The following is a 72,089-nucleotide window of genomic DNA, read 5'->3' as shown; positions in this document are numbered from 1 at the left end:
AGATCAGAGGTGGTCAAACTTTTCAGTGCAAATGCCGCATACACAAATTTACACCTTGTCACGGGCCACATAGTTCATTAAGTAAAATATATAATATTTGAAATAGCAAAAACAAAAGGTTTTTCTAAATAACATCTAATTAATTTTCAGTTGTTAATATGTTGTTAATATTTGAAAATTTGAACTTAAACTTCAAAAGAAGCACATTTATTTGATAAACAGAGTAACATAAACAGAGTCAGTGCGAATGATAACTTGTTCCTAGGCCGCATGAAAACCCTTGGCGGGCCATAGCTTGCCCACCCCTGTATTAGGGTGATATTTGACTCAATTTAAGTGAATGATTACGAGGACAGTTGCTGAGTGCAGCGAAACTGTGACAGCAGTTTTCTGAACACAGAATATTTCAACTGTGTTACACAAATAACAGGGGCCCCAAGTGGCCGAGTAGTCTAAAGCGCTCTCCATTATGGATCACTGCCATCTCACCTCTGTCTGCGTGGGTTCGAGTCTAGGATTCGGCCAATGTGGGTATGTGAGAAAGCTTGCCAGTAGCTTCTCGTGGGTCGGTGGTTCTTCCCGGGGTTTTCCCAGGTTCTTCCTCCACCATTAATACTGGCCGCCATGCATAGCCTATCGTGCATGCATAGCCTAAGGCGTTAAACCCCACAACAACAACAACAACACAAATAACGGTACAAAATTACAGTCAGATGTATTTAATAGTTTTATAGAGGTCACATAATAGTTCAGAAGTTTGTTATTAAACCAGCAAGGTCAGTGTATAGATACAATGCCTGTTTGTGAGAGTGACAAAGTAGTGTGAAGTAGGGCTTTTGTCTTTTTGTCCCCTTAAGGTCATTCCACTTGTTCTCACCTCTAACCACCATTACATATTTACAGTAGCCCATAAACTACCCTTGCATGTTGATCACATTAAATTTTGTTCCACTGTGTAAGCAGCCCATACACCTAACCAAGTTGGGGGTGGGTGGGTGGTGGGTAAATCTCAGCCAGCTGGAAATGCCCCAAAGGGTTTCCAAAAAGCAAGACTTTCCTACATCCTGAGTTGAAATAATGCTCAGTGACAGGTCATTTGCTGCTTGTTTGGTCTGGAATAAAGATGGACATTTTTATCGGACTTCCAGTGTGTTTTTGATGAAAGTCATAAACAAGGAGGTATTTTATTTGAAATTTGATGTACCATATGTCCGTGGGATGTAGGTTATTAGGATGTTTTCTATCAGTCCAGCCTTAAAGACACTGCAGCAGAGGAGATAGTAAAGCGGTGAAAGTCATATCTGTGTTATAAGCAAGGTTGTTTCAATTAGATATGCTTGTGCGTATGTATAGGAAACTCCGTGGCATTGAGACAGAACAAGTAAAATGTTGTATGCCTCAAAAATACAAAGTCCGTGACACAAGATCTCATTACGAGCACTATAAAACACACACGCACATATTAAGTGATGGTCTGTGTGGGTTCGAGTCTCGGGCTCGGCCAGTGTGGGTATTTGAGAAAGCTTGCTGGTACCTTCTCGTGGGTCATTGGTTCTTTCCGAGGTTTTCCCAGGTTCTTCCTCCTCCATTTATACTGGCCACCATGTATAGCCTATCTTGTACTGAAAATGGTGTTAAACCCTATAAGAACAACAACAACAATTACGTGATGGTCTAGGGTACGAAGTTGCCTTAAATGTGGCATTGGAATAAAATAACGTAATTTTGTCGGCTTTCTGGATCTGTTCGTGAGTACTATAAAGCAAACAGAAACAAATCTTAACTGCAAACAACTCTTCCCAAGCCCAATCAGACACCAGAACAACAAAAAAAAAGAAAAAAAAAGATAAAACGGAAATATTATCAGTACTAACGAGGACTGAAGCCATCAGTTTCTTATCCTGACGAGATATAAAAATAAAAATTAGAAGTACGCTACACCCTCCCCTTAGTATAATTATGCTTATTTTACCACAACTAAAGCTGCTCGCACGGCAGCATGTAATATACATACCAAGTTAAATGAGAAGGGCTGACATACTTGAATAATTTAAACCCATATTTGTATTGAATCCACAGATATAACCACCACCACCACTTACCACTGCGGCAGCAACAGCAACAATTACCAACAAAAAAACAACTGTAAAACGACTAAGGCGATGTGCACATTAACGACTAAGGCGATGTGCACTGAACATAATAGTCGAATAACCATTGATACAATGAAAGTTTACATCCTTGCGGCATTAGACGTATATGAACGAAACCGTCTTCATACTGAGGATGAACAAAAACGCCGTCTTCAATCTGCTATTACTACGGAAGCGGCTGAGTATATTGGTGAGAAAAAAAAACAATAATCACTAGTACCAGATTTCAAATTTCAAAAATGTAGTGGAGAATTGGAAAATCACGTGGTAATTATCCCACCGATATACACACCAAGCAAAGACGGTGGGCAATTATTGACAAACATGATTCCTGGAATCGCATCGGTGTTACAGAACTTTAGTAACGCTGGTATTAAAGAAGACATTGTTCTTTGTACGCGGGATCCGATCAATGAAAATCAAGATTTGCTCAGCAAATATCGGCAACACCTGGGTGTAATCAACTTTGTGTGTATTGAATTTCCAGTGCAGATTACCAAAACCATACTGAATAAATTTTAAACTCTTAACCCATGTATCACTTTTAATGTGCTCAGTTATGACAAATGCATTTATCCGTTGGCACTTTCTCCCATTACACAAAACATGCAAACCTAGATTGATTTTGTTATTGATGAGTGAAATAAAAGAATCAGAATCGATATCACACTACGCATGGATAAAGAATCTTGGTCAGACGTTGCATGCATATATTTAAGACTCCAAAACTGCTCACCATGCTTGATTATTCCTTCGGTGGTGTCAGTGAAAAACTGCAACGCACAATTTTGCATGAGCCTGGTAAAAATACTGTCAAATTTACTGCAGGACAACGAAAGCTGAAAGTCTAGTATATAATCTATGCTGATCTCGAATACCTGAATGTTCAAGTAGAAATTTCTGCTACCAAAGATGCAAATACACCTGACAGCGCAAATCGCTGAACAAATTCCATATGAGTTTTCATCTTTAGCAGTCGGATGTAATGGCAAAACAGAGCTACAAGTCCTTTATCGTGCCTAGCGCTCTAAACACAGTTGACATATTTCTCAGATCGATCTAAGGTACGGCAAAAAGGATTCGACATCAACTGTACTCACCAGCAGATATAATTATGACTGGTAATAATATTCGTGAGTTCTCCGCAGCCGCCACTGCTTGATTTGTGGAAAAGCTTTCACTGACAAAAGAGCAAAACCCTGCTACCCAATAAAAAGCAAACTTCTGGTTCCAAACTTCGTGAGAACTGTCACATCACTGCTGAATGTAGAGGTGCTAAACACAATGCATACAATGATGACCACTTGATAATACAAGCGGAGGCCACGGTACCAAACTCCCCAATATGTCTAATCCCCAGCATCATGGAAAAAATCACGACCTTTCGGTTGGGTCAATTGGAGTGTCACGATTCGATACAGTTTATGAATTAGTCCTTGGACAATTTAGTGAACAATCTGGCGGAGGAAAATTTCAAAATAACACGTTGATACTGTCCAATCAATACAGAACTGCTGACGAAGAAAGGTGCGTATCCCCACGAGTACATAAACGACGAATTTACTGAAATTCATCTGCCACCGATCGAAGCGTTTCATTCATCGCCACCACGTTATTTCAGAATTAAATGACGGACATGCGAAGACAGTTTGGTCTGCATTTGAGAAATTGTACGACCCTGTCATGCACGTGTGAAAGCTCGAACCCACCCATTACTTCTAATCACCGGATATTGGTTAGGATGCACTGTTGTCCAACACCAAAATCGAGTTTGAATTGCTCACTGACATTGAACAGCATCTGTTTATCAAGCGCTCACTTCGTCGCGGAATATCCATGTCAGGTCAAAGATTCGCTCGTGCCAACAACCCAAACCTGGATATTACTTACTGACTCCAATAGTTACATATTGTATCAATACAAAATCCTTTAAGAGTATAAGACGATGCAGCCACTTCCGGTTATTGGATTAAAGTGGATCGATCATATGCACATTGATCTACAAAAACACGTACGTAAACACAACATCCACGGTTACCACGAATACTTCTTTGAAGTCGATCTGGAATATGCTGAGCATTTACACGAGATAGACAACGATTCTCCGCCCCAGAAGCGCTGTCAGTGCCCGGTTCATGGTTGCATCTGTGTCAGTCCTCTGTCGTCTATGCGTACGGTCACAATTACACTGAATGCACCAAACATGTTCCAAGTGTTTGAACCAGAAACAATTATGTACTGCGCGTGCGAACTCTATAGCTGTATTTGCAATGGGGTATGTGTGTAACCAAGATTCATCGAGTGCTTGGATTTCGTCAGCCAGCATTGATGGCCTCGTCCATTCAGGTGAATATGACCTACGTACAAAGGCCACCAGTGATTTTAAAAAGGGAATGGAAAATATGCGACTATCCGTGATAGTGAATAAGACAAACTTCGAGTGCTCATCGCAGACCCGGCCTTTGAATCCAGAAGAAATCCTTGATAGTGGACTTGTTGCCGTTCACAGCAAACAATCAGACTCAAGCTGGCAAAACCAATCTGGGTCAGCTCGTCTGTGCTGGACATGTCGAATCTATTCTTGTAGGAATATTACCATGACGAAATTGAACAATTTTATCAGGCTCGCGCCAAGATGCTGTACACCGGCACTAACTCGCTGCTCATGAGAACATGACACAATCAAGTTTAGTCAACGAATTTGAGACTTGTGAGTATCCTAAAAAATATCGGTTGTTTAGTAATGCCAATAAAAAAAATTGTTGGCAAATTCCAAGATGAATGCTCTGGTAAACTAATCGAAGAGTATGTGGGACTACGACCCAAAATGCATACGATTTTGGTCTTACCCAAAAACAATAAAAGGCCAAAGGTATTTCGTTGGTGATTGTAGAAAAAGATCTCAAACACGAATTGTACCTGGAATGTACTCGAGACCGTCGTGAATTCACACACACGGCAAATATGATCCGATCCAAGAAACGTCGTATGGGTGCATATCAGTGTACTAAAATGTGTTTTCCCCGTTCGATAGCAAGTGATGGATACTCTGCGATTAAATTACCACTTAAATTTTATTTATTGTGCTATTGCGAGCCTACTTAGATTGATACTGGTTAGTGCAATGCATTAGAGTGTCAACACATATCCTGGTGGCAGTTCCGTATCTGCTGAACTTGTAATTCCTCTCGCACAAATACTTTCCTGGGAGGTATTGCTCCACTCGGTGACGGTCCGAAACGGTAACGTGTTGGTTGTCTTTGAGTATCAATCCATTCAAAGATCATAAATACTTTGAAGAATCATCCTGGGTCAGTAGCGTTACGTTGTTGTCCACCTTCTAACTCTCCAGGTGCATCAAATTTCGAACAAACGTGTCACCAAGTACTTGTGACGATGCTGGCCGTGAACTCATTTTCTCAGTGACAGTGACGGTCTTTTGCCAAATCACATTGATTGGTTATAATTCATTCGTGCTTGTGACCTCGTGGTTTAGTGCTGCCATGATAATGGAGTCGTACTACCTAATCTTAAGACCATTATGGGTTTATCAACAATTCATGTGCGTACTGATGACCGAATAACCGTTCTGAAAAAGTATGATTAATCGGTTGCTTGTTTGATCAACCATGCTGGCACAACCATGCTATGAGTAATCCTATCTGAACTGGTTATCTGTTCCACGTTGGTTTCACCTCTCCAGTACCCAAGCAAATTTTATAGTATATTTTGGATAATGTCCCGCTCGTGGTGCAAATTGTTTGTCTCCTTGTTTGTTTATATCATTATAAATTTTGTATTTAATGAATGCCACGAAATGAAATCTTGGTTTTCATACCTCCTTTGACAATCGATCATGCGATTCGTTCTCTCAGTGTTGGATTAATCGCATTTTGATAATGGATCAAGTCCATGGACATATTTTGATGCTTGGTATGCAAAGTCATGTCGGTAACATGCTGTATCAACGCGGTTGATAGGTGCGCCGGGCTTTGGCTGGTTCTTGTTAAAATCGAGTCGCCATGCACATAGCAGGTCCACAGTAATTGTATCCAGGAAGATGCTTTTCGCCGGAATATTTTATCCACGGTATTCTTAGTAACTATATTTAATGCAGACGCGATATGACCGAAACTGGACCCTGCGCCTCCACTGCTTTTCCCGATGGAAATGGTAGTTCTGATGAAGTTGTACTTCTTTGCTCCACATCGAACACACGTTCGTCTATTACATGTTTGTACTTGAGCTGGATTTGCGGTACATGTTTTCGAGAAACATCGCACTGAATATGAAGACATGATCGTAGGATATGATAGACAGTTATTTAATGACATCACTGAAAAGAAAATTCAACGGTTGTTCCGTCATTGTCTTTTCCGCACAAGAAACACCTAAAGCATACAAGCATAGTTACGGAACCTTGTTTCCAAACTAAATTCGTGCAATGATAATTGGCCATACTGGATAAGGTAAACTCAACAGTTGCTACATATTGTTTTATGATGGTTAACCTGGGATCGGTTGTACGTGATTGCATCATCGGCTGATGATCTACCGTGTTATACTATTTGAAAAGATGTTCATACTGCATTAAGAAGTGGTAATAACACCTTGACGATTTTGTCAGCCACCATAAATTTCGTTTCCACCATTGAAGAAGCGCCTACCATGGAAGATTTGATGCATATAAAAATAATCTGTTTGTGTACGATGATGTGATGCTTGAAAACCAAGTTATTCCCGCACGAAAACACCGACTTGATTTATTTGACTCAAGGACATGTTTCAAAAGTGTTTCCCGACAACTGCAATATGTTGATGATATCTCGCAGAATTGACGCGCGTGGTGTTGGAAATATTTATTAGACTTGGTATGCCACCGACCACACCTGGAATAAGTTTTATGACATGTTTGCGAAGATTGCTTTGGACCCGTATATTTTTCTTACCGTTGATTTGACTGGAATTGCAGTCGTGGGAGTAAATAACGTGCGGGTCTAGACACAAGTGTGTCTCACGCGTCAATTTAGCACAAGAAATGCATACAAAATGTACGACAGTTATAGTAAAGAAAAGTATGACAAGCCACACCCTAACATTGCTCAAGAAAAGCAAGAATTGACTAAAATGTGAAAGAAGGCCGCAACAAATATGTTACAGTCACGACATACTGCACGAGAAGATTCCACAGCGAGTTTGAACAAACCTTTGTGCCACTGATTAAAACCACAAAATAAATTGCCGAAAATGCTGAGAATATTAAGAGAGCAGCCGCACAAGTGGCAGCGCTAAAAATCAGCTCCTGCTGCAGTGATTAATAACGCTAAAAATCAGCTCCTGTTGCAGTGAGTAATAACGTTAAAAATTAAAAATCAGCTCCTGCTGCAGTGAGTGATAACGCTAAAAATCAGCTCAGCTCCTGCTGCAGTGAGGAATAACGCTAAAAATCAGCTCCTGCTACAGTGAGGAATAATGCTAAAAATCAGCTCCTGTTGCTCTGAGGAATAACGCTAAAAATCAGCTCCTGCTGCAGTGAGGAATAACGTTAAAAATTAAAAATCAGCTCCTGCTGCAGTGAGTGATAACGCTAAAAATCAGCTCCTGCTGCAGTGAGTAATAACGCTAAAAATCAGCTCCTGCTGCAGTGAGGAATAACGCTAAAAATCAGCTCCTGCTGCAGTGAGGAATAACGCTAAAAATCAGCTCCTGCTGCAGTGAGGAATAACGACAAAAATCAGCTCCTGCTGCAGTGAGGAATAACTCTAAAAATCAGCTCCTGCTACAGTGAGGAATAATGCTAAAAATCAGCTCCTGTTGCGGTGAGGAATAATGCTAAAAATCAGCTCCTGCTGCAGTGAGGAATAACGCTAAACGCACCAAGGATATAACAAAATCTACAACAGCAACTGCAGAAACTATCGCGCGATTGCCAGAGGCAACTGAGGATGGCAATGAAAGAGGGCATTTAACAAGATACTAAACGTGCTGCCTGCTATCAACACCACCTCAATTTTTGAACGAAGTAGCTCGCCAGGCGCTTTTTTTTTGAAAATTATGTGGGTGTTGCTGTTAGCAGACCTCCCAAGTGGAAATACTACCTGATAAAGACAAAAGGCACATGATACGTATAACAATGTTGCATGGCCGAAATTGTATTCGGGAAATTTATGGGTAAGAAACAAGCTGCATGTAATCATTGAAATTATTTTGATGCATTTACGGAAGAAAAAAAGAAGAAGGTGAAGCGCTATGGGAATAATTTTTTTTTTACAATTGCAACCAGTGGAACCTCAACTAATGAAGCAGCCACAACCAAAACAAAACTTGTCAGAACAAAGTCCCGTGTCATGAATACCTCAACGAATTAGTGGAACACGAGCAGAGGTGGAAGCTGAACCTGAATATGAAAAACAATAATTACCACTGCCTCCATCAACAAAACCCGAAAAGGGAAACGGTTTAACCAAACCTGCAAATTTAAGGGTTAAAAAATAACAAAGACTTTCTGCACCCTCACCAGTTTAAAAACATTTTTTTTTCGGAGATGGGTGGCAAACCATCAGAATGCACAAGCGCTAAATATTTAAATATTCCCGAGGCAGAGTTTCTTTTGTTTGTTTTATAACTGCATGAAAAATGTGCCAATAATAATGAATAACGCTACGTAACACAATTTTTTTTCCTGAGTAGTAAGTTTTGTTTTGTAATTACTCATGTCTCAAAAGTATAGAAAATGGCTATTATTCCCCATAAACGTTTTGCTCTTGTGAACAGGACAATGATATTTTGAAATTTACCTATTTCCAAGGAGAAAACTGACGAATATGTGTTTTCGTTCAAATGAAGTAAACAAAAAAATATATGAATCAAAATTAATGTGTAAATTAATATAAAAACGACCACAAAAGATTTAGAAGTGAGTAGTTTTTGGAGATTTACGACAATACTGTAAATCACTTTCACAAATCAGCCCCCAAATGTAGTCTCCCATCATGTTCGCATTATACTGTCCTTGGTAGCGGCGTTCAATATCTAGTAAGTCCTGGCGAAAGCGCTCGCATTGCCCGTCCGAGCACGCGGTAACCATGTGATGCAAGTCAGACATAAAAAGAGATTTGTTTACGTCTTCTGTACAATCTAATATTCCAGATCAAATACTGCAAATATCCTGTCATAAATACATTACAGTAAAATTGTGTATTTATGCATCCAGAACAAAAATGTCGCAATAATGTAATGTTTAGTTGTGATGTAGAATTCTATCGTACATTGGCACTGTGTTGTGTAGGCCAACTCAAACCAGTACTGTGCACCGTATCAAATAATGTGACATCACACGAATTGGATAATTTTGTGTTGACAAATGTTTTGTCTTTTGAAAAATGTTCTGTTTATTTGGATGGACACTTCTTTGATTCATAGTTATCAAAAATGCATAATATACTTTTACTATTCCAACTTTGTTTGAGACTATTTTTTGCACACATCAAAATGAAAGGTACAACGTCTCTCAGAATGAACGAAATTATTCGTTCTTCTTTCTATCTAAATAATTTCTACTGAAATAAAACTATGTGATAAAAAAGAATCTCAAATGGGTAATGATTTAATATTAAATTTATCAAACTCGTTAAAGAATGTCCAGCTTTGGTTCGCCAAGGCAAAAGCTGGACATTATTAAACTCGTTTCATAAATTCAATATTAAATCATTACCCATTTGAAATCCTCTATTTATCACATAGTCGGAAGACTTTGCTTATAGTGCGTGCAGTTTAACATTTTTGATATTATAGATGTGAAAATATCACTTCATGTGAATCTGATTGATCCAAATAAGCACATGAAATTATTGGGCAGTATTCTCTTTACCGATTGGCTGCGATCGTAGGAAAACTCAATGACCATTTTGGTCGGCATTTTGTGATTCGATGCGCGAAATGGAATTGCAACTTCCGAAAATGGACCGAAATCCTATACACTGGGATAATTTCATGTGTACAGGTAAGCGGAAAATGCACGAAAGAATTTGAAATACAACGGTCAGTGGGACAATGATGTCCACTATCAATGCTATTATACGTAATGGCAATAGAAATTCTAAGTCACAAGATAAGAAACAACCCAGAAATACAAGGCATACAAATACCAAACCTTAAGAACAGAATTAAAAATGCTTCAACATGCAGATGATTGCACCAACTTTATAAGAGAGGGGAAATGCTATAAGCATCTAGTAGAAGAATTTGAAAAATTTGATAAAGCGTCGGGTTCCAAAATAAATTACGACAAGAGCGAAATCTTAGAAATAGGTAACTGGAGGGGCAACCACCCTGGATTGCACCCACCCCACCTACTGAGAGACACGGTAAAGGCTCTAGGGGTTTACTTTGGTATAAAAGAAGCTGTAGAAAACTATAAACATATTATCAACAAAATAAGAGAAAATGTGAAAATCTGGGCCATGGCGCCATTATGTATCATGGAGCGGGCCCAAGCGGCCAAGACTTATTTATATTCAAATATTAACTATATATTTAAATCCATAGATATGGATAATAAACTATTAAACAAAATAGACAATGAAATAATAGATGATATATGGAATCATAAAATGCATTATGTAAGAAAAGAGACATTATACGGGGCCAAAGTAGAGGGGGGCTTGGGGTTGCCGAGCCCCCTACTACTAAAATTAACTAACATAATCAATAGATTTTAAAAAATTACAATCAGACCCGGCTACAGGGTGGGAAGCATTGTACATCTACTGGTTCGGTTTCACCTTGAGAAACCGACCAGAGATATACAAAAAATAACAAATTAATAAAAAAAATTCGAAGTACCACGCAAATTTAAACAAATAAGAGAACTAAGTTTAAAATATAGGGACAAAATAGATTTATGGAAAATAGAAATAAGTAAAAGTCACACTTGGATTAGGGAGGAGGTAACCAAAAATATCAAATGTAGAGTAGAGCAGGACAACTGGGGGGTAAATTGGACAAAAACTTGGAAAAATTTGGAAAAAATAAGATCTGTCAAAACACAAATTATAATTTTTCAATACCTGCACAAAGCCTGGCTAAAAGGCGAAGAAGCAATCAAACGTCGTATGATCAGGATAATGCCGAAACGCCCTTTATGTAAAACAGCGAACTTCACCAAACTACATACGATTGCCCAATGTGATAAAACTAAACATAATAGGATAAAGTTAATAATGGAAATATGCCAAAAATATAAGTATAACAAAAATAACATTTTATTCATAGATGTAGACTACGAAAACAAAATCGTTCTCAAAAGTATAGACTATATAGTAACTACGATGATATCATGTGGACAGGTGATAAAGATTTTTAAATAAGATACATGGTGCAAATAAGAATATTAACCCCAATAAGAACTCAATACGTCTTACGACGAACAGATACTTACCGTCAGGCTGATATAACGCAATTTATGTTGGAATTGTGGGAGAGAGGGGGAGGGAGGAATCGGTATTACAGACCGAAGGGTCGAGTAGCGCAAATGCGAGCCGATGCCACACACATACCCCCTCTTCTCACCCCACAACAGCCATATTTCAAAGAAAATTTCAAATTATATTTCAAATATTTATAATTAAAAAAGAACATATTTTTTTTTAAAGAAAAGGGAAGAAAGGAATGAAAAGGAAATTTTTAATTTTTTTCTTCTTTTTTTTCTGAAAGAAAATTCAAAAGACATAGTAAAGGATACAGGGAAAACAATATGGGGGAAGTAAAAGGCGATGACATCATGGGGCCAAGTCACATGGCTACGCGAAGTGGACAGGCCCATGAAAGAGTCTTTGAAAACACCCCATGTAGAACATAAACAGACAAAACAGACACAAATATATACTATATAACACTTAGTTTAAAACCCTACTAACTTCTTCTATATTTTAAAAGCAACACAGCTCCCGCACTGTATGGTTGACCATTATACAAAAAGGTGGTCTCATTAAACAATTTTGGATCTTTCAATAAAGAATAATAAGATAAACTAAGTAAAGGAGGCCTAACTCGACCCAGGAAAAACACATAGAGAATAAAAGAAGTGTGGACATTGGATGGAGCGTAACCTACCTATCAACATCTTTAAAAACTATTACGAGGAACGACACATACTACCACTCGAATAATACAATAGGAAACTTTTTAAAAAACAAAATCTAAATAGTACATCGTTCCATCGTCAAAATTCGAAAACCATAAAACAAATTAAAAGATAAAATATAACATATCATAACGGATCTTAAATCCAGTTTAGGAAGAAATAAAACTGGGAAAGATATTTGATTTATACTTGCTGTCTCAAACATACAGAAAATATAGCATACACACAATATAGCACCACTACATATAGTAAACACTGGGACCTAGTTCAATATCACCAACTTACCCCTAATGGGTTTTGTTATGTAATGTATAGCATATTATAACATGAAAAATGGCAAAATCCCCACAACATGAAGAATAACAACAAGTAAAACTACCGGTATAGCTTATATGATAACGAGGGTAGGTATGTTGATGGATGGGCGGTATATATGTAGCTTGGAATCCACCCTATATACAAGCTTGGTTTAAATGCTAATTTAATAAAGCAAATAAAACCACCTTTATTCAGAGAAGAATGCAGACATAAATCTGTCTCCCCAACTGCCAGAATTTTATCCAACCAACAGCCTATTTATGCCGTGAATATGTGTAAAACGAGATTTGTTTACGTCTTCTGTACGATGTAACGTTTTCTTGTGATGTGTGATGTAGGCCAACTGAAACCTGTACCGAGTACCGTATCACGTGACATCACACGCATTTGACATTTTCTGTTGACAAATGTTTTGTCTTTTGTCAAATGTTCTTTTTATTTGGATGGACGCCTATTCTTTGATTTATAGTTATCAAAAATGTATAGTACACTTTTGCTATTTCAACTTTGTTTGGGACTATTTGTTACGCACAACAAATGAAAGATACAGCGTTTGCCAGAATGAACGAAATTATTCGTTCTTCTTTCTATCTAAATAATTTCTACTGAAACAAAACTATGTGGGGAAAAAAGAATCACAAATGGGTAACGATTTAATATTAAACTTATGAAACCCGTTAAATAATGTCTAGCTTTAACGAGTTTCATAAATTCAGTATTAAATCATTACCCATTTGAGATCCTCTATATAAGAAACTAAAGGGGCGGTATGTGAAACATAGAACTGACATTACGAGAGAGAGAGAGAGAGAGAGAATATGTTATTCCTACTTTTGAAAATATCACGACACTTACTTTCTTAAGTATATTTTCCTTAAGAAATGTTGGGATATATACTGACACTGATAGACTATGGCTGTGCCATACGGAAAACATCCAATTATAATATATACATAATTGACTAACTCCAGCAAAGGGCCGCTATAATAATTCTGGAACTTCCTGTTACGACTCACTCGAAATGTTGTGTTTTCACATCGTGACATGTTAAATCTTTGAACGGTCTTTTTTTTTTCTTCAGAATATATCTCGAACCTAACTGAACTATGATTTTCAATGCTGAACGTAATCTCCAATCATCAACTATTAACAACAATCTCCAGATTCCGTGGTCGAAAACCAATCTTTTGAAAAGCTCATTCACCGTATCAGCACCTACCTTTTGGAATTCCGTACCCTTGTGGATACCTAATTCAAATTACCCTGCTTCATTTTAAAGCTCATTAAAAAATGATTTCATTGGCCAGCTGGAATGTATATATATATATATATATATATATATATATATATATATATATATATATATATATATATATATATATATATAAATAAATGTGTGTGTGTGTGTGTGTGTGTGTGTGTGTACATGTTTTATTTTGATGTACGTATACATGACTTCAGCAGCAGAGAGGGTGAACAGACCATAGAATTCCGACAAAAAAAAAAATAAAAACAAACAAATAAAATCATCTCGTAGAAAGGTCCAGATTTTTACAAATTAACGTTTCCTTGAGATGTTTTATTTCTGTAATCCCGATTATACTAATAAAACCTCAGTTCGAAATAGTAGCTGAAAAATAAAGTACTCTACGTGTTTATTTATTTTTTTTTTGTTTATTTTTTTGACGACCAGCGTTGGTAGGTACCCTCTCTGCTGCTATTAATTTATGTAAATTTACCACCATACCAAGTTTGATGAATATTTCTTAACGCGTTCTCGCTGTCGTTTTTCCTCATCTGTTTCATCTTTATTTGTTCTATGTTTCAAGTAATATTCAAGTTCTGATGGTGGTTTTTCTATTTTTGGATTTATGTTCTTTCTGTGTTTATAATATATCATCAAACTTCTGTATCGATCTCCACCGCAATTTTTGCAAATCTGATATAATCCTCTAACGCCGTTGTTACATCCAACACAACTTCGTGGACCAGCATGAGGATTTTTCTTTATAAGATAATTATGTTTTTTGCAATATTCTCCACGGCATTTTTTTATCACATTTGTTAGTGGTTCCTTGACGCAGCCACGCACAGTTGTTCATTATATGAATGATATCTTTTTAATTAAATTTATTAATTTATCCAAATATTTTATCAAGACCCACACGATATCTTGTTCTAGGATCGTGTAAATTTATTGTTATAAATCCATGTGGAGTAGCTTGCGCTCGTGAAAAGAAATTTTTGAATTTAATTATATCCATGTCACCACCACACCAAGTTTGATGAATATTTCTAAGTGTGTGTGTGTCTACGCCATTAAACACAACTAAAATATTGCAATTGTCTCTAATCACCTTCGGAATTTGTGTGTATCGCTGAGTAACATAGATCACGTCTGTATTTTTATGTCTACCTCGGGAAAATATTCTGGCTGGATTTGATTGTTTATCTAGCATCACATCGTCGTATACAACTAAATTATTAATAAATCCGTCTAAAACATCTACGGATGGTGCTTCATCAATATCGGTTATAAACTCTATAACATCATTACCTTCATCCAGTAATCGCGCGTTTTCATTGAAATCTTTAAGTACATCATAACATCGTTGATCATCAGCGGATGGTGCTACTAAATACAATTTATCCCATTTCAACCATCTCATTATCAGATTAAGTAATAACTGCGTCTTACCCGATCCAGATGGTCCTATGATAATCATTCTGATGGAATTTGGTAACGCAGGGTGGTGTTTAACTGGCTTTCGTTTTCTTGTTGCTGAGAAATCAATTATATCCATATATATTATGTCATGAATTTATATTGCTTACGCTGTAGAGTTAAAACTCCAACTACTGATTTAGCTACGGTTACAACAAAAAATAAAAAAATAGCGTATGGTGGAAAATGTTCTGTGTGCGGTAGAAAGAAATTTTCGTTTTTACCTAATAAGCGCGGTGGTGATATTGCTAAAATGATGTCAAACTTTCCAGGTGCTCCATGGGCTAAATACAGCGGAGAAAAACATCTACCAGGATATAATTATTGCGGTCCTGGTACCAGACTTGATATCAGGCTCGATAATCAAGATCAACCAAAACCAGGCGAGGAACCAATAAACGCTATTGATCGAGCTTGTCACGCTCATGATGTAGCTTATAAAAGTAAAAATCTACAAGATAGACATATTGCAGATGTGAAATTAATTCACGCGTTAAATTCCATAAAAAATAAAAATATAGAGAATCATTAGCTAATTGGTTAGTAAGATCCGCGATGAAAGGTAAATTAGCGCTTGGGGCTGGTAATTAATAATGGAATCGATTTATTATTCACCAAGAGGATACTGGAGAGGCAAAGCAGCAATTGGTAAACTTGCTGATGCAGCAGCGGTTAAACATTCTACTGCTAAAACGTGGTTATCCAAACAAGCAATATGGCAAATTTATCTACCACCACCGAAACGAATTCAGTACGCGTATTTCGATGTCAGTGTTCCTAATGAAGTTCATCAAGCTGATATTCTGTTTTTACCGCATGATACTGTACGTAGAAAAACATACAAATACGCGTTAACCGTAGTTGATGTTGCAAGTAGATATAAAGAAGCAGAGCCGCTATCAGCGAAAACATCATCTGAAGTAGCCGATGCGTTCGAACGAATTTATCAACGAGGACCATTACGATGGCCACAGCTACTACAGGTTGATCCTGGTAAGGAATTTCTTGGTCCAGTATCATCGCTGATGAAACAACATAATACCAAAATACGACGAGGTCATACTGCAATTCACCGTGATCAGGCAATTGTTGAGCGATTTAATCGAACAGTCGCTGAGCGGTTATTTGGATATCAATACGCGAGGGAATTTATTCAGGATACGATCTCGCGAGTGGGTTGCAAGATTACCAAGCGTGATAGCTGCATTAAATAATGAGATTACACGAACAACCAACATGAAACCTATTATAGCAATTACGAAAAAAAAATATACCAACACAACGAAAAGATGTTGAAAAACAGAAAATATTGGGTGATGTTACAGTTAGATATTTATATGAGCCTGGTGAACTTGAAGGTGGTAAAGCGAGAGCGACTGATCCTATTTGGAGTGTTACCACACACAAAATATCCACCGTGACAAGATCCTCAGGTAGACCTGCAATCTACAGATTAGATTCGGCTGCTCCTCAACGTGGATTTGTACGTGAACAACTACAAATAATTCCCGAGGATACACAACTACCACCGCGATCACTTAATTAGCACTAGTGCCAGCACCCCGACGTCGATTACACTCAAGACAGGTCAACATGGTATTTTCTCGTGTATGACCGCGACTATTATCTTTTCTATCTACGGTAAATTGTCTTGAATCATTACTCGAATACCTCCACAGCATTATACAATTGCAACTTGCGCAATGATTATTCTGCTGCTGTTTTAACTCAATAATAAATTCAACATCAAGATCAAAGTCACGTTTATTTTTTTTATCAGATTGTTTGTATCCGATTAATTTTTTTCTTATTATATCATCATCGATGATGTTAAATTTATCAACGATTTCAGGAATTATAATTCTACGTAATTGAGATATTTTTCTGACCCTCGATACCGCTAAATAAACTAAATTTGACCACTCGATGCGATCGTCTACAATCCAGACTCGTGTGTCAGAAATAGTTAATCCCTGAGAGGAGTGGATCCTCATAGCGTATCCCAACACCCATGGAGATTTGTCAGCGCGTAATGCATCTTCGACCACACTGATATCAACGGCGACAATATCATTTAATACGAGATTCTGTTTTTCAGTCTGTCCTGGAATATCAACATTAATATTCAGTTTTCGTGTATCTGATGGTCTATAACACAACGGTATGGGTAATTCTGAGTATTTTTCTTTATGTAGTTGAAATAACTGTTGTTGTAAATCGTCTCTGATTATTTTTCTGCTTGCTATGATCAAATCGGTGGGTCTCCATAAATTTAAAAAATCACTCATTGAGGTCTCTGAGATCACTCCACGTATCATTTCACACTGAATTTTGTTTGATTGTAATCTGATTATTTTTTAAACTCCTTTAAATTTTCATCGAGAGCTCTATGATCATCATCTATTTCTTCGTAATAATCAACGAAATTTTTTAACCAATCATGTGGAGATGGTCCAACAAAAGGCGGCGGTTGACCATGATCGCCACACATTATTATAGCGGTATTTTTCGTCAACAACCAATCAAGAAACGTTTTTAATGTATCCAATGACACCGTACATATCTCGTCCCAAATAATTATTTTAGGTATATATTTTTCTCCCATTCGTTCAGGAGTCCATGTGTCCCCGCGCCATCGAAAGAAACTATGATACGTACACGATTGTACTTGCCGCTGTTTTATCTCGCGTGCAAGTCTATGTGTGGGTGTCAGCACTATCATATCTGAATTTCTAAAAACATTAATTGCTCGAGTCGTTTTGCCGCATCCACCAGGTCCATTGAGATATACTGTCTTATATCTAGTTATTGGATCACTCAATGATGGCGCTTTCGACATTTCTGATATTTTATTACCCTTACGATAAAAATCTCTCATTGGAACATCTGCTGATTCTGTATAATTGTGTAATAATTCTTTTTTTATTCTCCACGAACCCCATCGTTCATCATTACTTGTAAATTTCATAACAGATTCTAAATATTTACTTGAAATATAAAACGAATCTGTTGCGACTCTGACTGCGGTCTCAGGAAATCTATTAATCATCGATAATAAATTTATGGAAACATAAGCCAACATGGAAGATCTCAGATGAGTATACTGTGGGGAGACGTCATTTATGTAACTAACGATCGTACCCAATTTTGTTCCGTCGGATAAATAAACACTTTCTCGATTTACAAATATATTTCTCGCTGTTGTATCAGCGATTATAAAATCGTACTCGGCATCATCTAAAATTAATCGTGCGTGATGTCTTCTATGATCAATTGCACCACCTTGAGTAAATTTACCTATAATTTTTCTACCGAGATCTTTTGCGGTTTTGAGTTTATTCTCGAGAATTTTAGGAATATCATCTTCGCAAACATCAGGATATTTTTCCTTAAACTCGCTAATAACTTCATCAGCACTGATAGAACCTGACATGGGCAACCAAACTTCGGTCTGCGCATGATATGATATAATTGCCTCACTGACCACCAACGATGTCAGTATCGCACAATCTAGCATATATCGTAATAAAACTATAGGTGCCCAACGTTTTTCACAAAAATGTCTACCAAACCAAACATAACAAATCTTGTGAAGATTTTCGTTAAACTCGAATGATTCAATACAGGCGAATCCAGTCAGATCAAAATCAGGTAATGGTCCATTAATTGCCACTCGCGTCATCTCGTTTGTAGGGTGACCAAATCTTTTAAAGTATACAGAACAATCTCCGTATCCTAGAAAACTTCCTGGATAACATGCAACCATATCAACCGAAATAACATCACTGTAATTATATTTGGTATTCCATAATCCACCGTGTCCGTAATCGACGCAACTTGCGCGTACGTCCTCGAGTAAATCAAATCGTGTTGGTTTCCATGAATTTTTTTCTCTAGCAAAATGAGCCGCAACAGATGGAACGGTAAAACAATTAGTTAGTAATTTGTCAGTATTTTCCGCGTGCTTGCACTCTAAAAACTTCTCCGCGAGATTTTTCATCTCGTCATGGAGGGATTCTGTTCGATATATTTCACCATTTGGTCTGACAAACTGATCAAATTCACCTTCCTCATTACTTTTAAATAACCATACTGCTACAGGATCGTTTTTACTTATTTCGTTAATAAAATCAAACATACTCATATCTGAGGGGTAAAATCTAACAGTTGGATCACGTGGAAATATTGTTACTGCGCTAGTCCATGCATGCGCGTTATGATCAATAATATTTATTGGAGCTCCTTTCGATTTATATTTCGATTCGTACAGTATCTCTCCCGTTATCGTCGCTACGGTTATTGGACATTTTAATAGTTTTCCTAGTTCAGCAACATCTTTTATTGTAGCACCGGTATCCTTAACTGAATCAGCCCACGAGTTTATTTTTCACGCCTTAAATCAGTTAAGCCATTTCCACGCATCGCGTTTGTAAAGTGTTCTATTACTCGTTCGGCTACACAATTTAACCTTGAAAATTTCATTGGTGCCAGTTTATCAACGTTGGGTTTTTTTATTTATCTCATAGATTCCATAAATAACCGCTGTTACAGGATACGCTCGCTCATAATACGGTTTGTCAATACCCGTCAGTAGACCCGGTCTGGAATTTTTACTTAATATGACAGTTTTATTATTACCAAGGACAGAATCATATTTGTCACGGATAATCCAACTACCTGTTTCTGTTAATACAATAAATTTTACTCTGAAGAAATATTTTTGATTGCCCTCGTATTCAGCCATGTAGTTAATGATAGTTGCCGCTCGCTTGTCATTCATTGTGGCGTCCTTGACAGTATTGCGTATAATCTTGAACGTTGACCATGTATGAGATGCACCATCCATGTAAAATTCTTTCTTGGCGTTGTGAATTTTCAAGATCAAATTTTTATTTTTCGGATCAACCAAATCTCGCACTGGCAAGTCTGGAGATAATCTGTCGAGGTTGAATTTATATTTAACAGGCCTAGTTTGGGATAATCTCTCAAACTCATTCATATAATTAAAACAAATATTTAAATAAAGAAAATCATATATATATACAGTGTCTCAATGCAAATGGTTGATGATCGGCTCAGTAAATCGATGCAACAAATCCTGCAGAAAGGAATTTTGTTGGATGCACTCACAAAGCATACGACGAGGAAGTCTAGGACCAATACCATGTCTGCGGTGTGGTATTGGAGTGCGAGGAAAAACATGATTATGTGGAAAGTGCGGTGGAAAACGGTTCAGAGAACTTAAAAGATATTATGACAAAAAAAATAATAACGGTGTAAACGCTATAAAATCCGTGGAGGATTATATATCAAGATTTCAGACAAACAATGATTTAAACAAATAATATTATTGTATAAATGGAGCAAAATAAATTTGTCCCACATCCCATAATAACAAACTATGAGTCAGATATTAATGGTGTCATCAGACACTGCAGGTTAAAAAAACCAGTTGGTTATATCAATAATCATGGTTATCTAATGTTCACATACGAGGGAGGAAAGAAACATTATCTGTGTCATAGATTCACGTATGAATGTCATAATGGGATGATCAATGACGGTCTTGTTATTGATCATATTGATGGGGATCCTCAAAACAATAATTTATCCAACCTTCGTGTTGTCACGCAAAGCGTGAACTCTGCATGTGCTAATACAGGAAGATGTAAAACAATCGGAAAGAGGGCGGTAAATTCCACAAACACAGAAACTGGCGAAGTAATTATATTTCGTTCGATGCATTCAGCTGCGAAATATTTTGATATTACCCCGCATTCAGTACAAAAAGTAGCAGAAAATATATATAAAACCGCTTTCTCGAAAAAATATAAGCAGAAAATTATCTTCCGATATCAATAATTATCATTACCACCTCGAATTAATTTTTTTTAATTTATGTCACAAAATTTCCCCCATACACTACTTATTTTTGACTCATGAAAGGGAGGTAATTTTATGATCCTCGTATATGGTCATAATTATCTACGGTTTCTAACTTACAAAAATATGCAGTTCGTGTATTTTTCTGTTCTATTCGTGAAACATTTAGAACAACACAGCACATAGACAGCATATACATTACATCTAAACTACAGAAAACCGACATTTATATTCCAGCTTACTGAGTGTAGAATCCAGCGTCTAGTCTGTATCGATCGTGGCGGGTTAATTTTAGATCTACAGTACAGGGATCCTGCATGTATTTACTCGATTACAGAAATACGTGTATATAGTGTTTGGAATTAAAAATCAGTTGCATTTTCCTTGTTTAGAGCAAAATATATTTGTATACGTATGTGTGTGCGTATGTGTGATTATGTATTTGTGTGCGTATGTGTGGTTACTTTTTTTTATCGAGTAATATTAACAACTAAATACTCCCTTGACCATATATGTTCATGGATACAGATTTACGAGTGGGAAATCTCGTAATATATATTTCTCCATAGAACAGATATAGAGAGGACTGAAAATCTCGTAATAGTCATAGGAAGGATGAAAAAATCTAGCAGTTATATTATAGAAAGGATGAAAACATCTAACAGTTATATTATAGGAAGGATGAAAACATCTAACAGTTAGATGATCTATCATAGATGGCGTGGTATAGTAAATAGGAAATTCCTTAATCCAGCTTTTATAAATCTAACTTGTTTGGTGAAAACGTATTTCTTGAATTCAGAATTGTATTTTGAGCGAGTATATTTGAAATTGGTTCCTTAGCTATATATTAACTTCCGAAACATATGTTTGTAACAAGATTCGATGGCTCAATCAGCATGGTATTGGACTGTGACGCTCGCGGTCCAGGATCGAATCCCCATGGCTGACAACTTGTCGGTGGTGCGCATAATTGCGATTTTTATAATAATGGGGGAACCGCAAAACCCCCCGCTCAGCAAAATTCAACCATCATATTGACCGGTGGTTGATACATATTTTCGTATCACCCACGGGATTAATTATTGTGGGTGGGATTTTGCTGAGCGTATATGTTTGTACTGTCCTTGCATATATTCATTGTATATATCCATTTCATTGTATATATACATTTCCTTAGTTAAGTTATATGTTTGTGCCCTCCCATGCACAATCTGAGCTCGCTAATACACTCGATAGGGGCTCTTCATTCATAATCTGAGCTCGCTAATACACTCGATAGGGGCTCTTCATTCATTGTATATGTTGTACTGTCCATGAAACATCCCGACGAACTCGCTAAAGACTCGATAGGGGTTCTATGGGGATAATTTTTTTTATTTTAAAGATTTATATATTACATAATGAACCATGAAAATATCAAAGACATTATTTCTGCTATTAAAAAATTGAAAAAAGATGGAATTAATATATCCGATGAACTAAATCCTGAAAAAATAGTTTCTGATTTTGAGATTTTACAAGATACGTAAAAACCAGGGAACACACACACTATCATCTGAATACAAGCTCATGAAACGGATTCAGGCGGCAATGTTTCAGTCGCTAGCTACCGTAGAAGATAATCAGGTGAAGGAATTCGTTCCTCTCTCTGCCGCAGTAGAAAGAATTAGATCGCTGTTATCCCACGAGTACGAGGAAAAGAAAACAATTAGTACTCGCATAAGACTATTAAGAAAAATTATGTTAGCGAGTAACCCCGTTACTGGTGAAACGATCCAAAGTAATAATTCTGGTGAAAATGAAAATGAAAGTTTTGGTAACTGGGGTCCCTGTCAACGCTGACCACGTGCAGATCTTTGATGGGCTAGAATTATGTAAAATGATCAAATTTTCAGAAAAAAAAATAAAAACATATTTCAGAATAATTTTTTTTTGCAAGGTTGATTAATTTGTACCAATCACCATATTAGTAATAAAAAAATATTTTATTTATTTTGAAATATTATTTTTTTTTAAGTTGATCGAATTTAATACAGCAGTAAGTCTGATCTCTGTTACAAATGTTCTTCTAACTGTTAAGAAATCCTCGTTTCCGTGTTTTCAAGTGTATAAAAACACTCACGTGCTGGTACATTACATAATAATTAAGATTTCACATACAGATTTATCACAAGTTCTTCTCCACGTATGTCAATTAAGCGATTAAGGTGGTCTGTGAGCTTAAAATTTATTCGTGTTAACATATTATTGTGACACCGCAGATACAATGGATTAATTGGTTCTTGCACGATTAAACTTCCAGGGGAAACTTGTGGTGTAAATGTGTATAAAATATATCCTTGTTGAGCCTGATTTGATCTTCCGAGATCTATTTGATAGCTGCCATCGACTACGTCACAAACCAGATTGACCACGAATGTCGATGTTATATTAACGATTCCCGGAGATACGTGTCTCCCGCCGCCATGTGGATCATTATCATATCTTCGAACGGTTGGATGTGGTGCTAGTTTTTTCCACTCATCGAGTAATTTAGGAAAAAACTCATCAATGACATCATTGACAGATTTTCTTAATTTATCTGGATTATAATCAGGAAATTTAAACGTTACAATGTCAGCTTCGGATATTTTGTACTTGGTTGCGAAAAATCTTCTATGATCGCCCGATGATTCAAAAACCAGGTTTATGATTCTATTATGAAAATATTCAATAGTATCAGCTATATTATTTAAAATTTCTACTCGTTTCATAATTTCTTCACGCGTAGATGTCAAATCGGACAAATATTCATGAAAAAGAATACGTAAATTAACTAGTTGTTCTTCGTGATCTGAATTTATGATATGAATGACATTACTGATATTTATATCGTAAAATGAATTACCGCCATCAACGTTGTGTAAGAGCCAGTAGTACTCACCAGTTTTCTCGACACGAAATTGATCCCGTTTATCCCATACACGTTTTTCTATGTTCCACCAGAAACTTGTATAATTCATTTTAATATTATGATGAAAACTTTTCGATGATGTAAAATCATCCCGAGTTGGTTCTGGTAGTTCTTCATACACCGGGGGAATTTCAGGCCAGCCTAGTACAGATCTGATTGAAGATTGATAAATATCAACGACGTAATCGGGAGAATGTATTTCAATCGTCGAGGACAGGGTCGGTTCATAAACATTAATTGATATTTTTGCTTCTTTTCCCGTTATTGATTTTATTCTACGCTGAAATTCCTCATTGATTTGTTCGACCTCATAACTGCCAGTTGGTATTCCAACAACAACCCAGTCAGGTGTTCCATCGGGTTTATTTTTACTAGCAAATACAAGCGAATTATTTGCTGGTGTACCATGAAATGATTTTGATCTGATATTTGGCCAGCTGTAATATACCCGTAATTGCACTAGTGCTATTTCTTTTACTGGAATTGCAGTAGGAAAATTAACACTAAATTCAGGATTAGACGAACTTACCGAGATCATCGTTATCTTTGGCGGAGTTGTCTTGGTCACGATCTGCTGGAGTAATTCTGTCATTATTAATACTTGTATCTTTAATACCGATACCCTCGTCGTATATTTTAGTCATCATTGAAAACTCGAAATCAGATATAATTCCATCACTAAGACTCGCTGATAACGAGGATAATTTCGAGTATGCTACCGTCGCTGTGTGTAATTTTATTTTGTAATCGGATAATTTTTCGTTCGTGCAAGTACATATTTTTTTTGCGATGATATTAAGCACACCTGCAATAGTTGTTGCTGCTGAAATACAAATAGTTACAGCTGCTGGTGCCATCATTGTCACCGCTGATAATATGACACCGGTTCCAGCAACAACAGCGGATACTGAATAAACAATTACATCAGCGATAACTAATCGTCGTCGATATTTTTGTACTTTTACTGTATATTGTTCGACTCGATCTTTTAGCGCCGCCTGCCATTCACGCGCTTGATTGTACCTGTATTGTGCACCGTCCATATATATTTTTATGCAGTAACTAATTGAGGTGTTTCAGCTACAAATTCCAAACACCACCAGTAAGATGTTGCGGTTAATTTCTCATCAGCTGCTTCCAGAATAAATATTTCTTCGGTTCCGCTATTTAATATAACAGATACAACCCCCGAAAACCTATCGGTTGAATGACGCCATGGAAACGTTGTAAATATTTCAAATTTTGCAGCACTAAACACAGACAGTCTGTACACGCCAGTGACTGTTGCGGTATATTTGATGGTTTTATTTTGCTGTGACCATGTTGCAAAACCCGATGATACCGTGTATACGATGTTTGTGATATGCCCGGGAGTTATTCCAGCTGGAATTTTAATCAGACTGGTTTTGTTGACAATCTCAGGAATTCCCGCTACGATATTTTGCTGTGTTTGTTTGATCGTGTCTAAGGTTAGTTTTGATATCAACGAGTTTTATATCAATGGTGTGCGGAGTGCCAAAGAATTTATCAATGGATTCGTCGCTTTTTGAAAATTTCTTCGAAATCTTGCAAAAGCGCCCACGTGAACATCATACTCGGCCCGCAGCGTGGATAGTTTTCCATCCACGTTGTCGACGTATTTTTTTTTGTTGCTGCGTCTTCGTCAGATGTTGGATCTCTTAAAACTACTATTTTATTTCCGTTCATGCTGAGTTCACCCGTCATTATGTCGCCGGTGTTTTTCACGCGATTAGCAACGCTTCTTGCAATTTCATTTCTAATTGTTGCTAATGATACACTTGAATCTCTGATTTTGCCGCTGTCAGTAAACACGGGAATATTATCCGTAACTGCACCGAGTACTCGTCGAACTATATCATTCCATTTGATATTGCTCGTTTTTAGTTTACCATATCGATCTTGAAAAATAACAACTTCATCTGGGTCAACTGCAGCCAGGTTCATGATATCAGCGAGGTCATCTTTAGTCGCATACTTCGACAGATCAACGTCGGATTTTTTTTTCTTACTGATAGAAGATCTTCCGTAAATATCAACCATTATAATAAGACCTGTTGTTTAAAACGCTTTACGCGCAACGAATCGGTTACTTGCATAATCATGCACAACTTTATGTGGTGGTTTGGATGATTTCGATATAGCGTACATTAATTACTTCACGGCCGCATATTGGCGGATCTGTCATTGTTTGTGTGGGTAGCGTTGAATACCAAACTTTATAACCAGAGGTTCTTGCGTGAAGTGGTTCGACATACTTGATAAATTCAACGGGTGGAGCTAACCCGTACGAATCAAAATAAACGATTCCACGTGGATCAACCGCGTATGATACCCAATGAGTACCGGGTCCTGAATTCGAGTCTAGATTAATAATACCTGTTTCGAGCTTGTTTGGTTGTTCCGGTAATTGATCTCGCATAAAAACACCTCTAAAGGCTTTTATTTTTAATTTTTTAGCAGCATCAAGTAAATCAAAATTTGATGCTGGAACGTCTAACGTGGAAGCCTTAGACCTTTTCCCCAACGAGATCCTGGCAATCTTAAGCCGCATCCCTTTTTTTTGTATCCATTTCCTGTTGCTTTCTTTAGTGCCATACCAGCAGCTGTTCCAACAGCACCTAACGCGGCTGCTTTTGCTACGGCTGGAGCAGCAGCAGCTATTAACGCTGGAATAGCCGCAAGAAGTGGAAATATACCACCTATTTTAACCATGTCTTTTATGGCGCTCGGGGAAAGATGAAATTGAACTCCAGTTTTTGATTCCAGGGCTTTATTGAAATGTTTAATCTGATTATTTGTCAACGATAATTTGTTTGGACCACCACTAATCTGATCTCGTTTTAGTGATATTTTAGTTCGCATTTGTTGGCGGTTTTTGATTGAAGCTTTTTTACCTGACCAGGAGTCAGAGTAACATTAACATGACTATACGACATTTTTATATAAATAATATTTTTCTGAATAATTAAAGATTTTCCACTGGTGCATCAACGACTCTCATTCGACCACTACCGCCTTCAAGTAACATGGTTTTATCGCTAAGTATGACCGCGATTGCTCTGTAATTAATATTACCGGTATTTAATGTTGCTTTGAGATGTATATCAATGACAGATTGTTTTGATAGATCAAGATGCTCCAATGAAAAATAATAAATCGGATATAAAGTTCTGAAATCATGTTGCGATATTTGCAATCCAGTATCCACGTTTTGATCACGTCCCATGAAAGACATTAAACGATGATATACACGTCCTATATGATTTTGTTCATAATTTAGTTGTATATTTTCTGTTGGTTCTTGTTCGTTTATCCGTAAGGAAATATCTGTGACACCTAGTTTATCAAATATCATGTGAGTATATTCTTGATTACCTAAACGATCGATAGTCTGAAACGCAATAAAAATATGTCGTGGTGCAGAAACACCCTGTTGTGATGCTATATGCCATGTAAACTGACCGTTAACGTTAGTTTGCATGCTATCCGTGCTTGTTGTTAACCATGACAACAAAAATTTACCACCAGTGTCCATGACAGAAATCAACTTTTGTTCTTCTGCAATCGTTGGAGTCATTACCGGCATCCACAGTGAAAGTTTCGATAATACTACTTTACCAGCATCACCAGCGGGTCTCCACAGAGCATCATTATCATCACCTTTTCTCACAAGAACAACCGTGTGTCTAGCTCCAAAAATAACCTTTCTAACATTTCTACAAAATCCAAAAATATGCGATAGTGGAATTGTACATGAAAATCTTCTATCGGCTCCTAGCAACATTTTTTTGCGCGTTGCAAATCCCAAGTTAAAATCTGGATTAGCACCATGAACTACTGGCGCCACATCAGCATCAGCGTTATTGGCATGATTTCTTGGTCGTCTTATATTATACGGATCATCATTGGGGTGACCAGCATTATCTTTCACAAACATCATTGTAGGACCTGCTGATCTTGTATAATCATCAGAATATCTTGCTAATCCTATTATTGTTGTAGCAACGTCGACATCTTTCTGAATTGATTCAATATTTTTTCCATCAATCATGTAAGTGGCGCTATCAAACAGTGCCATGATCCCGTTGTTGACAAAACCAACTTTCATCGCATCTCCGTAATTAGCATCGTTTGCTCTTACAATTGTACCTTCTACCTCAAGAAAAGCATCAGCGGGTAAAAAGTATCTACTTGTGTCATGAACTTGTAGTTCAATTCTTCCACGTTGATTTGGTACTCGTGCGTCATAAGAATAAAACTGATAATCACGTACCGATTCATCCTTAAGGACGGGTGCTTCCATGTCAAATGCTGTGTCGGATACGCGCTTGAACATTTTATTATAATTATTTTCGTCTAACACGTTGATTACCGCGTTCGGGAAATTCCACTTCCGGATATCAAACTTGAGATATTATTTCCAGATTCACCGAGTCCTTGATCTGCTAACGCTGCTAGTTTTTGATTTGCAGCTTGATTTATTATTTTACTGACATCTGCAGGCATCACCTCAGTACTTGGCAATTTTACTGGTGGTTGTCGTTTTCGTCGCAATAATCGTGCTAGTCTTTCTTTGATCGCCGAGAACGCCTTACCAGCAACATTGATAATTGCACCAGGAGCTTTATCACGAACAATATCAATGGCCTTCATCGATAATTGTTTTGCAACGGGTGCTACTTTTGGAGCTATCCTTGTAAATAATCCCTGAATAACATCACCAAGTCCATCTCCGTAAGTAGCTCTGTAGATTGGTAATCGTGAGTTTACCGCTCTGACCTGTACAGGTTTGCGATGATTATTATGTATGATCATCTTATTTTTATTTACCATTTATCTAACAACTAGTCATCAACAAGTTCATCAATAAGTTCTCGGTAAACGCAGATATCCATGATACCACCTTGAAATAATCGTCGACAAATATCAGATGCTTCATTAATTATTTCTGGTGAATTATTTCCGGCACGTTTTCCTCCTATGAGAACCTCTAACCGTGACACATCATTAATGGTATTATCAGGACAAACAAAATTGTTTTCTTCCGATGTAGTCAGAAAACCACTACCAACAGCGCTCGGAGGATCATCATCATCCCCCCTTGCCAACGTCCGTTCTCTTTCTTCTCTAAACTCCTCAATTGGTTTCCTCAATACAGCACTTCGTCGGGCGTACAATCGCTGCAGAGGTGAAGGTTCTTGCTGTGGTGGAGAAAGTTTCCACTGGGAGGGTTGTTCTTGTTCCAGTCTCTCTCTATAAAGTCTTTTTACTTCTCTATCAAGACTTTCGTATTCTGAACCTCTAGTTTGTTTTGTTTTGTTGTAACGTACGCGATATATCCATTTAATGAAATTATCATCATTTGTTTTTTCATGACCGGATTTTAAAATACTAGATTTATCAAATATATTATTTAATATCATCTCAGGTAATTTTTCTTCTTTAGTATTTCTAATTTTTTTAACAACCCCTTCGTTAAATTTTACAATCAATTTTGGATTTGCTTCTACTGGTTCGGGTTTAGATGCATGTTTTTTTTTGCACGTCGGCGAGTTCAGTACGAAGTTCTCCAATTTCTTCAAGTATTTTCTCACCAACAGGTGGAGGCTGAGCCGCAGCTATATCAACTGGAAGATCTCGTAAAATCTCCTTTACCTGTTTAGTTCTTCTTGCTATTTTTTCAGTCTGCGCTGCAGTTTGTTTTGATACCGGAAGAAGATCTTTTTTGATGACAGTTGTAACTTTCTCAGTAGCTGCAGTGACGGGTTTAAACAGTTTTTCAGTGTCCTCTTCGTATTCAACTTGTGCTTCTTCCTGCGCTTGTAGATTTTTTCTGAATGAGTCTCTGACAGGAAGAAATTTTTTAATTGCTTCTAATCGTTCTCGAGCTATTCTTGCAGTATGAGATTCCGAATGTACCATTTTATTATAACATAATGATTTAATTAATATCAGCAGAAGAGGTTTAAATTTAATTAAAAAGATATCATTCATATAATGAACAACTGTGCGTGGCTGCGTCAAGGAACCACTAACAAATGTGATAAAAAATGCCGTGGAGAATATTGCAAAAAACATAATTATCTTATAAAGAAAAATCCTCATGCTGGTCCACAAAGTTGTGTTGGATGTAACAACGGCGTTAGAGGATTATATCAGATTTGCAAAAATTGCGGTGGAGATCGATACAGAAGTTTGATGATATATTATAAACACAGAAAGAACATAAATCCAAAAATAGAAAAACCACCATCAGAACTTGAATATTACTTGAAACATAGAACAAATAAAGATGAAACAGATGAGGAAAAACGACAGCGAGAACGCGTTAAGAAATATTCATCAAACTTGGTATGGTGGTAAATTTACATAAATTAATAGCAGCAGAGAGGGTACCTACCAACGCTGGTCGTCAAAAAAATAAACAAAAAAAATAAATAAACACGTAGAGTACTTTATTTTTCAGCTACTATTTCGAACTGAGGTTTTATTAGTATAATCGGCCATTACTGAAATAAAACATCTCAAGGAAACGTTAATTTGTAAAAATCTGGACCTTTCTACGAGATGATTTTATTTGTTTGTTTTTATTTTTTTTTTGTCGGAATTCTATGGTCTGTTCACCCTCTCTGCTGCTACTTCTGACATGCTAAAATGTGTATAAATGTGTATATTACATATTTCATATATGTATTTGTTGACCACTATAGTTACACATATTAATTCATTTGAAGTTTGTGAGTACGTGTGCGAGGACACATGAGTGTGTGTAAGAGACATTAAAAAAAAATAACCTTCTAACATAACCTGTTATAAAAATTGAGCAACACTTGGCAGAGGGGTCGTTTAAGGACAAATAAGTTATCATCGATAAATAATAATAATAATAATAATAATAATAATAATAAATATTATTATTATTATTATTATTTCTTCGCGTACATGTTATAGATATTTTGAGCAAATGCGTACCGATGTAACAGCGAGAACGGCCCCTTAACAAACGATACCCTTACATGGGCCTCACATACCAGTTCTTCACCTTTACAAGTTTTAAGTTTAGCCCCGTCTTCTTGACTATCGATTTTCCATCGGGAACTGTGTGGAAACTGAAGGACGTAGGTTTTGTAAACTATAGTGCATTATTTACAGATCATCAAATGATATCCTTGGTGTATTGACCGGAAGTACAACGCCTAGTGTAGGTAAGCCATAACCAACCCCTCCCTCCATTTTTATCCAGTATCGTCATTAGTGTTATACTCATACAGACGTTGAATTAATCTCCATTTTCCATTATCATTGTCACAGTATTCTTTTTGTGATCGGACAGTGTAGCTCTCCACCGTGTACTCGGCCTCGAGATCTGGCTATTTTCTCTCTATCAGCCGAACGTGTGTACCTCACCCTCCGCCCATTTCCTCGATCGCTTGTCTTCTGCTATGACAGCCAACCAAATATAAGTCTGCCTCCTGAAACAGGGAGGTCTTTAGACGACCTCCTCAGACTTTCTGTTTTAAAGACACATGTATCAACCGGCCTGACTTTGTTTAAAAACGCAAGTGCATTGTAAAACTGATCCCACCCACCCCCGTTTTGAAACGATATAACGTGATGCATATTATTAGATCCTGTTCATGTATAAATTTTGTGTGTAATACTTGTTGAAAATAAGATAGCTGACCAAATGCTATTTATAATTCCTTTACTCAGCCTATCTCCTGAACGTTGTTGACATCATTACAATGTAAGTAATTACAACTGAATTACACAATATTACCAAATATCTCCTTTCGCTGTGGGGCCCAATAGAGGGTTTGTATATCATAGATATTGCAATACTTCATTATTACTACTTTGAAAGTTGGGTGTCTGGCACATTGAATAATAAAGGGACCCATCATGCTACTATTCCACGGTAATACAGGGACCAATCATATCTACTATTCCACCGTAACACACACACACACACACTTTATATATATATATATATATATATATATATATATATATATATATATATATATATATATATATATATATATATATATATAAGGTGCGTATGTGTCTGTGTGTGATTTGCATTCTGTATGTGTATGTATGTTTTGTAACATTATGTTTGAGATTCATTGAATTCATTCCACCTTCCAAACATCACAAATATGGCGGCTGATGACGTCGTTCGGGAACTATCTATCTACTATATATATATATATATATATATATATATATATATATATATATATATATATATATATATATATATATAATGTTTATTGACTGATTTATGAGCTTTGCCACGCCCAGGAACTGTCAGAGTTGCCCCGTGCCCCCCCCCCCCCCCAGCAGTCGTACAACCAGAGCCTTTAAAGACCTTTACGCCTTTAAATAATGTCAAAATTTAAGCAGAGCTCCTTTCTTTGCTTTAAAAAAAAAAACAAAAAAAAAAAACAGTAAAACAAAATACGATTTTCATACTTCAGAATTCGTTGGCCCCCCCCCCCCGAATTTTGCAGCCTAAGACAGTGCTTCTTTTTGTAAAATCTGTCAATTAGTGACATTTCTCTCAAGTGCGTTTATAATATCGCACGCGCGTATATAATTAACGTATGAGTTTTTATTATTAACCGCATGCGTGTTTATGATTAACCGTATGCAATGCGAAAGCACGTCATTACTTAAAGACAAATGTTTTGATGACAAATCTTTAATGTTGCACATGGTTTCAATGGCTTCCTTATTCGGGTCTAGGTTAACCCTAATCCTACATTTGTTCGGGGCTAGGTTAACCCATACCCTACATCTGTTCAGGGCTAAATTAACCCTAACGTACATTATTGCGGGGTTAGGATGACCCTAACCTGAATCCTACATTATTCTGGTCTAGGTTAACCCTATCCCCAACCCTACATTATTTGGGGCTAGGTTAACCCTAACCTTACAATTCTTCGTGGCTAGGTTAACCCTAACCTGAATCCTACATTATTCTGGTCTAGGTTAACCCTATCCCCAACCCTACATTATTTGGGGCTAGGTTAACCCTAACCTTACAATTCTTCGTGGCTAGGTTAACCCTAACCTGAATCCTACATTATTCTGGTCTAGGTTAACCCTATCCCCAACCCTACATTATTTGGGGCTAGGTTAACCCTAACCTTACAATTCTTCGTGGCTAGGTTAACCCTAACATGAATCCTACATTATTCTGGTCTAGGTTAACCCTATCCCCAACCCTACATTATTTGGGGCTAGGTTAACCCTAACCTTACAATTCTTCGTGGCTAGGTTAACCCTAACATGAATCCTACATTATTCTGGTCTAGGTTAACCCTATCCCCAACCCTACATTATTTGGGGCTAGGTTAACCCTAACCTTACAATTCTTCGTGGCTAGGTTAACCCTAACATGAATCCTACATTATTCTGTGCTGGGTTAACCTTGACTCGAATGCTACATTATTCATGTCTACATTCTTAGTTAACCCTAACCATAATCCTACACTATTCGTGTCTGGGTTAACCTTAACCCGAACCCTACATTATTAGTTGGGTTTTTTTTTTTTTCATCTTACCGTAAAACAAGATCACACATGACAGAAACATTGTCCGCGCATCGAAATCGTTCCACCTATCCATTTCGTTTTCGTATTTACAATTTTAGCTCAAGTAATACATTGGCAAGAATATTTATTCAAATTAGCACAGGTAATAAATTGTCAAGGATATCTATTCACGTTAGCACAGGTAATAAATTGGCAAGAATATTTATTCACGTTAGCACAGGTAATAACATGTTTGAGATTGCACGATATATCGGTTGTAGTTATAGTTGTTGTAGTGGTTAACGACATTTTTCAATACAATACAGGCTATACATGGCGGCCAGTTTAACTGGTGGAGGAAGAACCCAGGAAAACCCCGGGAAGAACCACCGACCCACGAGAAGCTAATGGCCTAGAATATAGGAAATACTGGAACCGAAAGAAGTCCTTATAATAAATTCATACATTTTGTAGGAAGGTCATTGGAAACAAGATGGCCGCTATCGCTTAACCAGTTTGAAGCAGCTGATTTTAGTGCCGTTTTCACGATATTTTTGCTTGTTGCCTGTTTTCATCTACGTTATTGTGTTCATTATGTATTGGCTGTTAAATGCGTATGTGTTTCTTCATCTCCTTGTTTTGGAAATGAGAACAATTTGACCTTTTCTCAGCTGTCTTGCTCCACTGTTTTTGAACAAACCGCCATCACGTGATACTCGCCAGTCAACCCGTTTATGCTATGATGGACCCTCATTAATTGCTTTAAATGATCACTCCTTGGCTCTCCAAACTACATTGTGCTCTAGACTAAACGAACTAGGACTACATTCATCATTACCTTAATGTAAACAGAAGCAGAAAAAGAAACGTTGTTTCAAAGCAGGCCGGCGTAGAACAGGAAGAAGAATTCCTGTTATCTCCCTTACTTCGGCTCAACAATTAAAAAAAAGCTCGACCGTTAATTTAGATAACCTAATTCAAATCCCAATTAATTCGTCAACCTTTGTGTCAACTATTCAAGAGATACCTCTGCGTATTGCATTATTCAATGCCCATTCATTAGGACCACCGGAAAAGAACACAGAAATAGTTAATTGTGTCAACGACCAGAATATTGCCATCTTTTTCCTGATAGAAACATGGCTAAAAACATCAGGCGATGAGCCCAAGTGTCTGGATCTAACACCCACTGGTTACTCCATCAAGTCGTTCCCCCGTAATTCTCGCGGAGGTGGAATTGCTGTCATCACAAATAACTCCATGATAAAACGTCTTAACTACACCACAGCATTCAGTTTCGACCACACATCGTTTGAACTAGTCCAAACCACACTCACACTGGAGCAAAGGTCAGTCAATTTTTTCTGTGTATACCACCCATCCTCCTAGTAGAAAAAACAAGCTGGCTGACTCTCTCTTGTTTGGAGCAGTTTCCGAATCTCCTGAACTATGGAAATTCGATAGGTGACAACCTGATTATTCTTGGAGATTTCAACTTTCACTTTGACTGTCCCGGAAACCCAAATACATAAAAATTCATAGATTCCATTAATGTTTTCAACCTCAAACAATCAGTTAGCCAACCCACCCATAGACATGGTCACATTTTAGACTGGATTCTTCATAGACCTGATGATAACATTATACGGTCCTTCCTCGTATCCGATGACCTTGCATCAGATCACCTCTGCATTATATGCCATCTTGACGTATCAGTCCCTAACCCTCCACCTTTATCTGCTACTAAGAGAAATCTCTGTATGATAAATAGAACCAAATTTTAGCACGACATCCAAGCTAACCTAACAGCTTGCTTACCTCCTACCGCAGAACAACTCGATAACTGCCTGCGTTCATTGCTTGACAAATATGACCCAGCTACCATGTGCAGAGTATCAATTCAAAAGTGTTCTCCATGGTATAGCAGTGTTAGGGACCAGCTTCGCACTGCTAAAAGAGACCGCCGTAAAGCTGAGAGGCTTTGGCTTTCCACCAGACAAACTATTCATGAGCAAATCTCTGAAGCCGCTAAGAAGAATGTCACAAATATAGTCCATGCAGCGAAATCAGCCTACTATACTACTAGGATCATGGAAAGTTTCAGCTGCAAAGAGCTCTTCGAGATTACTAACAAGCTAATGTCAAGGAACAAATCTACATCACTTCCAACTACCTTCTCTCCAGTCGACCTTCCGGACATGTTTGCAAATTTCTTCCGTGACAAAGTACAAACCATTAGAGATAAGCTCGACACCACAATTTCATTTGACTCGTCGTCACCATACAGTTGGGATACAGATTTTGAGCGGCAACCATTAGCAGCATTTGATCCTGTCTCTATGGATTTCGTACGTACAATCGTGATGAAGAGTGCACCAAAGTCATGTGAACTTGATCCAATTCCAATATCACTGCTGCTTGTGTGCTTAGATCCAGTATTGCCTTCACTAACTGATGTTATTAATACGTCTCTCTCATCTGGGGAATTCCCATCATTTTTCAAAGCTGCCACTGTAAAGCCTCTGCTGAAGAAACCAACACTAGACCATAACGATTTAAAGAACTACCGCCCAGTTTCTAATCTCTCATTCATATAAAAAAAAATCTTAGAAAAGGCTGTTCTATCCAAGCTTGTATCGCCTCTAAATTCAGTCTTTTTAGCAATGTACAATCTGCACATCGCCCAAGCCACAGTACTGAAACTACTCTTCTAAAAGTAGCTAATGACATTCTCTCTGCGTTGGATAGCGGAAAGATTACAGTCCTCACCCTCCTTGATTTGTCTGCAGCATTTGGCACACTAGACCATGATATATTACTTTACCGTCTCCAACATGTATTTGGCATTCATGATACAGCCTTACTGTGGTTCAAGTCCTACTTGGTCAACAGGACACAAATTGTATATGCAAATGGAATACACTCCAGCCCAGTTGATCTATGTTGTGGTGTTCCACAGGGGTCTGTTCTTGGACCTGGTCTCTTCATTCTATATACTCAGTCGCTCTCAAGTGTCATAGATCATCATCCAGTGTCTCGCCAACTGTATGCTGATGTCACCCAAATATACAAATCAAGCCACCCAACTGAAGTTGATGCTACCATCCAAGGTGTAGAGAGGTGCATTTCGGATGTGAAATCATGGATGACATGTAACAAGCTGCAGATGAATGATGATAAAACTGAGGCCATTCTGATCACAACACAAAGACTTTCTCATTCACATCCTTTACCTCAAACAATAAATATCAGCAACATCAACATTAAATTCACACAATCAGTACGAAACCTAGGTGTTACTCTGGACAGGACTCTCACATTGCACCAACATGTCATGAACATATGCAAGGCTGCATATCTTGAGCTGAGACGCATCAGCTCAATTCGCAAATATCTTTCAGTTGATGCCACTAAAACACTTGTGTGTTCATTAGTACTTTCAAGACTTGACTATTGTAACTCAATTCTGTCTGGTTCATCTCAATATCTGCTCCATAAACTTCAAAACGTTCAAAACACAGCTGCTCGGATCATACTTATAGTACCACGATCAGAGCACACATCCCCCCAGCTCTGTACCATACTATAGCTATCCATTCGATCCAGAATCAAACACAAAATTTGTTCTCTGTGCTACGTTTCACTGTCGGACTCTAGTCCAACATACATATCCAACCTCACCCATGTGTACACACAAGCAAGATATTTACGCTCCTCTTCTGGCAATCGTTCACTCATTATTCCAAGTATGAAAACAAAGTCATATGCATAGCGTTCTTTTGCATACCAGGGCCCAGCAATGTGGAATAAATTACCCACTGAACTTAGACACAAGGATACAGTGATCACATTCAAGAGGGCTCTCAAAACTCACTTATTTTGACTGCAAGAACAAACTTAAAGACCTAATAATGTTTCCTAACTTAAATATTCTGAGCATGTTTTTTTATAATGTTTTCTAATTTCATGGTGTTTGTTTTTGTAATCATATCATTATATGTTTTTTATTTTATCTTATAGGTGTTGTCTAATGTTATAAAGCGCTTAGAGCTTCTGAAGATTAGGCGCTATACAAAGTCCTCATTATTATTATTATTATTATTATTATTGACAGACGATTTTAGATCAAAGTTGTCATAACTTTGCATGTGTAGAGTACAAGCTGGCAGTTGGTTCTTTACTAGTGAACTTAACTTTGTCATTTATTCAGGAAGTCACACACAGACAAAATTGAAACAATTTAATATGGAAATTAACAGAAATCTTTTCTCTGCATATACTTTTTTGCTGCTATTTCATTGTAATTTCTTGAAATTATTGCCGTAATTGCTATATATATTATAACAATAATGGTCAATATTGCATTATTTCAGTAAGATAATAATTGTCAAGGTCGCATTATTTCAACAAGACATTAATGGTCAAGGTCGCATTTTCTCGACAAGATCATAATGGTCAATGTCGCATTATTTCAACAAGACGATGGTCATGGTCACATTATTTCAATAACAATAATTTTAAATGTCGCATTATTTCAATAACAATAATTTTAAAGGTCGCATTATTTCAATAAGATAATGGTCAAGGTCGCATTATTTTAACAAGACAATAATGGTCCAGGGCGCATTTGTTTTAGCAACACACTTATGTTCAATGGTGCATTATTTCACCAAGATCTTAATGGTCAAGTTACATTATTTAAACAAAACAATAATGGTCAAGGTCGCAATGTTTCATCAAGACAATAAAGGTCAAGGTCGCATTATTTAAACAAGACAATAATGGTCAAGGTCGCATTATTTCGACTGGACAATACTTGTCAGGGTCGCATTATTTCAAGAAGACAACAACAACGTTCGTTACATACTGAATAGTAATTTATGCATTTTCTTGCTTTCATTGAAGATGGCGGACCTTTTGGAGGGCTTAGATGATTGGCAAGCAGGAAAATCGCTATCCGAATGTAACCGATTCATGCTTGCCAATGAAATCACGTGTGATGTTACGTTCTTGTGTGGACAGAGACGGGAGCCAGTCAAGGCCCACAGATACGTCCTGTTTAGTAGAAGTTCCGTATTCCAGTCAATCTTTAGCAGCTCGTTAATAGAGGCAGATGGAGCGTTTCCTGTGTCGGATATAGACGCGGAAACATTTAAGCTCCTTCTTACGTTAGTATTATTGTGTTTTTGTGTCTTCTGTATTCTCACGTAAAGTAGTAATTTCTGAATCGAATGACTGCATATAAGTAGCAGTGACAAACGTCCAGATCAGCTCGGTGTGTCTCTGGAAAATGCTCCATATTCCCCATTTCCTTGGCATTTTATAGCTAATTATGTCTTAAAAATTCCTTTAAAAAAAGCAACGGTATTGTTATGTATATTTAATTTGCATTGTTTGTTGGCATTTTTCAATGATTATATGTTATACATATCTGTATTTTGCACTTGACCATTGTCTAAAATCAAGCTAATGGTCTACATGAGCAGTGACATTTATTTTGTAAACAACATAATATATAGTTACTATTTCTCAATGATTATAGAATAATTATTCAGTCATTATCGTTGGAGGTAAACATGTTTATCTGAACCCGAGTCTAGGGCTGCTTTGGGTTGCAAATTCCTAAATTGGTTGTCAACTATGAATGTTTTAGGAAAGAACTGACCTACATCCCGCCGCTGTTATCGTGTAGTGTTTTTATAAATCAATCTTGATTACTTAAAATATTACTCATTCTTGCCTTAACATCTGAAGTGGAATTAGTGTTATTGTTGTGTTCAGTTTTAAATTTGGGTGAATTTATTTGTTAAAATTATTATTCACTGAAATTACAAATTGCTCAATAATATTCTTGGTCTGAAACATTAATTTGGAATTATATTGAATTCAGACAAGAACATTTTTGGATTATATTAGTTGATGCATCAAAAACTGTTAACAGATCGCCATATTCTAGACTGTTGGCACATTAGTACATCTGAGACTACATGCACATCGACACATTCAGTATTGGAATTTATTCATAACACTACAAGAATTCAATTGGAACTTAATACATTTGGACTTGTGACAAAACATTTAGGACTGTTTGAGATTTAATTCACAATACTGTAAATTCTTGTTAAATTTACACTGTGTATTCTAGAGAAATAAATTATTTGTAGAATTTTACAAATCTTATTAGTTTTCGCTCTTTTATATTGCTTAGTTTTAGACAATAATTGTAGCAGCATACAAAGTAGTATAGTTGTAGCAATTAAATTTAGGAGTATTACGAACAGACACCCTTTGACATTTTACCTATTTTCACGCATTAGAGAGTATCATGCATATTTGCAATTCAATTAAACACCAGTTCTTTACAAATGTTGCAGGTACGATCATGATAGTTGATAAATATATTAATTTCGGGTACTACAATTCACTTCCTAAAACTTGGATAATGTAACCTACTTTTGTTGTTTTGTGATCAGTTTCGTTTAAGTGATCATTCACGCGATTGAAGACATGAAATACCATTATGCAGCATTCTTGTTTGTTTCAGATATCTGTACACCGATGACGTCAGTATAGAATTGGAGAGAGTGAACAGTCTTCTTTACGCTGGCAAAAAGTATGCTGTGAAAGGACTTGTACAAAAGTGTCTCTCCTTCCTCGAATCCTGCATGTCAGTGGAAAATGTGTGTACGGTTCTGGAGCAGATTCATTTGTATGACGGCAGGAATATGGAGGACAAGTGCCTGAAGTACATTTTTGAAAACGGAAGTGACGTATTAAAATCGGAGAGCTTTGGCGATCTCTCGGCTGCTCATGTCGAGCAGATCGTCAAATCCGATGAATTGGTTGTGGATGAAATGGACGTTTTTAACGCCATGATGAATTGGTCAGAGAAAGAATGCAGACGAAAGGGTGTCCCGGTAATACCCGTCTTTCTTTTCCTCCTACTTTTATATATTTATTATCATTTTCATCTTTTCCCTGAAAAAAAATCTTCATGAGTCAGTAAGTAATTTATCGGTGTATTTAATGTTTCCTGCATACATGTTTAGGTAGACCACCCACCACCCCTAACCCGGCTGGCCATTTCTTCACAATTGAATATTTCAAACCTCTTCTTCCCAGGTTGGGTCTTCCGTTTTCGCATTAATTAAGTATGTTTCCTAATTATATTTTGATTTTTGCTGTAATTACCCATTCTATTGTTCTATCATGTCATCGCATGGATTCAACCAATCAGTAATTGCTATTCGTCTCATTTGAAGAGTCTTTGTCCTGTTAGGCCTTTCATGGTGACTTGAATCATTAAAATGTTATTTATGTTTTAGTATTAACCGCCTAGGCCAGCTCAAGCCGGCTGCCCCAGTTTCTCCTAGGCAATGGCACATAGCAACGACATGATATAGCCAATACTGTGATGAAAGTATCATCAAAACCCAACCAACCAATCAATAATACATTTTTAGCTCACCTTGCTTAAAGTTAAAATTATGGTTTCTATAATAAGCATGAAACATAGACAAGGTAGAAACAAAAACAAGAACTGTCACTCTTTCAAGAACGTTTGCACAAGGATTTTGTCCCTTGATTAGTCCCCCTTCACCTTCCCCCCTTCTCCCTACCCCCCCCCCCCCCCCCGCAGCTGTAGCGACATTACCATTCAAAAGCCAAATTTAACATTAACCCTATTTTATTAAAAATAGTATAAAGGTATTATTACAAAAGTTCCCTTTTCTTTTTGAAATTACATTTCCCAAATTATTATTATAAATTAAGTTATTAAGTTTTTTAAGAAACCTAGTACTGTATATATTTCAGAAAAGATGCAAAACAAAACAACTTAGAAGAAAAATATTAGCTTATACGTAAAAGCATTAGTTTAAAAAAAAAGGCTTTGAAATTCTCAAGCCAAATTGTTAGCTCTTATTCCGTCCACACTATTGGCGGATATACGGGATTTAATGGGGAAAAAACCCGAGCATCGGTGACATGTTTGTTAAGCGTAAAGCAGAAGGATAAAAAAATGTAACTACGTGCCTTTATAATACAAAAAATAAAACTGTATTTCGTTTTCTTCTATCAAAAAGAGAATATGAAATATTGTATGCATTTTGCTATCATGTTTCTTTTGTGGATGCATAAATATCTATTTGCACATTGACATATATGTCAGTCGGTCTTACTGTCTGTTGCTCATTGGCATATGTGTCAGTCGGTCTTACTGTCTGTTGCTCATTGGCATATGTGTAAATTGGTCTTACTGTCTGTTGCTCATTGGCATATGCGTCATTCGGTCTGTTGCTCATTAATATATTTGTCAGCAGGTCTTACTGTCTGTTGCTTATTGACATATGAGTCAGTCGATCTTACTGTATCTTGCGCATGTACATATTTGTCAGTCGGTCTTATTGTCTGTTGCTCATCGACATATGTGTCAGTCGATCTCATTGTTGCGCATTGACATATATGTCAGTCGGTCTTACTGTCTGTTGCTCATTGGCTTATGTGTCAGTCGGTAGTAGTTAAGGGGGATCTTATAGCGTCAATGGGAATTAGCATTACAGACCCCCTTGGGAACATATAGCGTCAAGGGAAATTTAACATGGAGAAAAATCGTGGGAACATATAGCGTCAAGGGAAATTAACATGGAGAAAAAATCGTGGGACTGTTGAGCGTCAAGGGGATTTGAACATGGGAATAGGGGACTGTATAGCGTCAAAGAAATTTAAACAGGGTGGGACTGTATAGCGTCAAGGGAAATGGAACATGGGATTTTTTTTTTTTTTAAAAAATAAAAAAGGGGTAGGCAATTCAAAGACTATCTCTTTTCGAGAAATATGGCTGGCCCTGAAAAGGGCCTTTGGGTTTTCTTCTTCTTCTAATTTCTTCTTTTCCTCCACCAAGTTCTTATTTTATCTCCTACACTCTTCTTCTCTTTCTTTTTTTTCTTCTCCTCCTCTTCTTTCTTCTTCTTCTCTTCCTCCTCTTCTTTCTTCCTCTTTTCATTTTCTTCTTCTTTTTCAATTTTTTCGTTCCAATTGCGTATTCTTATTCTTTCCTCTTCATCCTCCTTCTCCTCCTTAATCTCTTTCATGACACCACTAATCTTGTCCTTTGCTTTCCTTAAGTTATTAATTTCCATCTTCACACGATGGGGACTATAGGAATAATGGTCTTCAACCAGTCTTAATAGCATCTGTTCCATTATTCCTAAGTTGTCTAAAACGTCTTGCAAGGTTTGTATTTTGTCGATTTGGTTTGACGCCATCTTCTTTTTATTCTTTGCAGAATGGTTTGAACGACGAACACTGTGGGTTATTATAGTGAAAGCGCGGACGTGATGGAAAACATCCCCCTAAAAAACATAAAATGGATCTTACCTAGATCATGACCCAAGAACGCGCGAACGTGAAGGAAAACATCCCCACTTTTCTCATTTCATATAATATAACCCTAACTATACTCTCCACATACGCTAAGAAACAATAAAGAAACCCATAATCTACTATTCACACAAACTTACTTCATCATTTACAAACACAAACACACAAACACTTACACTTCCACTATTAATAAAGAGTTAGTGTTTATATTCACACTACTCTACCTACATACATTGGCAAATTGATCGTTATTTCTTTTCTAGAGTATTGGGTAGCCCTGAAAAGGGCTGTTTTGTTTGGAACTTCATGGGCACCTGGTTAATGGTGGCACCTTCCAGGCCTGGCGCCACATACGCATCTTATCCCCCAGTTACTTTTTACCTTTTGGGGGGAGAGAGCAGAGGCAGGATATGTCGCTTCAGAATCCCAATTTTCGCTCTCTGGGATTTTGAAATTTCTTCTCTCCTTTTCCTCCTCCTCTTCTTTGTTTCTTCTTTCCTCTTTATATCTTCTTTCTTCTTCTTCTTCTTTATATCTTCTCTCCTCCTCTTCTTTGTTTCTTCTTTCCTCCTCTCTTATCCTTCCCTCCTCGACAATGGCTTCCGCGGCCAGTTCATTTAATATGCGCCTGGCATATTCCAGATGCACATGAAGCTCCAACAGTTTCTCAAGTCTCGTGTTCATTTTTTGGTGTTGATCAATCAACAAGGGTAGCTGGACTGCCGAACGAGTTTCAATTTATACTGAAAGCGCGGACGTGAAGGAAAACATCCCCCTAATAACATAAAATTCATCTTACCTAGATCATGACCAAAAAAAACAACAACGCGCGGACCTAAAATAAACACTCACTCACTTTTTTATGATACCCATCACTATTTTAAAATTTTTATAAATCACTTCAATAGACTATCCACATAAGCAAAACAATCCAATCTAACTCCAAATATACACCTCAAAAACCCAAAAAACATCATTTTAATCCACTATCCACACCAACCTACTTTATCACTTACAAACACCAACACATACCCTCACTTTTTTAATAGCAAGAGTTAGTGTTTATTTTCACACTACTCTACTCACACTCATTGGCAAATTAATAGTTATTTCTTTTCTAGAGTATTGGGTAGCCCTGAAAAGGGCTGTTTTTTTGTTGTTTTGTTTGCTATGGCATTCTTTTTTAGTTTCTAAGAATGCGATGTCCTCTGAGGATAGACTTTCTGGCAATAGGTCTGCTTCTTCGGAAAGAGAAGAAGAACTCTTTGGTGTCGATACGGCAATCGACAAAGCCTCTGTCAGGTTCAGGTTGCTGCTGCTGCTGCTGTTCTTGTTGTTGCTGCTGTTTTTGAAGTCTGTACTTCTCTGTCCATTCTTCTTTTTCCCTGTTCACTTCTTCTCTGAAGAGCTCTTCTATTAGGTCTTCAGTGATTTTTAACATTCTCACATTCTCTATTTCTTCTGGCTTCGGTATCAGACTGTGTCTGACCCTATGCAAATTCACGTAGGCTTCGTTGAGCTTAGCTAGTTTGGAGCACATCTTCTTAGGAGGATGAGTCGACAATGGATGGTTAGACTGGAAACAACCCCGGTTATTATAGTGAAAGCGCGGACGTGAAGGAAAACATCCCCACACGATTTTCGATTCGCAACGTTCAGTGATTGTCATGAGAGGGATAGTAAGAAATGAAAGAGCATCAATTCAACATTCTTATAGCTAAACAAAAGACAAAAGCATTTTTTTCAAAACACAACATTTTTTATTCAAAAATCACTTAACACTTAACATCAACAACTCTAACATTTTTTAACAATAATCCAACATTATAACATCAAATAATTTTTTTCAAATCACTAACATTTTTTCTCAATAGACAATCTACTTTAAACAAGGCTGACAACGTTGTGAATGAAATCGTGATTTCCACTGTTGGAAATCATTAGGCCATTGATGGACACTACGTTTCCTAGCTTGAGACAAAAGATAAGCATAATGGTCACAAAACCATCGATCTACTTTCACATCGTTTCTAGCAGAAGAACGAGGATCGAAATGAGTCACTAAATGTTCTAAGGAATAGCACAGGCTGCGATGATGCAGAAAATACACACAGTACTGTCCACACACCAAGGAATCTGTGCCTTGTAATTTCACATTATTGAATCGGGTGGTTTGAGCATTTCTTTTCATAAAGTCGATGATATCGTCTTCCAAAGGGGGCAATCCGTACGAATCGAAATATTCCACACATCCTTCTTGAGGAAAGTAGACGGCTACCCAGTGGCTTCCTGGGAGATGACTGTCGTCCGTGTTGATCACGTAAGCTTGATGGTCTTTAGGTTTGCGATGAGGGAGTTCATCTTTAGCACAGACGACAGGATTCCAAGAAGCCGTATACGAACTGTGGTTCAAAAGGTAATGAAGTTCCCAGGTATCCATTGTTTTGTGTTTTTTTCTTCACAGGTAATAATAAGTTGTCAATTCGATCCTGACTTTTTGCTTGAAAATGTCTGACGAATAAACGGTGATTCGTTCTGTTTCCTCACTCTGATTTAGGAGAGCTTCGATACGATGGATCTCTTGAGTGGTTAATGGTGGACAAGAATGTTCACGCAAGTCTTTATACCACTGGTGCAACACGTCTTTGTTCGAGATGAGACTCCAAGCTTCGTCCAGATACTCGTCCAATTTTTCTTCTTGACTCAACATCAGGCATTTATCGTGTTGAATTTGACTGGGATGATCGTTTTGACATCCATAGCAATTTTTCTTGATCAATTCCGTCATTTTGTCGACCAAGTGTTTGGCAAAACAGGAGACTAAATGGGCTTCTTGTTCTGGCCATCTCGACTTCATCATGATCACTTCTTCTTTTTCCACACATTCCATCTCCAAAGTTTCTCCACTAGGTAAAGAGGGATAACAGTCTTCCATGGTTTCTAGTAATCTAGAATGACTTCTCTCAAACTGTTGATTTCTATGGTATTGTCGAATTCGGCATACAGAATGACGTTCACCGTTTCATCAGGGATTCGGTTTGCAAATTGAATTTCCACACGAATCTGGCCAGATTTTATAGGGTGGAAATGTCCCTCGTCGCTGCCTTGGTCAGGAGTGAAATCGAAAGCCCACAAAGCATAGCCTCCTGTGTAATCCTCGTACGTAATACCGTGACTGGTGTTGGTTCCTAACTGGCCGGTGGCTTCGTACAGGGACAAGTACGATCTCAAGTAATTCTTCTTCTCAAAGTCAGGTTCGAAAGGTCGGGTACACAAGGTCTTGCCATCGCGACTGACTTCGATCTTGGACACGCCAAAGTGTTGAAAGTAGAAAGGATTTTTACCCAAATCTCCGTTGAAGGCTGTATTTTCGACGATACCAACGATCAAACGTTTGGGTAGCTGTCCTTGAAACAGATGATCTTCGATCATGGATCGTTGTCCCTTGGGAATGGTGAACGTTTTCACTTCCACGCGTCGGATGGGATACTTAGCGGTCGTTCTGCTCAACGTCTGACTGATGTCGTTACCCACTTTAGGTAACACTTCCACACGGCGTACGTAGAGTCTGGCTTCCTCGATGACAGTTTTGCAAACAGTAGTACCTATCAAATGGAAAGCGGCACTGCTACGATTCAGTCTCAGGCGAACATTCACCCCGTTTAGCAAATATTTCTCTTGCAACCACATGTCCAGATGTAAACGATCCATCAGTTCTAAACTTTGTCCGTTTTTGATTTTGTCTCTTCGTTCTACAAATCCGTCATTGTTTGGTGTTTTGCTTGCATCAGTTTCGAATCTTTCAAACTGGCCTGCTTCGTCAGCTTCCCATATCACACAGGCATTGAGATGAGTGTTCTTGGCATCTATTCCGTACGTCAAGAGATTTTCCAGGTACGCTCGATAAGGGTAAGTATCCATGCTGCTGCTGACCAGTTTGTTGTTCAAGTACAAGTCCACTCCGCTAAACAAGGAATGCATGAAATTGTTGACGGGAGCTATTACCTCATCGCCATCTAGGGTCGAATTGTCCTCATCGACAACTTTGACTTTCAAGTACAAGTAACTGCTATTCAGATCGATGTAATCTTCGGGCTGTCCTTTGATTTCAAACTCGATGGGAGCTGAGGCTGTCAATGAGGAGACGGGGTGAAATTCCACCCACTGGGATTCTTGCATCGTCATCATGGTGGGGGGCATGGCAAACAGATCCAGTTCCGTCTTGGAACAGGCGCAAGACTCTCGGTGCATCATTTTTTCTATGTTTCAATAATCGAAAACGTCTAAGTCTCGAACGGTTCTTCTTTTCTTGGCCTTTTTCGCTTGAAGTCTGGTGAAAGGGTGTTTTCTGCGTCGTCTCTTTCTGCCTTGTCCTTGCTGAATGCCTGACTCGGTAGCGTGCAGGGCATTTATAGGTGTGTCTCGTCGGCCTAAAATGTCTTTACCCGTTTGCAGCAAGACATTTTTGCCTGCCCTCATGAAGGCTTCTTTAGGGTTTTGTTTGTCGATGATGACATTTTGGAGAAATTCTTTGCCTTGCGTCAGTGCCGCATCTTTCAAAGCGTGCAATCCGCGTGTCACCATCGGTTTCAACACTGGGGCCACCGAACGAAAGGCCGATTTTAACATGTCTCCTAAACCGTGTCCTCACTGTCGAGCAACCCCTCGGTACACTGGATACATGACTTACTTACGAGTCGTGAGAGAACCGTTTTCGAAAATGGAGTTTCACCGTGACTTTTCCTTTGGTGAATGGAATATTTTGTCCCAAATCTCCTTTTATAGTAATGTTGACTGTGTCCAAATACGACTTGCTGACAGGCAAATAGTGAGGATGGACAAATTCGCGGTGGACGTGGTAAGTGTTTCCACCTTCCTCGTCAGCGTTTGCGGCAGAATCCACTTTGAAAGGAATGACACGCAGTAACGGTACGGAGGTGTGTCCCACCACGTTATACTCCACCACATCGGAGTACACGAACATCAAATTCAGTCCTTGGTTCAGTTCTACCGGGGTACGAAAATACTTGGCAAAAGAATCGTTGTCAGAAATGACTGGTAATTCACCTTTTTCTTTTTCTACTTTCTTCCTTAGCTCCATGTCACCGCCCATCATGTCAAACAATTCATGACAAAATAAGAAAGACATGATTTTGGGCCCCTCAGGAAATTTCATCAGGAAGCGACGAGCTGTTTTGTGGTACTCCAGGGTGACACTTTTTTTGACACTTTCCAAAGCTTTCAGAAACACACCATTAAACCTGGTGGCTATGGTGTTGACCAAATGTTGACCACTAAAATAATAGCCTGGGGGAATGAACAAGTGATAGGTGGTCCACTTTGAATTTGGTGTACGGGTTTTCTTGTCATATTTGCTATGGGTATCCATCCACTGTTGCATTTGCTCGTCATGAACTTCCACATCAAATTTATTTTGATTGGGAAGGACATTGAGGACTTGGGTCGGGTGAATCATTTCTACTAAAGCCACTTCCCAATGGGCTTCGTGATCTAAGGGGATGGCTTGAGGTAATTTGGCCGTGTAACAGCACAACGTGTTGTGGGGAAACACCTCCATGGAACTGTCACTGGGTAAGGTTAAGTAAAATTGGTTTTGGTGACTCATAATTCCAGAGTTCTGTGGCTGTCGGAGGGGATATTACTGGACGTCAGAGACGTGTCTCCGCCCAAAATGGGGTTCTGGTTGTGGTTGGACTGGTGACTGGCACTGGCACTGGACACAACGTTCCCGTTCGAGGAGAATTTCAGGGAGGGATTAGGAAGCAGGTAACCGATGCAACTGCTCAATAAAATGGTCCACTATTGTTTGTCTCCTTGTTGCAAACTCAAATTGGCGATGGCTGCCCCGATGACACAATACACCACGAAGATTTGGCAGAAAAAGACGATTTGCGTTTTAGGCACACGTTCTCCACACCACACCCACAAGGGTTGTTTTTGTAAATCTTGCACAGAAGAACTAGGGGAAGAAGGAGTGGTCGACGTAGCTGCGTCTGATGTGTGAAAGGGCATGATGGTCACTTCTTCTTTTTATAGTCGATGACTTGCGAAGCGTCGATCCAAGAATCGAAACTGGGTGGATATCCTTTCCAACGTACTTTGACTTCTTTGACACGTCGTTTGCCCACTTTACGGGTTCTGCGCTCGAGAATGCTTTCGATGTCGTACACGTCGTCTTCTTTTTTGGTGACACGTTGTAACTCGGGCAAATAAAACGTTCCTTTGAGTACTTCTCCGTTCATGTCTTCCAATTTATAGACGGCAGGATGACGGCCATGTACTCGTCCAGTGACGCGAAACAATTCGGTCGTCCAGTTAGGTAAGTAACCTTTGTCGAAAGTGCGTTTGGTTTTGCCAATGCGCACCCAATCTCCTACGACCAACTCTCCACTTTTTTTGGGGACAGCCCTCGTCGGGGACGTACCAAACAGACGCTCGAACACCAGCACTTCGTTGTCGGGAGTCACGTCTTGCGGGGCACGTCCGATGCTTCGATGGTAAGATTGGTTGTACGCTTGCACCAGGTGCGGTAAGATGTCGATGTACTTCAGAGTGTGGTGATGCGTAAAATATTTCCACATGCGTTCTTTCAAAGTACGTTGAAAACGTTCCACGATGCTGGCTTTGGTTTCGGGATTCTCGGTGGTAAAAAAATGAATGTCACGTTTCTTTAATTCTTTTTGGAAAGCTTGGTTCAGAAATTCGGTGCCTTTGTCCGTTTGCCATCGAAGAGGGCGACGACCGCTTTGTTTCAACACCCGTTGCAGGGCTCGCACTAACTCGCTGCTCGATTTGGAAGTCAAAGGCACGACCCAGGCAAATTTGGAAAAGACGTCGATGACACAAAACAAATATTTGTAGCCACGATTGTAGCTGGCCAAATGAGAGACATCGGCTAAATCGGCTTGCCATTGATGATCGATGCCTTCCACTCGGGTGCGACTTCTGGCAAACTTGCGTCGAATGGGTTTGTGTAAAGTGTAGGTAGCTTGTTCTTGTAACCATCGTTGCACTTGAGGTAAACGGAGACTTTTCAGTCGAGTTTTGGCAGCACGATACAATTTTTGAACTCCTGCGTAACCTGCAGGATGCGAGGGATCGTAGTAAATGCTGGCTAAGACTTTTTCCATTTTTTTGTGTTAATAAGGCACCCACTCTTGGAAGAGGCTACTCTTTTTCTCTTGGGGTATTTTCTTGGATTGCAAGGCTTTGCGTGTGCGACCGGCAATAGGTGTCGAAGAGGAGGATGTCTGAGCAGGGGATATCGGTTCTTGTTTCACTTCTGTCTTCACTTTCTTTTTCTCTTGTGATGAAGAAGGGGTGGCCATCATCTTTTTAATCCATCCAATTCTGGAGGTAGGTGGTGTTGTTAACTTGCGTACTTTTTCTGGTGGAGTTTGAAACCCTTCTTCTTCTTCTTCTTCTTTTCCTTTTTCTTTCTTGACCACTGGTACCGGTACTGGTACTGGTACTGGTGATGGTGCTGGACTTTTCATCAAGGTCTTAAAATCTTTCAAAGTGGGTAGAGCTGTTTCGTCTAAAGCTTTCTGGTGAAAGAGTTGCAGTCGTTGCAAGAGTTGACCGTACTTTTGCGATTTTTCTGTTTCCGACAAATCTTGGCGATCCATCAAGGACTGCAATTCGTGTTGTAACTGGGACATCTCGCTCAAATTGGGATTGGGAGGTAAATGCGGGGTGCGTTGTTCTTGCCACCGATGGTATTCCATCCATCGTTTGTAAGGCACTAAAGCTAGTTTTCGTCCTTCCATGGGGTTGTCAGGGGTGAATTCTGAGATCTTGGGACTTCCGAAGGCCTTTTTATCTTGCTCCCATCAGTCCTCCCAACATGGTTCCCAAGACTCCTTTCAGTATGGGGCCTGACAAGAGAGGCAAAATGCCTCCACGTTGGACCAACATCTTCTTTTTTTGACGAATGGGAATTTTCTTTTGAACCATTTGGCGAAGAACGTGACGATGTTTGCCTAAGCATTGTTTCTGGTGTTTGGACAAAGGGATTGTGCCTTTCAAAACGTTCAAACAACATTCGCACACGGTATCGATGACCTCTTTGGAGGCTGTTTGAATGAGTTTTTTTCGTAGGGGTGGAGAAGCTTTGGACAGGACAGATAACAGGTCCCCATGTTTAGCTAAACGTGGTGGCAGTCCTTTCCTTTTCTTTCCTTGGGGTTTTCTGGAGGGTGACATTTTTGCTTGTGGGTTCCGGGACATTCACCGAACAGACACTAACGTCGATGACTTAACGCACACCCTTTTATCTTTTTTTTTGGGACTATCGCTTTGTCATAAAGGTGACAATGTTTTTCCCAAAATCGCCAAGGAATCCTCCCCTTTGTTGACGCCTCTTTTTCTTGGAACGACTGTGTCTTTTCTTAGGGTAATGTCGATGCTTGGCTAAGCGCTTTGTCGGATGACGCGTCTGCCTTTGTCTCTTTCTTTTGTGGCTTCTTGGAGGTGACATCTTTTTTACAAGTTCACTGATACCCCGACTTGGTCACAGGCTCTTTTTATACTGGAACGCGTCGCCACTGATTGTCTTTACGGCGTATCAACTTCATGACAGGCATGACACGTCGTGCAGGGGTACGTAACGGACTAAATCGAGTCAGTTCTTGCTTGGACAAATCCAGTAAACTTTGTAACATGCCCGATCTTTCTTGGACTTTGATTTTGGGAGAAGGTACTTTGTGAGCAGCAGCCACTGCCACTAAATTGGAAGGTCCTGCCACTGGGGAAGTTCTTTTGGGGGTCATCAACGGAGATGTTCTTGGTGTAATCAACGTCTCCAAGTACTCTTCAGTTCTGGGTGTCATCAACGGAGAAGTGGATGAACGTGAGGATGCTGGAGACGCAGTCACTGCCGTGGCAGGTCGTGGTTTGCGAGTGTAAGGCTGCGTCCTGGCCGCAGTGCCTCTCTTGCGACTAGTTTTCTTCTGTGGACTTTTCTTTTTCTGAGGACTTTTTCTCTGTTTCTTTTTCTGGGGGCTTCTTTTCTTTTTCCGGGGTGGTGTCTGGTAAGAGGAGGGTCCCGCCACTGGAGAAGTTCTTCTCTTTGGGGACTTGGTCTTTTTCTTCTTGGGGCTTCGTTGGACTTTTGTCTTAGGGATAACTTTGGGGGCATTAGGATCCCATCTTAAGAGTGAGCGAATGATGACCCCTCCTAGAGTACCGCTCCCTCCAGGTTTCAAAATGATTTGTTTTTTGGTTTGAGTGTCGATGCGGGGATCGGCCAGTTGGACCAAAGCGACTTTGTTTCGATCGAAAAAGCGTTGGGTTTGATGAGGAATCTGAATGATTCCTTGGAGTAATTGACGTGCCGTCACCGTGAACCATCGTAAGACTTCTTTGAGACTAGCTTCTAAGACACGAGCTCGTGTTTGTGGATCTTTTTCTCGACTGATGCCATACAAGGCACGAATCAATTTGACGGGAAGATGCGACTGAAGGGACGTCATGTTCGCACTGAGAGTGAGATAGACGAAAAAGGGTCTGAGGTTTTTATAGATTTTTTGATGGGGAGTGAAATGAAGTCGAGGACGGAGACGTGTACAGGACAGGCCCTCCGTCTTGGCACCAGTGGTGAAACAAGTGGGTACGAAATCGCAAATCCTCAGGAGTCGTAGGTTTCAAATCGACGAGTAAATAGGCGTGTGGCGTTTGAGTGGCATCGTCGTACGCCTGAGTCAGCCAAGGCGTTCCTAACTGTTTGGCTAAGACTTGCACTTGCGATTTATCTCGAGGGCTTTTAAACAAGACCACGTAATGCGCATTGAGACTGATGGTGCGATGGGCTTTACTTTGTTGAAACAAATTTTGGGTGATGTAAACGACACTGGCATTACGGTGATGCCCTTTGCGCGTGAACCACAATTTAATTTCTTCTTCGTCTTCTCCTAACATGTCGTCGAAAATGACCAAATGGGTTAGACGGGAGTCAGAGACGATGCCGTCGTCTTCTTTAGGAATGCCTTCCACAAACACGATGGAATCGCCTTGACTTTCTAGCAAAAGGCTGTACGCCGATTGCCACTCTTTGTAACACCACACGATCCGTTGAGGGGGCCGATCGATCAAATGATGTTTATGCTCGATCAAACGTTTGACGAATTCGGTTTTGCCTGAACCGCTAGGTCCAGCAATGAGCATGTTAAAGGGATGGCGAAGATACAAAGCCTCCCAACTGGCACGATCTAAGTGTTCGTCGATGACTTTGACAGTAGAGGAAGAGGGAGCAGAGACAGCAGAGGTAGCCATGGTGTGAGAAATGTCACTTGTGACACGAAAAACAAACAAGACAAGAGTTTATATACTTTTTTCAGAACACGTTTATTGAATGTTTCAAATATGAACACGAAAGACAAAAATACATACAACCCAAATAGTGATGTACAGGAATATGAAACACAGCAAAGTGATCAAAGTGGAATATAAACAAGTGTCTGTACAACATGTTTTGGTTAACCAAGATGTCCTAGGGACAGTGTGTAATGTTCTTGCAGTCTCTACATGAGGTATTGTCACACAAGTGTCCTCCCGGAATGACCTTTCAGGAATGTCCATGACAGTCCTGTCCTGAAGCGAGTGGTTGTTCTCGGTGACGGGTTCTTCTGGCACCGTCACTAACACAGGTTGAAAAGTAACTTTTTTCCTTGAACAACTCTTGTGCATACTGGGCCACTTCTTGGGTCCAAACCTCAAAACCCCCCTTTTTCCAGTCACGAACATCTGTCCAATGAGGGTGTAAGTCACAAGCTACACACACATCGTCATACACGTCTTGGGTAGCTAAAAGTTGACGAATCTTTTTTTCCTGTTGAGGTCGAGAAGTATCCAGATGAAACCGCAAGGCTTTGAGCAAAAGGAGTTTTTCGTGACCATTTAAGGCCATGGAGGTGGTAAGTACTGATCGTAAAGAGTCCACAAAGAATCGGCTGGTAAACGAAATCCCAAAAAACAAGTCACTAAGACACACACCACTTGTCGTCCCAAATTGAATGGATACAGTTCTTGTAATAATCGATGGTAATGATCCACGGTTTGAATATGGTCATTGAGTTCCTTCCACGGAATCTGTTGGATGACATGTGACATAAGTCGTGGCATGGCAGCCTGTTTTTATAGTCTCTTTGTTTCGGAAACAATACACGTACTTTCTAGCCAGAGATCTTCGTTCTCCAGTAGGGAATCTAAATCTTGCATACTGTAACCGAAACTTCAGAGTTCGTTTAGAAGTTTCCTCTTCCTCTAAGTAGATTCCACGTAAAATATGTTGATAATCCTTTAACTTGTCTTCCTCAATGTATTGCTGTAGGTGAATCTCGAAGTAACCAAAATAATGAACATTTCGATCATTCACTAACTCAAAGTGTTGAACAAGGTCTGACCACTGAAACAATTTCTGACGAATCAGTTCTCTTATACCATTCAGGTACCAGTGGTTAAAGATCTGGTGACGTAACGGATGCAATTGTTCTTTACGTTTGACTTGTATTTTCACCAGCTCTCGGTAAATGCGTTCTCTCAACTCCACAGGCAAAGCACGAATGTTCTCTAGCAAAGTATCCATGAATAGGTCATACTAAATCCTCTTTGGTCTGACACAAGAAATGTACTCTTTGCACAAACATGGTTTCACTTCAGTGTCAAATTTAAATCGTTGAGTCACTAATCTACACATGACAATTCGTTCAGAAGTTTCCTCTTTCACTAAGTTGACATTGTGTTCAAGATGTTGGTAATTCGTTAACTCTTCCTCTGGAATTCGATGCAGTACGTTTACAATGATGTAGGTAGAATCGTCCATACCAAACCAATCCTTTTTAAAACTAGAGGATCGTTGATCAATGTCTGTCCGATGGAACACTTTCAATTGAATCAATCCTTGTATAGCCTTCAGGTACCAGTGGTTCAAACACCGGTGACGTAACGGATGCAATTGTTCTTTACGTTTCACTTGTATTTTGACCAGCTCTCGGTAAATGCGTTCTCTCAACTCCACAGGCAAAGCACGAATGTTCTCTTGTAAAGTATCCATGAACAGATTATTATTTATGGTAAGAAGTTACTTCAATGTCTCGGTCCCACTAAGGGTAAGTAATGACAATTCGGTGACCATCGAGCATGTTCTACGTAGGCCGAATCTTGCGGTTCCCAGTGGTGAAGTGTCACATCGCAACTGAAGCACCTGACTTTATCTCCTTCGCCCAAGTAGAAAAATCCGGCTCTGGCTAATTCTTCGGGGGTCGGTCCTCCCAGATACTTTGGCCATTTTCCTTTGAACGATTGAAGACGATTTTCAAAGTCGCAGTATTCCGACAAACGCACAGGAAACGAATATTCGTTTTTCACAGGTTCGTTTCGATGAGGGTTGAGTGACATGGGTAGGAGTTTGCTCAAGGCTGGATGACATCCGTAGGGGGGTAGACGTGAAGGTGAACATTCCCCTTTAAAACGAAACCCAGTAAAATGTCCAAGAGGACGAGCGGCATCACTTTCGCATCCGACAGGTTTGACACGCACAGCATCACTTTCCATGACAGGGGTAGGGGCACTAAAGTTCCCATGATGCTTTACGGCATCGCTCAGGTCACAACGTACAGCATCGTATCCATCGCAAGGCTCACAATCGCACTCGTCTGCAAACTCCGTTACGCAATTACAATGGTAACCACATGGACAATCGCAGTTTCCTTCCGGACATTTTCCGTCGCAATGCCTGGGTCTTATCCATCCAATATTAGTCACACTAGAAGAAGATACAACTTTTTTACAATCCCCAAACTGGAACGATGTCTCTTTCAAAGTATTCATCTTGTTTGCTCGGTCTTGGTAGTCACAATGAACGATCGATCTTGTCTAGGGTTCCTTTTTATATACAGACCAATACCGACGTGACCGTACGGTAAGGTGAAATGATTGGGAAGTCGAACTCGCTTCTGGTACACGATTTGATAGACTTTTTCCAAGGGTCGACTGACGATGTGGTGAGTGGGTAAACGTACAATCTTGTTCGGTTGATAGGTGGTCACTTTAAAGTTTCCATCCTCTTCCGATTGCAAGGCTTCTTTCAATACCCCAAAGTTGACCACTCGACTGGTACGATGATTCAGAGTCAGTCCTTTCACTTTGCACGTCGTGTGCACTTCTCCTTGTTTGTCCCGGTATTCGTAGCCGTAATTTTTGGGACCGCCACTGACGAAACTTAGAATCTTGTCGTCGGGATGCTCGTCTGTCCAGGCTCCTAAACGGTCTCCTTCGATGTCAGGGTGATGTTGAATCGGGTGATGGATGTAAATGCAACTGTCCGTGTCAAAGTACAGGACGCGTTCTTCTAACAGTTCTAAAGCTTCGTACAATTTTAAGCGAGCATGGGCTGTCACGTAAGCCGCAATGATGACATTTCCAAAGGGGTCGTCTTGTACAAAGTCCAGATCTTCTTCGTAATTGACTAAGATCAAATCCTCGCGAACGACGTCCACGTGTTTCATGAATTTGGTTTTGTCGTGAATCATCTGGAAGTAGCGGGAAGGTTCTGTCAAGTATTCCGTCTTGGGTAAACACGGACGTTGTGCCATTTTACCCCACAAGCAATTTAACATCACTTTGGCAAACGATCGCCTGCCTTCGTTTTTCTCGATGTGGTCTAAAGTGATGCCTTCTTGTTCGTAGTATTTCTCTTTGAATTGTATTTGGTCTTCGGGAGTGTGACACCAGGAAGGATAGCCGCTGGCTTCTTGCTTCAGTTTCAAAAAGGCATCCACGTAGTCTGCGAAAATGCCTTTCTGAGTAGGGTCACCCTTGTGGTATTGTTGTGTCTTGGGAAAGTGGCAAATTTCGTACACTTCTAACAGCTGGTATCCCATGTCCAGAGCTTTGAACAATTCTACGCTGACCCAGGTTCCCGTCAAGGCCCGTTCTTCCTGGGTGTGCTGACAAGGTTGGTCTTGGTTGCACGTTTCGGCACAAGTACGGCACAAGGGAAACATCAATTTGCCTTGACAATGGTGAGGTAAGACGGGATGGTATAGGTTCGTGGGAGGCAAAACTTTGCACTTGATCAAGCCTTCGTATTGTCGAATGTTGACCAGGTCGATGTGTTCCGTCAGCAATTGCGGGTGCCCTACAGGAAAGCGACAATATTTGCACACGTAGGGATACAGCGAACACACGTCCAAGTATTTGATTTCTTCTCCTTTCTCTTCGTCGGCTTGGTACAGCAAACAGGTGGCATTGGTCCTTCCTCCGTACAAACTATCCCTCGGGTTCAGCGGGTCCATGAACTGGTAACTTTCCACGAGGCGTTTAAACTCGGGATCGGTTTTCAAACGGTGATCGTACTCGTGTTCCCACATTTCCACCACTTGGTATCCTTGCTGTTCTAACTTTAGGCGTCGCTGACAAGTGTCCTGGTACAAGTCTTCCATGGTTCGTTGTAAAAACTGATTTTTAGTGCCACGGTCAGGGTAACAAACGGGACATCCGTGAAATAAGCAACCGTTAAACTCGTACACGATCTTGGGGTTTTCTAAGTCCCAGCCATCGACCGAATACGTTCCGATGGTCTTTTCACCCCCTCCGTTGCGAGCATGCTGAATCCACTTGTCTTCCTTGTCGCACAAGTAATGTAACCAGCGTAGGGCTTTGACCGAGTATTGACGCTTGACAAAGTGGGTCGTTTGAGGACTGATGACAGCCACGGTGTTTTCAGGCATGAATCGTTGTCGATACACTAAGGAACACGCTTTGGCAATGGTGCAAGCTTCTTTCAAAGGATCGACCCCTCCGTGTTCCATGAACAGTTCTCGAAATTTTCCACAGCAACGCCGTAAAATGTCCACGTCGGAACGACAATACTTTAACATTTCTTCCTGAAAGTCGAAAGGGTCCAAAGCGTGAGCCTGGTACCAAGCGTAGAAAGCTTCTCGTTGTTCGGTACGCATGTTGTCGGGGTCGTAATAGTGAGCCTCGGGCAAATGGGGTAGAACGGCGTGTTGATTGGCTTCCGTATTGAAAAAGTGTGGAAAGTACCCTTTAGCCATTTCTGTCATTCCAAACGTTTTAGGCATTCGACTCAAAGGCATGGCCAAATAGCTCATCGAATCTTTAAACTGTACTTGTCCCACTTGCATGAAAATGATTTTGGCTCCGTTCAAAGTCACTTTAGGACGTTCGGTGCCTTGTTCCGCATAGTACCTCAAAAGAAACTGTCCATCGTATCCGGAGAAATTGTGAGCCATCACCGTGGCATGGCAATGACAATCTCCGTAAAGTTCGATGTCCTCTTGGCTCCACGTCTTGTCGACGGGGTCTAAGACCCATTGGGCAAAATCGGCTAACGTGTTGGGTCCCCGAAATATTTTTTCACGCCCTCCAGGAATCTTGCTGCAGTGAGGGCAATGACTGAAGATAGGTTCTTGAATGCACTTCTCGCACGCTCGATGAGCCACGCAGAAATTAGGAATGTGAATGCCAGTCTCTTGCATGCATTCGAAATCGAAAAAGATGAAATTGCCTTTCTTCTTGTGACCGTCCTCTTTCTCTGGTGGGGGTTGGTATTTTTGCACGTAACATTCGTGTTCCAAGTCCACGATGTGGTGACAAATGTGACATTTTTTCTTTCCTGAACATACGTGTGCCTTGGTATTATTGGTACGTATGACTTGTTCACACGTAGGGCACAATCTCAGGAGTTGACAAGCACATTTCTTCTGTGAACCTTGCGTTTTCAGATGTTGTTGGTAACAGGTAGGGCTGACAAACGTACGCAGACAAGTTGAACAAGGCACTGGTTCTTCGCTCAGACAGGGTTGAGCGGCCAAACATCCTGAGCATTTCCATCCACAATGCTTGTGTTGCTCTCGATTATTATAACCATGGTCACATTTCTCACAGTAATAACCGTATCCCAGGAATCCAGTGATACTGGTAATGGTATCGAAATGGTCATCGTGATGATAAACATGAATGTATTTTCCGTCCTTAAAATCTTGCCCTCGAAACAACATAGGCCCTCGCACTTCTTGAGGGTGCACTTTCAAGGTGTATCGTGGAGCTAGGACATCTTGCAATTTTTGCATCTCAGGAATGCCACAGGGTGTGTCTTTGGACAGGCCAGCTTGTTGCAACAGGAGTTCTGCTTCGTTTCGTTGTTTGGCTCGGTCGGATTGTTGAATAGTTTTCCAGGTTCTTTTCCATTCTACCGTGTCGTTCTTGTTGGCATAGGTTCGTCCCACCACGATGGCACGGGCTAAACACATCTGGTCATGAGGGTTGTGAATTTGGACAAGGCTACGCTTAATGCTGCGAAGGTCGTTCACCAATAACATCTTTTTGCGTCCTGTCCCTTGAGGAGGAGAGACGTGGGTCATGTCCAGTGTGGCTTTTCCATCGGTGATGTCAAACTGGTCATTAGATTGTTGCACGTGTTGAATCTTGTCCATGACTTTGGAAGCGGTCAATTCTGCAGGGGTGCTAAACTCGATCCAAACAGGGGATTTCAAACCGTCGTGTTGTATGGAAAGTCTCAAGCGATCGTCTTCTTTGGGTTGACATTGTTGCTTGAGTGAAGTGAGCAAAGAATCCCACACTCCAGTGATAAACACTTCTGTTTTCTCTAACGGCACTTCAGCCTTGAAATCTTTAAACTTCACCGTGTATTTGTAAGCCGTGGTTCTAAATTTTCTAGAGGAGCGCTTTTCCGTCTCTCGAATGGAATAGTACTTTTCAGGGTTGACTAAGGGTGGTGAACTTGGTTTAGAGGGTTCGGATTCTGGTTCACTCATGTCCTCTTCAAAATCACTGGCATGAATTTGTGCCAAGATTTCAGCCCTGGTACGAGGCGATAGATCACGTTTCTGCCTCTTACTTCTTTCTTCTTCTTCTTTCTTCTCGAATGAATGGGATCGTTTCATCTTGAAAGCAAAAAGTCAAATGACTCAAGTTCAAACACCATAAACTACTTTATAGTCATGGCAGACCAGCGTATATAAAAGGGTGTGTGTCTTGTCCTTTCACTATTCATTTCACTCTCAAGCCGAGCACAACGATGGAAGAGACTAACCAGATGGAACGTTTCGTCAGAGCTTTGCGAGGGGTCATTAGAAAATTCTCTTCAGACCAGCCTACGGACTACTCTCCTTCCTTTCGAGATAAAAGTCAAGATACTTGCTATATCTGTCAGAAGAAAGGGCATTGGTCTTCAGAGTGTCCAGACCGTGAAAAAAGAACAAAAACAGGGACTAAAAAAGACAAAAGTCAAGATACCTGTTATTATTGTCAAGAAAAAGGACATTGGTCTCCAGATTGCCCAAAAAAGAAACAAGAGGAGTCAGAAGAAAAAAAGGATTCTTCAGAAGAAGAGAGGGATTCTTCAGAGGAAGAAAGAAGACAATTCTATTTACAAGAGGCAAAGAAAGAGGAGAAGAAAAGAAGAAGGGAAGAAAATGAGGAAAAGACGGTGAAGAAATTCAAAAAACAGAGAGACTAAACAAGGAGAAAGAAGAAGTCAATGAACTTTTAATTAAAGTGTTGTGTTGTGAATTGTGAATTGAATTGTAAAAAATGGAGAAAAGAATAAATGAATGATATAAGGTAAGTGTCTTTGAGTTATGATTTTAAAATAAGAAGCTACACTCACGCACTCATACACAGACACGTACTATAAGGGTAAAATGAGTGGGGTTTATTTTTTTTTTTTTTGAGTTATTGGCAAATTGAAATTGTATTTCTTTTCTAGAGTATTGGGTGGCCCTGAAAAGGGCCTTTTTTCTTCATGGTGAAAGGGTGAGTTTAAGCAATCAACTTTAACTGCCTTATGCCTTTGCCACGGCCAAGGCCTACTTCTGGACTGCGTAATGTTGATGATGATGATAATGATTGGGTTGAAATCACTAATGGTGGTACGGTAGGCTTAGTCACAGGGTTAACGTGTTTAGCTCGGGAAGGTCGTATTCTCTTCGGTCGTGATAAAGAAGTCTGATACATTTGTTTCAGACTTCTTAACTCCGCTAAAATGTCCAACAGTACCGTGGCCGTTTGATTTTCACCCTCTTGTTTCTTTGCTGCTACTTCTTCTTGCTGTTGCTGCTGTTGTTTTTTTCTTACCTCTTCTTCTTGTTGCTGTTGCTGTAGGAGAAAAGCTTGTTCCGCTTCCTTTTGTCGTTGCATAAATTTCTCCAATTCTTCTTTCTGTCTCTGTCTAAAATTCTCCACTTGCGGTAATGAAGAAGGTAACGAAGGTTCCGGAACAAATTCTTGCGAGGAGAGAAAATCCACAAAATCCCAATTCACTTCTTCTGAAAGTAAGTCCGAGTTCCCTTGAGCAGTCTCCCCTGCTGGTGCAGCCCAATGGATCGTTTTCTGAGTTTCCGTCATGTTGAATCACTGTCGCATAGATTGACTGCACACAAGCGTTAGCGAATCTATATTGACTACGTGACGTCACAGACTGCTCTCTTCGGATTGGATGCGGGCTGACTGAATTCTGTAACGCGTGTTCGGATTGGTGAATGAACTCAATCCGTTTCAATCCCTCCTGTCCCTATAAATAAGCGCCGTTCACTGCATTGATTCACCTATTCTCGTCGCTTCAAGATGTGGACTACAGTTGAGTCATCCACCCTTGTGTCTTCCATGATGTTTCGGACAGACTTGCTTATGTATGTCCGATCGAAGTGGACCGTTGTCCACAGGACAAACACCAGCCTGTGGATACGTAGGATCTACGTCGAAAGACAAGGATGCCTGAAAAGAGTGCTGATGTACGGACCAACAGTAAGACGCAGCCTAAGGAGAAGAAGAAGACCAATGCGGTGCCATTTATGTTTATGAATACATTAACATAAACCCAAAGGCCCTTTTCAGGGCCAGCCATATTTCTCGAAAAGAGATAGTCTTTGAATTGCCTACCCCTTTTTTATTTTTAAAAAAAAAAAAAAATCCCATGTTCCATTTCCCTTGACGCTATACAGTCCCACCCTGTTTAAATTTCTTTGACGCTATACAGTCCCCTATTCCCATGTTCAAATCCCCTTGACGCTCAACAGTCCCACGATTTTTTCTCCATGTTAATTTCCCTTGACGCTATATGTTCCCACGATTTTTCTCCATGTTAAATTTCCCTTGACGCTATATGTTCCCAAGGGGGTCTGTAATGCTAATTCCCATTGACGCTATAAGATCCCCCTTAACTACTGTCGGTCTTGCTGTCTGTTGTTCATTGGCATATGTGTCAGTTGCCCTGTTGTTCATTGCTATATTTGTCAGCAGGTCTTACTGTCAGTAGCTCATTGACATATGTGTCAGTAGGTATTTTTATATTTTTATATTTTATTTTATTTTTGCAACCCAGTAATAGGTTGACCACTGGGTCGGGGAACCATCCCAAGGTCACCTTACAATCTGGTTATCAGATAATATAGGGATAAAAAATCTAATCTACCTAAGAAGAAAACACACACATACACACGCATGCACACATGCATATGGCACACAATCTAGGTGACATGGACTTTGTGGTATCACAGTATTTTGTTCCTGTTTACCATCAAGTCAGATACAAGTTACATGTTCATTATTGAGGTCCATTTTTGAATAAGTTGGTCCTCTTTTTTATTTACCTTAGCAGTGTATTTTTCAATGTTCTTATGCATTGCAACTATTTTTTTAAAAGCAAAAATAAAAGGATTTTTCATATTGAATCTGTAAGTATAAATATAATATTTTGCCAAAATAAGCAGGAAATTACCCAAACTGTCCAGTTGTTCACTTCCTAAGAATGTTTCTTTTTTGGACAAATGTACAGTATTTGGGCAAAAAGGGCAATAACGTCAATAAACGGTACCAAAACTGTGAAGTCATGCAAGAGATGCTCAATACTTTCATTTTCACTCTTACAGAAAGTACATTTGTTGTCATTTAATATGTTAATTCTTTTCAGAAAATCATTAGTAGCGATTATTCTGTGGATTAAAATTAAAAGAGATCAACTTGGTATCCTTGGTACAGCATTTTGCCCGGCTATAAATCGTATACCACTCATCACTTCTTATATTTTTATTAAATACTTGCATTCAGGTTTCTTGTTTCGTAGTGTGATGCCTTTTAACTTTCTTTAAAAGATCTTTCTAAACAAACTTGAGTGAATTTTGCTTTTGCAGGTTTATTATTCTATCCTTCTGCTTATCAAAATTATTATGTACTAAATGGTTTTGTTATCGCGTCTTTCCAAGCTTTTGGAATTTTGGATATTAAGTAGAAGTATTTCAGAAAATCATGGCTTCCAGTTTTTTGTTTTATTATTTCAAAAGGTATTAAATTACCTTGATCATCTGCTAGATCATTCACAATTTTAAAACGTGTCACTAGGTCTTACTATCTGTTGCTCATGGACATATGTGTCACTACGTCTTACTATCTGTTGGGCATTGTCATATGTGTAAGTCGGTCTTACTGTTTGTTTGTGCCTGCATTTTCTCAGTACTTATTATTGCGACTACGACGACGACAACGAAAAGTACAAGGGAGACGATGACAAGAACGATCTCGACGACGTCCATAATGATGTCGATTATTATTATTGTTATTATTATTATTATTATTATTATTATTATTATTATTACGTATATCTGACTTAATTTATATATATTTTAATTTTATTGTTTGATTGTCAGCTTTAAATTTTTTTTATTCTATTGCCTGCAATTATAATATAATCTTGTTTACGTGATTTATCAAATTTTTTCAGAAAATAGTTTGACCTCTTGACAGTTTATTTGGTATACACTTAAAGCTGACCTAGTTCCCGACCTTAATTCTAAATTAGTAACAGTCAGGTCAACAAGTTTTGTAATTTATTTTTATTGTGGGAATAATAAGCGTGAGATTGAGGCTGTAATGAATACTTGACCCAAGGCTTGTAAATAGTTTTAGTGAAGGAAACAACTTTTTTTTCTCGGAGTACAATTATTTGTTTTTATCAAGGTCATACTGGGGTTACGTGATTTTTTTTTTTATATGTAAACATGATCACGTGATCCTCTATTTCGCAATTAGGCATTTCCAAAATTGCGCATTACTTAGTTTTAATAGTAATGTTTAGAGATCTCTCACAGTCTGTGCTTAAAAACGCTTGATGTCAAGTCGTTTCCTTCTGTTGTAGCCAGTGTTCGAATTATATGTGAATTTTTCTTCTGATTATTTGGAGTCTAAAAGAAATTCGTTTCTCTGAAATATTTTTGTGCTCACACAGAATTTTTGAACAAAGACATTTCTTAAAAACTTTATTCGGATTTTAAACACCGGATTGCTTCTTGTGTTTCTCCAAGGAACTGTAGACCAAAAAACAATACAGGATACAGCATACGTCATCGCCTTCCACCTTGGATTCTTCGCCGGGACTCGAACTTGAGATCATTCGAACATTTCAGCATTAGTAATTCTAAAATTTTATTCGTGGATTATTTTTGGATTTGATTCTTAAAACCATAAGTTGTTTTCTTTCTTGAATTTTATAGTATTTTTCCAGGGAAATAAATTATTTGTTATATTTTTCAAAGCTTGTTGTTTTCACTCGTTCTTGTGTTCCTGTTTATTCGAGCCTAAACACGTGCCATTATTATTATTATTACAGTCACATAAAAGATGTGTTTTTATTTTATTCTTCCCGTTAAAGTCTTTATTTCATTTGTTTATATTTCCTAAATCCTTTTGTTCGGGTCTTATCATACTTGGCATCAATCATTATGAAGTTAAGACACTTGCTTCTGTGGCACCTTTGGCACGTATTTGTGGCCTTGACCTTGGCTTCAAGGTTACAGTCATCTGAAGTTTCGTGAAGGTTTTGGTTGCGGTTTTCATTTGCTTGTACGTCGTAAACCACGTGGTGCACTTTTTTGTAATACTTGCAGTTAGTTGTTATGAAGCGAATATAAATCATTTACGTCACGCTCACTCGCCTCTTTGAATTTGTAGTCAAGGTCACAGCCATATAAAATTTGCGTTAAGATTAAAGTTTTTGATTTGCGTGTATTTCTTAAAATGTTTGATGAATTCGCTTTGTACTTTCAATACATTATTATGACTCAAGGACATTCATTGTGCTACTTGCTCATTCTGTCTTTTGACGATAGAATCAAGGTTTCGCGTTTTACAGAATGGCTCTGACCGTATGTTGGACTTGCAGGTTGTGCCATTTTTCATCTCGTTACTGTTTGTGTCTTCATTGATGATGCTTTTGTCATTTGTGACTTCATTGATGATGTTTTTATTATTTGTGTCTTCACTAATGTTGTTATTACTTGTGTGTTGATTGATGATGTTGTTATTATGTGTGTCTTCCTTGATGATGCTGTTATTATCTGTGTCTTCATTGATAATGTTGTCATCACTTGTGTCTTCTTTGATGATGTTGTTATCGCGAAAGCTGTAGTACAGAGTACTTAATGTGTTTCAGGTGACAGATGCTAACAGGAGAGAAGTTCTTGGACCGTTTTTGTATCACATCCGATTTCCTCTGATGAATCCCATGTTTTTCACAAACCATGTGTCCACACGCCAAATACTGAACGCGCAGGAGATGATAGCCATATTTCAGGTAACTCTTCCTTCAGCCATCTTTAACCACATTCTCACGAGACTCTAATCAATATTATCAGAGTCCTCATTATGTAAATCTCACTGAATCAACCGGGAGTCTGGCAGACTGAGACTGAAATCTCAGGTTTCAGTTCGCAAATTCAATATATGGATTAGAACCCTGAATACGGTAGACAATATCACAGAGGTAACTCGAACCTTTGTTAAAGTGCCCTGTTTAAAACTCGTTAACCTTTCGAACTATTTGATACAAAGCTTCAAACGTTTCCTCATTAAATATTGCAGAATTTCACATGACACATTTTTTCTCCAGAATCATAAAGTAGCACTGTCTAGTGATTGTATTTATCACTTGATTTGTATGGACACGAAGTAGCTCAGTAGAGAGTCCAATTCGTAACCCAAGTCTCGCGTATTCGATACCCAATCAGGTCAGCCCTTGTCAGCTGCCTCGATGTGTCTGTCATCGGGAAGTCACATCGCCGCCATTTCCTTGGCAAGATATAACCTATAATATGTTGAAAATGATGTTAAAAATACAAATAACTAACACTTAATGTTGAAGCAGACATAAGTGTAGTCATCGAATTAGAAACCCTTTCCGAAGGCCGATTTACAATTTCCATTGGATCAGTAACATTGTGACCATAATGTGAATAAGTAAGGAAGTCTCGAAGTTCAGTATTCCAAGAGAGCGCAAACCAGCAGCTGCTTGATAACGCAGTAATCTTGATAATGCGCGTGACAGAGCATCGCATTAAGCGTAATAGAGGTGCATTAAGTTTAATTGAGGGATGCATATTTGAAAGGTTCATTAATCTTAATCAAGCACCGTTAAACATAATCGAGAGGAGCATTACACATAATCGATCGGTTCCTTAAACTTTAGAGGATCTTAAATGGGTAACGATTTAATATTGTGATTTGTGTGATTTGGATTTTAACGTAGTTTTAACAATTTTTCAGTCATATCGCTACAATGTCTGCAGTGTTGCAGTTTTTAGTGATGTCTAGCACTGAGGCATCATGCTGCAGACATGTAGCATGATGTCCCACCCAGTCACATTATCCTGACACCAGGCCGACCAGTCCTAACACTAACCTCTTAATGCTGAGCGCCAAGCGAGGCAGCTGTTAGTACCATTTTTGTAAGTCTTTGGTATGACTTGGCCGGGGATCGAACCCACGACCTCCCGCGTCCGAGGCGGACGCTCTAACCACTTGGCCACCAAGTGCATACATCATAATAATTTAATATTGAATTTATGAAATAAGTTGAATAATGTCCAACTTTTGCGAGCCTTGGCGAGCAAAAGCTGGACATTCTTTAACGAGTTTCATAAATTTAATATTAAATCGTTACCCATTTAAGATTCTTTTTATCACAAAGTTTTATTTCAGTAGAAATTATTTAGATAGAAAGAGGAACGAATCATTTTGTTATTCTGACAGACGTTGTACCTTTCATTTTGTTGTGCCTAAAATTAGTCCCAAACAAAGTTGAAATAGTAAAAGTATATTATACATTTTTGATAACTGTAAATCAAAGAATAAGCGTCTATCCAAATAAACAGAACATGCTACAAGAGACAAATCACTTGTCGACACAAAATATCCAGTGCATGTGATGTCTCATTACTTGATACGGTGCACAGTACCGCTTTGGTTTGGCCTACATCACATCACAATTTTACTGTAATGTATTTATGACCGGATATTGGCAGTATTTGATTTGGAACATTAGATTGTACAGAAGACATAGACAAATCTCTTTTTAAGTCGGACTTGCATCACATATTTACCGCGTAATATGGTGTGTTTGGATAAAGTTCTGTCAGTTGGGGAGATCGGTTTATATCTACTTTCTTCTGTGAACAAAAGTGAGCTTATTTACTTCAGTAAGTTCACATTTAAACCAGGCTTGTATATAGGATAGATTCCATTCTACAGATATACCGTCCATCCATCCCCACTCCCACCCTTGTTATCATCTAAGCAATACCGACAGTTTTACTTGTTGTTATTGTTCTTTTCTTGGGTGTTTTGCCATTTTTCATGTTATGGTATGTTATACATGTAATAATAAGCCCCTTGTGGGGGGTAAATTGGCAATATTGAAATAGACGAGACCATTTTCCCCAATTCCCTTATCTGAGTCGAATCAAAATGGCGGCCAAAAATGTTCAATGAAAACAAAAAATTCCAGAAGGCGGGGTTTCAAAAGTTTTCTTACGATCGCAATCAATCAGTTGAGAGAATACTGCACAATAATTTCATGGGCTTAATTGGACCAATCAGAATCACATATATCAAAAATATTAAACTGCACACACTATATATAGGCAAAGCGTACCGACAGTGTGATAAAGCGTAATCGAGCGATGAATTAAGCTTACTTGAAGGGTACATGAAGCATAACGTAACGGTACATTCAACGTAATCGAACGGTGCATTAAACATAATTGATCATTGCATTAAACGTAATCCAGCAGTGCATACATCATAATAGAATTTTCCTGCACGTCAGTCCAGCAGTGCATACATCGTAATAGAACTCTCCTGCATGTCAATATAGCAGTGCATACATCGTAATAGAACTCTCCTGCACATGTCAATCTAGAAATCTATTTATAATCAGAAAACTACATGGCAAGACAACATTGCAACAAAGACAAGTTAATAACACCAATGCACGTTTTAGAAGTTCGTATACGCGATCTTGAGACTGACAGTATGAAACATTTGTTTGAATTATACGATTTTCGTGTAAATCTCGTATTCGATGCAACAGGAATAATAGTGACGGACTTTAATATTTGCATCACGATTACCATAATTTTAATTACATGTTTCAAGTTAAGAATATAAAATATGTACATTGACATTGTATATTTTATTTTACGAATTTAGAATTCGATGAATATTTGTGAAAAAGACACACTATTTTATGTTTTATTGCTCTGCAGACGTATATTATTCTTGCCTTTGTTATGTATGTTCGATTTAATTTAATTGTTTGTTTCTTAGTTTTGAATTGTTTTTATTCCAGTACAAGCTAGCGTAATGTAACTTTATTTACTGGATTGACATTGTCCAGAAATTCAGTTCAGTTCTTTTTGACCTGACTGTTGTTGATAAACAACTAATAATAGAAACACTGTATCTAGTTTCTGACTTTGATTGAAAACCAGTGTTAGTTTTGGTAAACAACTTTATTTTCTTCTTTTTAATCGTCTCTCAGAGTAAGAATTATTAAGTTAAGTCAAGGCCATACCTGGATGACGTGATAATTATTATGTAACAAACTTCCATTCCTTCTTTAAAGATTAATTCTTGACCTCTATCCGGGAATCTGTTCTGCGTTGTTGTTAGTCTTATAACTGTTGTCTTTATAGAGATTAGTCAGTCGGGCTCCAAAAAGATGTTGTGATCAGTTTGAGTTGAAATTGAATTTTATTCAGTTTCAAGGGATTATTTTCCCTGGAAATATATCCTATTAAAGCTTTGTGATTTAAGCAGCTTATCGCCTACCATTGGCTTTAGAGTCATTAATTGTCCATTGTGGGCGTGTTTTGCCAATGACTTTTGTATCAAAAGTTGGTCACTGTGACATTTAATTCGAACAATATTGACTTTGGTTAATTAAGTATCGTAAAGTTCTAAATTGTCAGGGTTGTGTTGTTGTGCCGTTATACCCTAGACATACATACTTTACCTTTAAATGTGCTTGGCAGGAAATCTTATTTCAGACGTGATGAGTGATTGTGGCATTCCTATTATATATGCACATTTCTTGTTATATCTATTTGCAGTATTATCACGGCCGAGACCAAGCCTCGAACTGGCATTTCAACACAAATAAACGTCGCGGATTTTCTTTGTACTCTGTGATACGGTACAACTTCATTGGGATGGACGAAATAGATTCTGGAACGGGGCATCATATGATTTCCGCATCCTGTTCGAAGTCAGTATTATTACATGGAGTAATTGTATACGGTTGCCAAGAAGGGTCGGCTGAGTACAGTGTTACCATAGAGATCACTGATGAAGAATGTCGAAAATGTTTGTCTAAGGAACACATTACGGTGAAAACGGACAAATCGCATCATACTTCTGACGCCATGTTGTCTCAAACAGTGTTATTACAATCAGGGAAGAAATATACCATAGTAGCTGAAATAAATGGTCCACCCACAAAGATTGGAATGGATGGGAGAAGGACAGTGGTAGTGGAAGGTGTAACGTTTACATTCACAAGTAGAAGCAAGTCGAATACTACGGTGGAAAAGGGGCAATTGCCAGGAATTCTTTTTACCTTTCCAAAAGAGAACGAACATAACAAATTCTCAAATAAAAAGTCTTAGAGGTATCTAAAATCGGCCAAAATGTAGATAACACATTTGATATTCGTCAGCTATTTGAAACAAAATAAAAAACCCACAACATTTTAATTTACGATTAAATTTCAGTCAGGATGGACTGTCAGATGAAAGATCGCCATAATAAACACGAACACTATTGGTTTGGTATGTAAAATACCATTATCATACTATTGTGTCGTCAATAAGAAACCCCTTATTTACTCCTTTGGGGTTATTAGGTACTAACAGCAATGCTAGTAATAAATAAGAAACCAGAAATATACCCACTTTTTTAAGATCAGTTTTAGATGAGTTTCGGTTCTGAGGGTCATCACTTGGTAAAGACAATGATATCAAGTTTCGGTTTTGAGCGTCATCGCTTGATAATGACAATGATATTAAGTTTCGGTTCTGAGCGTCATCACTTGATAAAGACAGTGATATTAAGTTTCGGTTTTGAGGGTCATCACTTGATAAAAATAGTGATATTGAGTTTCGGTTCTGAGCGTCATCACTTGATAAAGACAGTGATATTGAGTTTCGGTTCTGAGCGTCATCACTTGATAAAGACAGTGATATTAAGTTTCGGTTCTGAGGGTCATCACTTGATAAAGACAGTGATATTGAGTTTCGGTTCGAGGGTCATCACTTGCTAAAGACAGTGATATTAAGTTTCGGTTCTGAGGGTCATCACTTGATAAAGACAGTGATATTAAGTTTCTGTTCTGAGGGTCATCACTTGATAAAGACAGTGATATTGAGTTTCGGTTCTGAGGGTCATCACTTGATAAAGACAGTGATATTAAGTTTCGGTTCTGAGAGTCATCACTTAGTAAAGCTGTCTCTCTTCTTGAGTTGACTTTGTTTATTTTAGCGCATTTATTCAAATGGCCTTGAAAATCAGTTATTGATCTTAAGCTACCGTACGTTTGTGGTGTTACAAATGGCCGTTTTGGTTTTATTTTTTAGGAAGTTAAATTCTTCTTTGAAGAGCTTGATTTCCTTCATAGGGTATTAATGGTGCTATGTACTTTTTCAATACTTAGAGTCGTGTGTGAACTATTTTCAATTTCTTGCTTCAGTACCCGCATTTATTTGGCCATTTTTACCCATTAAAATGTTACTTTTCGTAGCTGGGTCTTTGTCACTGATTCGTTGCATTCTTTCAGGTTGCAGCTGCTGTATAAAATAATTATTCCACCACTGCCATCAAAGAGTTTAGCATGCAACCTATAGATTATCCAGGCAAACATCACAGTTTAGTTCTTTAGATAACGTGTTATACGTTCGAGGTTTTGCAGTCAATTTTTCTCCGAGCTGAAACGTGCTTTGAAATTTATATTTCGGTTGTCTATTCGTATTCGTCTTTTTCAGATAGTTATCATTTCACATGCCCACCTGAAATCACAAATGTTAGTATTGGTTCACCAGGAGCTCATGCAATAATTCCCTTCCCTAAATAATGTGTACAAGAAGTGTTAACGGACATCACATGATCGTTTTCAGACTTGTTCTCAGCTTTCGATGCCTTGAGACTGACAACATTTTGAAAATACTTTTACCCCAGTCCATATGGTTACAAGATTTACGAACTGTTGGCAATGTAATAAAGTACCTCACTTCGTTTGTACAGTGCAGACTTAATTCTAAACCTTTATGTAGATCTTTATTATATGTTATGTCTTTGCTTGTATGAAGAGAATATGTTTAGTAAATGGCATTTAATCTGTATTTGGCTACCATTATCATTTCTACCAACACTATACAGAATAAGGCACAGTAGCTGGACGTTCTCCGTATATCCGTTTTTTTCTTCTATTTCCTATTACGACTCCGTGGTCTTAGATAACTAATAAAAAAAGAGCGAAAACCAACAAGTTTTGTAAAATTCAACAAATAATGTATTTCCCTAGAATGCAAAAAGAAAATTTACATGAGTGCAAATTAAATCTCAAATAGTCCTAAAGAAT

At 38.7% G+C, this 72,089-nt stretch overlaps 1 protein-coding gene across 2 annotated transcripts; it reads left to right on the top strand.

Moving 5' to 3' along the window:
* The first annotated feature begins 31,172 nt into the window (after positions 1 to 31,172).
* LOC149790205 (BTB/POZ domain-containing protein 6-like) lies at positions 31,173 to 71,848 on the top strand. 2 transcript variants are annotated; one of them, XM_089972208.1, is made up of 5 exons: positions 31,173 to 31,401; positions 38,648 to 38,910; positions 40,287 to 40,659; positions 65,613 to 65,753; positions 69,568 to 71,848. In XM_089972208.1, exons 2-5 carry the CDS (start codon positions 38,648 to 38,650, stop codon positions 70,120 to 70,122), a joined length of 1,332 nt encoding a protein of 443 aa, XP_089828334.1. In that variant the 5' UTR covers positions 31,173 to 31,401; the 3' UTR covers positions 70,123 to 71,848. The 2 variants fall into 2 exon arrangements, with proteins under 2 accessions (XP_089828334.1, XP_089828333.1); XM_089972207.1 differs by having other exon boundaries at positions 31,175 to 31,405.
* The last annotated feature ends 241 nt before the right edge of the window (positions 71,849 to 72,089 follow it).

Source organism: Sinohyriopsis cumingii, chromosome 10 (assembly GCF_028554795.1).
Source record: "Sinohyriopsis cumingii isolate HCF-2022 chromosome 10, ASM2855479v2, whole genome shotgun sequence".
NCBI classification, from domain to species: domain Eukaryota; kingdom Metazoa; phylum Mollusca; class Bivalvia; order Unionida; family Unionidae; genus Sinohyriopsis; species Sinohyriopsis cumingii.
The sequence above is the reverse complement of the archived record's forward strand: the minus strand, read 5'-3'. Positions and strand labels throughout refer to the sequence as shown.

Excerpts from the sequence above, each read along its gene's own strand:
- LOC149790205 (XM_089972208.1), top strand. The coding sequence starts at position 38,648 with ATGGCGGACCTTTTGGAGGGCTTAGATGATTGGCAAGCAGGAAAATCG. Across the intron at positions 38,911-40,286 it reads ACATTTAAGCTCCTTCTTAC|ATATCTGTACACCGATGACG; the intron begins GTTAGTATTATT and ends TGTTTGTTTCAG. Across the intron at positions 65,754-69,567 it reads AGATGATAGCCATATTTCAG|TATTATCACGGCCGAGACCA; the intron begins GTAACTCTTCCT and ends ATCTATTTGCAG.